Here is a 72,089-nt window from a genome sequence, read left to right on the forward strand (position 1 = left end):
GCTCACATTGTGGAGTCCATTCGAACTTCTTATCTTTCTTGAGGAGTTCGGTTAGAGGTTTGGCAACTTTGGAGAAGTTCTCGACAAAGCGACGACAATAGCTCGCTAGGCCCAGAAAACTCCGAACTTGCTTGACCGATTCAGGTGGAGTCCAATTAAGGACGGCTTGAACTCGCTCAGGGTTAACAGCAATACCTTTACCAGATATTACATGACCCAGATAGGTCACTTCTAACAACCAGAATTCACATTTAGAAAATTTGGCATAAAGGCGATGCTCTCGAAGTTTCTTCAACACTAGCCTTAGATGTTCGGCATGTTCCTCCTCGTTCTTGGAGTAGATGAGTATATCATCGAGGTAAACCACGACGAATTTATCCAAATACTCCATGAAGATTGAGTTCATTAACCGAGAAAAGGTGGCTGGAGCGTTGGTTAATCCGAAGGACATGACGGTGTACTCGTATTGGCCATAACGAGTGACAAAGGCCGTTTTAGGAATGTCCCCGTTTCTGATTTTGATTTGATGGTAGCCCAACCTCAAATCCATCTTGGAGAAGACTGAGGATCCAGCGAGCTGATCATACAGGTCGTTGATCCTGGGAAGCGGATATTTGTTCTTGATTGTGACCAAATTGACAGGTCGGTAATCTACAACCATCCAGTCCGTACCATCCTTCTTCTTGACGAATAGGACGGGGCAAGCCCACGGAGATGAGCTAGGTCGGATGAAACCCTTTTTCAAGGACTCATCGAGTTGTTTCTTAAGCTCGGCTAGTTCTAGTGGTGCCATCTTATAAGGTCTTCTAGCAATCGGAACGGTTCCTGGAATGAGATCTATTACGAACTCAACATCCCTGTCAGGTGGAAACACCTGGCAATTCCTCTGGGAAGACATCCGGGAAGTCACGGACTACCGGAACGTCTTCAAGGTCTGGCAAAGGGCTGGCGTTAAGAGAATATAACTGTCGCTTGGCTAATCGGGTCAAGACATTGACTATCTTGCCCGAAGGGTGAGTGAGTTGAACAGTCCTAGAGAAGCAATCAATTTGGGCATGATGAGCCGACATCCAGTCCATACCCAGAATGATATTAATATCTCAAGATTTAAGGGCTATCAAAGACGCGAGGAAAACAAGTCTGTCGACTTGGATTTCATTTCCATGGCTTACTCTAGAAGTTTCCCATTTGGATCCCGGAGTTTGAATTACCATAGAGGTTGGCATATCACCGAATGCGACGTTATGCAAACGAGCATAATTTTCGGATATAAAAGAATGAGAGGCTCCTGTATCGAAAAGAACAGATGCCGGGTGGCAATTAACAAGAAGCGTACCGAGAACGACTTTGGGATCCTCTTGAGCTTCTTCGGCCGAGATACAGTTGACATGGCCACGTGAAGCGGTGATCGGCTTGGCGTGGAATACTTTTCCTGTCGGCTTGCCACGGCCAACAGCTTTAGCAGACTGGTTGGGGTTGGTCTGGGGACACTCACGCATATAGTGGCCAGATTCCCCACACTTGAAACAAGTCACGGAACTGGTACGTGGAGGAGCATTGTTGGTTGGACCCCCATAGGGCTTGGCTGGTGCAGACTGTTGAACAGGGCGAGGCGCCTGGAAAGATGGCCTCGGTGTGAACCTGGGTGGCAGGGTGGTGTTGGGCACCCACACGCGGCGCTTCTGAGGACCAGCACCGGACGAGGAACCCATGTCACGGCCATGCTTGCGTGTTGCGTCATAGTCAGTCTGACCAGTTTCAGCACTGATAGCTTTGTTAACAAGTTTCTGAAAAGATGTGCACTCATGCAGACGGAGGTCACGGCGAAGCTCAGGACTAAGGCCCTTACGGAACCTTGCTTGCTTCTTGGCATCAGTAGACACTTCCTCAGTTGCATATCGTGCGAGATTACCAAACTCCCTGCTGTAAGCATCCACAGAAAGTCGGCCTTGGGTGAAACTGCAAAATTCCTCACGTTTACGGTCCATGAGACCCTCCGGAATGTGATGTTCACGGAAAGCCTCACTGAATTCAGCCCAAGTACTGACATGGCCCGCTGGGCGCATAGCTCCATAATTCTCCCACCATAGACTGGCGGGGCCTTCAAGATGATATGCAGCAAAGGTGACCTTGTCAGCCTCCGCTACCAGCGTGGAACGCAGTTTGTGAGAGATACTGCGAAGCCAGTCATCAGCGTCGAGAGGCTCGACGGAGTGGTGGAACGTGGGTGGATGTAATTTGATAAAATCACTGAGTGACACCACGTTAGTCCTCTGATGGTGTGCCGTGTTCTGTTCAATACGCTCCAACAAACGGTTGGTCTCCCGCTTGTTTCTCTCAGCTTCCATCATAACCTCGGCTAGGGAAGGGGGATGAGGCAGATTTGCATCCCTGACTTCACTGCCTTCGGCCTGCTCTTGAGGAGCAGGGTTAGTGCGCGTGTTGACCATCCTAGGTAAACAAGACAATGATTTAGTCAGGATGATAAAATTCTGACATAGGATATAAAATGTCAGGAATAACTCGAAATGCAAGATGATCATCCGTATGACATGGTAAATACAGAAACTGCTTCTTTATTCCATCGTCATACACACCATACAGGGTTTAGTACAAGACCAAACGAAGTACTATTAGCAGAAAAAGCTTGCCTGACGCAACACGACCCAACATCGCCATCGCCGTCAGAAGACTTGTAAGATTGTTGTTTAACGGCATTTGAATAATCACATGTGGAGTTTGAATTTGAATCTTGTATTCAAACCAACTCCATTTAATCTGTTGCTAGTTGCATTAGCCCAAAACACATTCATTTTGCCATGTCATGATCATGCATCATATTGTGCATTGCATTGATTGTGTTCCCTTCTATGTTGCCGGTAATTGTCCCCTCTCGATAGACGTGATACCGATGATGTGATCGTTGACACTGATGGAGACTCAATGTTATCTTCAGAAGTGCCAGGCAAGCAAAACCCCCTTGTTCATTCCGATACAATCCTACTCTCTCGCTCCTGCTCTCTTTTACTGCATTAGGACAACAACGATTCATCTGTTACTTGCTGCGGTAGCTGAACCTCTTTATCCTTTGCATGACCTGTCATTCCACAGTAAATAGATGAAACCCACTAGTATGAGTAGGAGTTCTTTGAGCCCTGTTGTGCCTACTCATTCATGCTTGTTTGTCATGCCTGCTACTGCTTAGAGTTGAGTCAGGTCTGATTCATCGGGGATGAATCAGAGGCGTGTGAACATGTCCTACTGTGTGTGAGCTAAGTGTGTGAACACGATTTGGTAAAGGTAGCGGTGAGAGGCCATGTAGGAGTACATGGTGGGTTGTCTCATTGCAGCCGTCCTCAGGAACTGAGTTCTGTGTTTGTGATCCATGATTCAGCTACTACCATACATTGGGCCCTGAAATATGACCCCGCTCGACTTCTTATTCACCCTAGTCCTCTGTCCAGGAGTTGCAAGTAGTTTCTGGTGCTTGTAGCTTACTGGAGGCCGTGGACAGCGCTGACCGTAGGGGTGGGCTGTGATGCGGTAGGTACGTGGCACGGTGTACCGGATGCCCGTTTGGTATCTCGGGAACCCTGTTCACATCGTTTGGGGCTGTGAGCGAAACTCCGGCCGGATCTCCTCATGGATGGAACCCGAATAGGCGATAAACCTGGACTAGAGACTTGAGTGTTTAGGTAGGTCGTGGTCTACACCCACGTCGGCTTTCGCTTGAAGTCTGCCGAGCACATGTCGTGTGCAGACGCTAAGTGGTGGAAACATGTATGAAGAAGTACACCCCTGCAGGGTTAACATCAACTATTCGAATAGCCGTGTCCGCGGAAAAGGACTTCTGGGTTGCTTATATCAGTTCATAGACAAGTGAAAGTGGATACTCTAAAATACGCAAGATAAGCGTGAGTGCTATGGATGGCGTTCTCGTAGGGAGACGGGGGCGGATCCATAGTGGTGTATTGATATGGTGAATATGTGGACTCGTGTGCGCCACCTCAAAAGAGTTACTTGCAGTCGTAGTTCAGGATAGCCACCGAGTCAAAGCTGACTTGCTGCTGTTAAACCCCACCACCCCTTTGTTGATAATGATGCATATGTAGTTAGTTCTGATTTAAGTCTTGCTGGGTACATTTGTACTCACGTTTGCCTATTTATGTTTTTTGCAGAGAGACCTCAGTCTCGCTAGTAGTTCTGTATGGACTTCGACGTTTAGCTTGATACCTCAGCTACGATCTTGTGCCCTCGGCAGGATTGGTAGATAGTCAGGCTTCTCAGCCTTTTTCATTTATAGATGTCTGTACTCAGACATGTTAAGCTTCCGCATGTGCTTTGACTTGTATGCTCTGATTGTTGGGTCATAAGACCCATGTTTGTAATATCTCGCTCCTCGGAGCCTAATGAATAAATTACTTGAGTCATAGGGTCATGTTGTGATGCCATGTTGTATTTGCACATATCGAGCATATTGTGTGTATGTTATTGAAATGCTTGGTATGTGTGGGATCTGACCATCTAGTTGTTTATCTTTAGTAGCCTCTCTTACCGGGAAATGTCTCCTAGTGTTTCCACTGAGCCATGGTAGCTTGCTACTGCTCTGGAACACTTAGGCTGGCCGGCACGTGTCCTTCTTCGTTCCTGTGTCTGTCCCTTCGGGGAAATGTCACGCGATGAATACCGGAGTCCTGTTAGCCCGCTACAGCCCGGTTCACCGGAGTCCTGCTAGCCCAGTGCTACAGCCTGGATTCACTCGCTGATGACCGACACGTTCGATGCTGGGTCATGGATGCCTGTCCCTGTAAGTCCGTGCCACTTTGGGTTTACGACTAGCCATGTCAGCCCGGGCTCCTTATCATATGGATGCTAGCGACACTGTCATATACGTGTGCCAAAAGGCGCAAACGGTCCCGGGCAAAGGTAAGGCGACACCCGTGGGAATACCGTGCGTGAGGCCGCAAAGTCACCCATGCACAAATGCACGTTCGATGTTGGTCAGCATGAAGATAAAAGCTTGCCTGACTTAGTTCGTTCCAAAGGGATATTCTTGTGTAGTGTGTGTTGAAGAAAGATGATATCTTCATCGGTTGGTCCCTGTGATCAGTTGCTGGACCTATTGTCTTATCAATCCTTTGATTTGAGTGTGGGCTATCGTCAAATCAAATCAGTACCAACGATGCTCGTAATGTTGTCTTATTCGTGGTTGATCCCTCGAGCATACACCATTACATCTTTGGTCTGACCAATGCTATCACCGTGTTCACTTAACTATGGAATTCCTTTTAAAAGGAAACCTAGATGAATTGTTGTTGAGCCCATTGGCAACATCCTTATCTCCTCCATGATTTTGTTGAACATTAAGCTAGTGTTCGAAACTTTTGAAAGCATTTCTTCATGCTAACTCATGAAGTATTTGTTTGATGAAAGGAGTGACTTCCTCTTATACACGTGCATTTGGTGCAAGTTGCCACCGTGGACTCGAGAAAGTCAATGTTGCTTCCTCTGGAGTCATCCCAAGTCAGTCATGCATACGTGCGAAGTATTCTGTGGTCTGGAGACTTGCAACCTCCACTCCATATGTATTCCCTAGCACACCAAGCCACTGATTGATTTGTTCAAGGAGAAGAAGTTCCTTCATAAGAGCTAATCATATGACTTATGCAAGGACTTCGATATCCTCGCTGATGGTTCCCAACCAGAACTCAGTAGTGTTTTATTGTAAGACTAACATGTGGGCATGCTTGTCTGGGACAACGTGTTCACACGTGCGTAGCAGAACCAGCTCATGTTTTGGAGCTTGCTATCGTAGTTCATTTCCCAAGAATCTCGCAACGTTATCTCGTCGATTTGTGTTGCAAACTTCCGTTTTTCTTCCTAGACTCGATGAGTCTGGAATATCCTGACACCAACCAGATCGGAATCTCAGGCAGATATGATGGTTGGAGCATTTCCCAAGAACTATAATATTGGTCCCTCGATAACCGGTAAAGTGGATGTCGTGGCCAACACACCCAGCCGGAAGACCTGTTATTATAATATCTTGATCGAGGAAGTTGGCCACCTCCCCATAGGGATTTCGTAGGGTTTACTCCCTAGTTGCCCCTATGGATTTCTGAGATCCCGAAGTCCGACCTTTTACTTGATGTTCTAGATATCAAACCATATCTATGAATGGGTACACTAGCAGATCAAGGAGAACATTAGAAGCGGAGTGCTAAATGTCTCTCGGTCGATCATCCAGATTTTGTCCCCTTGGTCTCGCTAAGGTGAAATCTGAGAAGGTGTTATCTTCCTTGCATTTGCATCCTCCATCACCATTCATCATGGTAGTAAGTTGTGTTACCGGACCCTTGACGCGGATGTTGGTAAAACCTTGATGATTATGGAAATGCTCAAGTTCTTGAGAGCATGCACAAGCGCTACGTGTTATCATCGGCTCTAACTGGGATTCCTCTCAGTTTCCTCGGCAATGCTATGACCCTTTCAAACAGTGAATCCACTCTCTATTGTTGGGTTCTTCCCCAGTTACCAGAATCATTCCCAGCATTTGCATTTTGTTCCCAGCTTGCACCGCCAATGTGCCATTCTACCATGGGTCTCTTCCATTTCCGGTGATGAGCAAAAATCATACATTGCGTTGTCTTCAACAAGGTAGTCCACATCATCCAAGCCCGAGTATGCCACTCTACCAACCCCCTCCAAATGATCGCTTGTGATTGCCTTAGGCTGGTATAAAGAGTTTCAATGATCTTTGAATCAAAGGTAATTCTTTTTGCCACTTAAGGGGATAACCTACGAATCACCCTCCTTCAGGATGTTTCGTCGTGGTATCATGGCAACTCAACTCCTCGCTACGTGACAATCGTTTACCACCTTCTTAGGTGTGGAATTGTTGTCTACCTAGTGAACCTTCGTCATTCGTTTCTTTCCACCCCTCTTGATGTGTATCTCGTGTCTCAACCTGAGAGATGGTCCTATGTCTCATTCCGTGAGTTGTTCGATCTTCGAGAAGATCGACCCTTCTAGAGTCTCCTTTTTTCCCTCCATGTCATGTTGACAGGATTTCTCAGAGCAAGACTTCAAGACAAAGATGGTGAATGAATCAACGTTCAACTAAAGTGCACCCTGGATCGTGAAGATTATACTAGTCTGCGTTTCCCCTTCATCTTACCCTACGCTTGAATCTCGAGACGAGATTCTTGTTTAGTGGGGGTGAGTTGTCACATCCCTAGTTCTGGCCTGTCCTATGCTTGCTTCCATCTGTGCATCATGTTTAAATTTTTGAAACTTGAACTGAGGGAAATTGGAAGCCACCAGGAGCCTAACGCATATCCTAACTCGCCCTCCTGTGCACCACAGCGCCAACCCCGCACTCACCGAACTCCGGCGCCGCCGCGAGCTCCGTTCCGGCGAGCCCCGGCGTTCCCTTAGCCTCCCACCTACCCCATCAGATGCGGGAGAGCCCGGGCTACGCCCCGGTGCCCTCAGCCGCCGCCTCCGTCGCCTTTAGCGCAAGTCCGGCGTGCCCCCGCCGTGCTCTGTGGTCGTCGCCGGCTAATCTCCGGCCAGCTGACGTGGCTGGCTTAATTAGCCACTAACCACCGCATCGTGTCACAGACAGCCGGGCCCCACCGCCTAACTAACCGGCTAACTAAAATAGATTAGGTTTAATCTAATTGCAGTGGCCCCACGCGTCAGCTTTGACCGCGCTGACGTGGCCTTTGACCCGGCCCCACCTGTCATTGACACTAACTAGCCCTGTGCCACTGACGTGTGGCCCCCACACGTCAGGTTTGACCTGGACCCGCCCTGTTGACCTGATGACGTCAGGATAAGGTCATGCTGACGCAATAATTCCTTTCTGGAATTAAAATAAATTAGGAAATAATTTATGAATTCCAGAAAATGCCTAAAACTTCTAAAAATCATAGAAATTCAACCATAACTCCAAATTAAATAATTTATATATGAAAAATTATCAGAAAAATTCAAGGAATCCATCTGTACCATTTTCATGCATGTTAGAACAACTTATAGCTGCTGTTTAGCACAAATCAATTAAAGGGCATTTAAATAATCACATATGGAGTTTGAATTTGAATCTTGTATTCAAACCAACTTCATTTAATCTGTTGCTAGTTGCATTAGCTCAAAACACATTCATTTTGCCATGTCATGATCATGCATCATATTGTGCATTGCATTGATTATGTTTCCTTCTGTGTTGCCGGTATTTGTCCCCTCTCGATAGACGTGATACCGATGATGTGATCGTTGACACTGATGAAGACTCAATGTTATCTTCAGAAGTGCCAGGCAAGCAAAACCCCTTTGTTCATTCCGATAAAATCCCACTCTCTCGCTCCTGCCCTCTTTTACTGCATTAGGACAACATCGATTCGTCTGTTACTTGCTGCGGTAGCTGAACCCCTTTATCCTTTGCATGACCTGTCATTGCCACAGTAAATAGATGAAACCCACTGGCATGAGTAGGAGTTGTTTGAGCCCTGTTGTGCCTACTCATTCTTGCTTGTTTGTCATGCCTGCTACTGCTTAGAGTTGAGTCAGGTCTGATTCATCGGGGATGAATCAGAGGTGTGTGAACATGTCCTATTGTGTGTGAGCTAAGTGTGTGAACACGTTTTGGTAAAGGTAGCGGTGAGAGGCCATGTAGGAGTACATGGTGGGTTGTCTCATTGCAGCCGTCCTCAGGAACTGAGTTCTGTGTTTGTGATCCTTGATTCAGCTACTACCATACATTGGGCCCTGAAATATGACCCCGCTCGACTTCTTATTCACCCTTGTCCTCTGTCCAGGAGTTGCAAGTAGTTTCTGGTGTTTGTAGTATGCTGGAGGCCGTGGACAGCGCTGACCGTAGGGGTGGGCTGTGATGCGGTAGGCACGTGGCCGGGTAAACCGGGCACCCGTTTGGTGTCACGGAACCCTGTTCACATCGTTTGGGGCTGTGAGCGAAACTCCGTCCGGATCTCCTCATGGATGGAACCCGAATAGGCGATAAACCTGGACTAGAGACTTGAGTGTTTAGGTAGGTCGTGGTCTACACCCACGTCGGCTTTCGCTTGAAGTCTGCCGATCACATGTCGTGTCCAGACGCTAAGTGGTGGAAACATGTATGAAGAAGTACACCCCTGCAGGGTTAACATCATCTATTCGAATAGCCGTGTCCGCGGTAAAGGACTTCTGGGTTGCTTATATCAGTTCATAGACAAGTGAAAGTGGATACTCTAAAATACGCAAGATAAGCGTGAGTGCTATGGATGGCGTTCTCGTAGGGAGACTGGAGCGGATCCATAGTGGTGTATTGATATGGTGAATATGTGGACTCGTGTGCGCCACCTCAAAAGAGTTGCTTGCAGTCGTAGTTTAGGATAGCCACCGAGTCAAAGCTGGCTTGCTGCAGTTAAACCCCACCATCCCTTTGTTGATAATGATGCATATGTAGTTAGTTCTGATGTAAGTCTTGCTGGGTACATTTGTACTCACGTTTGCCTATTTTATGTTTTGCAGAGAGACTTCAGTCTCACTAGTAGTTCCGCTTGGACTTCGACGTTTAGCTTGATACCTCAGCTACGATCTTGTGCCCTCGGCAGGATCTGATAGATAGTCAGGCTTCTCAGCCTTTTTCATTTATAGATGTCTGTACTCAGACATGATAGCTTCCGCTTGTGCTTTGACTTGTATGCTCTGATTGTTGGGTCATGAGACCCATGTTTGTAATATCTCGCTCCTCGGAGCCTAATGAATAAACTACTTGAGTCGTAGAGTCATTTTGTGATGCCATGTTGTATTTGCACATATCGAGCATATTGTGTGTATGCTATTGAAATGCTTGGTATGTGTGGGATATGACCATCTAGTTGTTTATCTTTAGTAGCCTCTCTTACGGGGAAATGTCTCCTAGTGTTTCACTGAGCCATGGTAGCTTGCTACTGCTCCGGAACACTTAGGCTGGCCGGCATGTGTCCTTCTTCGTTCCTGTGTCTGTCCCTTCGGGGAAATGTCACGCGATGAATACCGGAGTCCTGCTAGCCCAGTGCTACAGCCTGGATTCACTCGCTGATGACCGACACGTTCGATGCTGGGTCATGGATGCCTGTCCCTATAAGTCTGTGCCACTTTGGGTTTACGACTAGCCATGTCAGCCCGGGCTCCTTATCATATGGATGCTAGCGACACTGTCATATACGTGTGCCAAAAGGCGCAAACGGTCCCGGGCAAAGGTAAGGCGACACCCGTGGGAATACCGTGCGTGAGGCCGCAAAGTGATATGAGGTGTTACATGCTAGATCGATGTGGCATTGAGTCGGGGTCCTGACAGCGTTGGTAGGCAAATAAAAATGAACCCAAAGCATCCATATGATAAGGAGCCCGGGCTGACATGGCTAGTCGTAAACCCAAAGTGGCACAGACTTACAGGGACAGGCATCCATGACCCAGCATCGAACGTGTCGGCCATCAGCGAGTGAATCCAGGTTGTAGCACTGGGCTAGCAGGACTCCGGTGAACCGGGCTGTAGCGGGCTAACAGGACTCTGGTATTCATCGCGTGACATTTCCCCGAAGGGACAGACACAGGAACGAAGAAGGACACATGCCGGCCAGCCTAAGTGTTCCGGAGCAGTAGCAAGCTACCATGGCTCAGTGAAACACTAGGAGACATTTCCCCGTAAGAGAGGCTACTAAAGATAAACAACTAGATGGTCAGATCCCACACATACCAAGCATTTCAAAACATACACACAATATGCTCGATATGTGCAAATACAACATGGCATCACAAAATGACTCTATGACTCAAGTAGTTTATTCAATAGGCTCCGAGGAGCGAGACATTACAAACATGGGTCTCATAACCCAACAATCAGAGCATACAAGTCAAAGCACAAGCGGAAGCTATCATGTCTAAGTACAAACATCTATAAATGAAAAGGCTGAGAAGCCTGACTATCTATCAGATCCTGCCGAGGGCACAAGATCGTAGCTGAGGTATCAAGCTAAACGTCGAAGACCACGCGGAATTACTAGTGAGACTGAAGTCTCTCTGCAAAACATAAAATAGGCAAACGTGAGTACAAATGTACCCAGCAAGACTTACATCAGAACTATCTACATATGCATCATTTTCAACAAGGGGATGGTGGGGTTTAACTGCAGCAAGCCAGCTTTGACTCGGTGGCTATCCTAAACTACGACTGCAAGTAACTCTTTTGAGGTGGCGCACACGAGTCCACATATTCACCATATCAATACACCACTATGGATCCGCCCCCGTCTCCCTACGAGAACGCCATCCATAGCACTCACGCTTATCTTGCGTATTTTAGAGTATCCACTTTCACTTGTCTATGAACTGATATAAGCAACCCAGAAGTCCTTTTCCGCGGACATGGCTATTCGAATAGTTGATGTTAACCCTGCAGGGGTGTACTTCTTCATACATGTTTCCACCACTTAGCGTCTGCACACGACATGTGCTCGGCAGACTTCAAGCGAAAGCCGACGTGGGTGTAGACCACGACCTACCTAAACACTCAAGTCTCTAGTCCAGGTTTATCGCCTATTCGGGTTCCATCCATGAGGAGATCCGGCCGGAGTTTTGCTCACAGCCCCAAACGATGTGAACAGGGTTCCCGAGATACCAAACGGGCATCCGGTACACCGTGCCACGTACCTACCACATCACAGCCCACCCCTACGGTCAGCGCTGTCCATGGCCTCCAGTAAGCTACAAACACCAGAAACTACTTGCAACTCCTGGACAGAGGACTAGGGTGAATAAGAAGTCGAGCGGGGTCATATTTCAGGGCCCAATGTACGGTAGTAGCTGAATCATGGATCACAAACACAGAACTCAGTTCCTGAGGACGGCTGCAATGAGACAACCCACCATGTACTCCTACATGGCCTCTCACCGCTACCTTTACCAAATCGTGTTCACACACTTAGCTCACACACAGTAGGACATGTTCACACGCCTCTGATTCATCCCCGATGAATCAGACCTGACTCAAATCTAAGCAGTAGCAGGCATGACAAACAAGCATGAATGAGTAGGCACAACAGGGCTCAAACAACTCCTACTCATACTAGTGGGTTTCATCTATTTACTGTGGAATGACAGGTCATGCAAAGGATAAAGAGGTTCAGCTACCGCAGCAAGTAACAGATGAATCGTTGTTGTCCTAATGCAGTAAAAGAGAGCAGGAGCGAGAGAGTAGGATTGTATCGGAATGAACAAGGGGGTTTTGCTTGCCTGGCACTTCTGAAGATAACATTGAGTCTTCATCAGTGTCAACGATCACATCATCGGTATCACGTCTATCGAGAGGGGACAATTACCAGCAACATAGAAGGGAACACAATCAATGCAATGCACAATATGATGCATGATCATGACATGGCAAAATGAATGTGTTTTGGGCTAATGCAACTAGCAACAGATTAAATGAAGTTGGTTTGAATACAAGATTCAAATTCAAACTCCACATGTGATTATTCAAATGCCATTTAATTGATTTGTGCTAAACAGCAGCTATAAGTTTTTCTAACATGCATGAAAATGGTACAGATGGATTCCTTGAATTTTTCTGATAATTTTTCATATATAATTTATTTAATTTGGAGTTACGGTTGAATTTCTATGATTTTTATAAGTTTTGGTTATTATCTGAAATTTATAAATCATTTTTGATTTATTTTAATTCCAGAAACAAATACTGCGTCAGCATGACGTATTAGTGACGTCAGCAGGTCAACAGGGCGGGTCCAGGTCAAACCTGACGTGTGGGGGCCACACGTCAGTGTCTCAGACTGGTTTGTGTCGCTGACATGTGGGCCCAGTCAATGCTGACATGGCAAAGTCAACGGTGACAGGCGGGGCCCTCTGAAATTAGTGCTAATTTAACAGAGAGGTTAAACTAATTAATTTAGGCACGGGGGCCCACTTGGCAGTGGCTCTAGTGGGTGATTAGCGGGGTGCTTAAGCCCTAATTAAGTGGCCACGTCGACGGCTAACCGCCGGTGACACACGGACGTGGCGGCGGCTCTCGTTCCGGCGATTCTGGCGACGAGAGGAGGTGGGGTTGGTCTCTACGGACGCTTCGTGGTGAGGCGCATCGTTTGGTAGCAGCGGGAGGTGCTGAGGTGGTCGGAATCAGCAACGGCGGCGAGCGAGGCGGCGGCCGGAGCTCGGGTGGGTGCGGGGTTAGCGCTGCGGCTTGCAAACAAGCTAGCTGCCACGCTAGCGTTGCTCCACGGGTCATTGCGAGTGCAACGGACGCACGCGCGGGGCCATTTGGTCACCGGGGCTTCGCCGGCGACGAGCCCGCGCGGCGACGGCTACGGTAAGCAAGGGGGCGGCGGCTACGGCAACCAAACGGGGGCAGGGTTAGGGGAGAAATTACCGGGGGCTCACCACGGTCACGAGGAGATGCTCGGCGGTCTCGGGGCAGGCCGGACGGCGACGAATCGACGGCAGCGATCCTCGGTGGCCGAGGAGGGGAACGGCGGAGCTGGCGACATCCAGGGCTCCCGGCACCTTCTGTCTTGGTGAGGAGGAAGAGGGGGACGAGACGGGGCTTCTTGGCATGTCGGCGAGGCGAGGGGAGCATGGTGGCTGCGGCAATCGGCGTCGGTGGCGACGGGTGTGTTCGGTGGCTACGCGCGAGAGAGCCAGAGGAAGAGAGGAGCTCGGGGAGAGAGTGAGAGGCCTGGGGGGGTGCGTGGCGTCGCGGACGGGGTCCAGAGCGACGTGGGGAAGCAGGAGGTGGCCAGGGGGAAGCAGGAGGTGGCCGAGGCCTCTCGGGCGCGCGCCACGCCTCGCCTCTGTTCGTCCTCCTGGCAAAGGAGGAAGATGACAAGGGGGGGGGAAGGAGGTGGGCTGGGCCAGCCAGATGGGCTGGCCAGCTGGGCCGGCTACAGGTAAGTGGCCCAGGTAGGCTTCTGTTCTTTTTATTTTTTTCTTCTGTTTTGTTTTATTTAATTTATTTTGCCACTGTTTTGAATTTAAAATAATTCAAACAATGCCAAAAACTCCTCTGAATATTTTATATTGCTAAATGGACTTTTCCAAAAGCTTATAAAATATATCAGGGGTATTTGAAATTATATTCTAATTATATGAATATAATTCAAATTCAAATAGCTAATGAATTAAATCCAAAGTCCCAAAAATAATTCCTTAAAAATGTTCAATATTTTGGTTGGGACCAGACCCTTACCAAAAATTATCAAACATGTAAGAAGAGCATTTTGGAGCAATGAATGAGATTTCTAGGGTTTTTGCCCCTCTTTTATTTAAGTTTTTGAGGCTTCCAAAATTCCCTCAGTTCAAATTTTCAGAATTTAAACATGATGCACACATGAGCTAGCCTAGGGCACTACCAGCAGCTAGGGATGTGACAACTCACCCCCACTAAACAAGAATCTCGTCTCGAGATTCAAGCATAGGGTAAGGTGAAGGGGGAACGCAAACTAGTACAATCTTCACGATCCAGGTTGCACTTCGAATGAACGTTGATTTGAACACCATCTTTGTCTTGTCGTCTTGCTCTGAGAATTCCAACTAACATGTCAACGAGAGGAAAGGAAAGATCCTAAAAGAATGGTTCTTCTCGAAGGTCGAACAACTCAGGATTAACTCACGGAATGAGACATAGCAACATCTCTCGAGCTGAGAGGCGAAGCACACATCCATAGGAATGGAGTGAAGCAGATGACGAAGGTTCACTAGGTAGACAACGATTCCACACCTAAAAAGGTGGTAAACGATTATCAATGTAGCGAGGAGTTGAGTTGCCATGATACCACAACGAGGCACCTTAGGGACGGTGACTCGTAGAAATATCCCCTTAAGTGGCAAAAAGAATTACCTTTGATATAGAGATCATTTAGACTCTCTATATCAGCCTAAGGCAAATCACAGCAATCGATTGGCGGGGGTCGGTAGAATGGCATACTCGGACTTGGATGATGTGGATTACCTTGTTGAAGACAACGTAATGGATGAATTTGCTTATCACCGAAAATGGAGGAGACCCATGGTAGAATGACACATTGGCGGTGCAAGCTGGGAACAAAATGCAAATGCTGGGAATGATTCTGGTAACTGGGGAAGAACCCAACAATAGGGAGTGAATTCACTGTTTGAGAAGGTCACAGCATTGCCGAGGGAACTGAGAGCATCCCAATTAGAGCCGATGATAACACGTAGCGCTTGTGCGTGCTCTCAAGAACTTGAGCATTTCCATATTCATCAAGGTTTTACCAACATCCGTGTCAAGGATCCTGGCAACACAACATACCACCATGATGAACAACGATGGACGATGCAGATGCATAGGAAGATAACATCAACTCAGATTTCACCCTAGCGAGGCCAAGGAAACAAAATCTGGATGATCGACCGAGAGACATTTAGCACTCCGCTTCCAATGTTCTCCTTGACGTGCTAGTGCAACCCATTCATAGATATGGTTTGATAACTAGAACATCAAGTAAAGGTCGGACTTCGGAAGCAATAGAATCCATAAGGAATAGTTACGGAGGTAAATCCTACGAAATCCTTATGGGGAGGTGGCCAACTTCCTCAAACAAGATACTACAATAATAGGTCTTCCGGCTGGGTGTGTTGGCCACGACATCCACTTTACCGGTTATCGAGGGACCAATATTATAGTTCTTGGGAAATATTCCAACCATCATATCTGCCTGAGATTCAGATCTGGTTGGTGTCAGGATATTCCAGACTCACCAAGTCTAGAAAGAAAAATGAAAGTTTGCAACACAAATCGACGAGATGACGTTGCGAGATTCTCGGGAAATGAACTACGATAGCAAGCTCCAAAACATGAGTTGGTTCTGCTATAAACATGTGAACACGTTGTCCCAGACAAGCATGCCCACATGGTAGTCTTACAATAAAACACTACCGAGTTCTGGTTGGGAACCATCAGCGAGGATATCGAAGTTATGTGCATGACCTAGGATTAGCACATCAACTCCTTTTCCTGAACAAATCAATCAGTGGCTTGGTGTGCTAGGGAATACATATGGAGTGGAGGTTGCAAGTCTCCAGACCACAGAATACTTCGCACGTATGCATGACTGACTTGGGATGATTCCAGAGGAAGCAACATTGACTTTCTCGAGTCCACGGCGGCAACTTGCATCAAATGCACGTGTATAAGAGGAAGTCACTCCTTTCATCAAACAAATACTTCATGAGCTAGCATGAAGAAAATGCTTTCAAAAGTTTCCAACACTAGCTTAATGTTCAACAAAATCATGGAGGAGATAAGGATGTTGTCAATGGGCTCAACAATAATTCTTCCGGGTTTCCCTTTAAAAGGAATTCCATAGTTAAGTGAACAAGTGATAGCATGGGTCAGACCCAAAAGATATAATGGTGTATACTCGAGGGATCAACCACGAGTAAGACAACATTACAAATATCGTTGGTTCTGGTCTGATTGGATGATAGCCCATACTCCAATCAAAGGTTGGATAAAATGATAGGTCCATTAACTGATCACGAGGTTCAGTCGATGAAAATATCAACTTTCTTCAACACACATACAAGACATCCCTTATAATGAACTATATCGGACAAGCTTCTATCTTCCGACTCTCCAAGTTGATGCATAGCCTAACCAACTAGCTCAGGGGTATCCAACACGGATTCTTGGAGAAAGGGTGGTTTATAGGAATAAACCAACTTGATCACGAACTCAACATAGCGGTCAGGTGACAACCTTGTAATACTTCCGAGAAGATATTCGAAAAATCACGAACCACCGATATGTTACTAAGATCGAGAACAATCTTGCTTTTCAGGGCAAGATGATATGATCAAATGAGCGAGGACTTGACAAATCCTAACTCATCAATCAAAGAGTGCACCAGGAAATAAGGACTAGGTAGCACGATCAATCTTAGAATGGTGATTCAATAACCAACATACTAGGAATAAAATTATTATCCTTTAACTACCAAGCAACGAGGTTGCTAGGAGTATTGATTCCACACATCACAATTCATTTGTCGGTATTCCAGTTGCATCAACACGAGGGCCGAGGAATGACTAATGATGGTGAGAAGTATCACTGTACCAAGAGTTCATAGGATGGTGTGCAATTCCTATAACAATCTCGATATAGAATAAGGTAATACTCCAAGGTAGAACAGAACCAAAAGCTGGATTGGCATTTGATCTGCGGAATACAACTACTTTGGCCCAATCCTAGATATGGATGAGGTACTGGAGTTTGTTTCTCCTAGTCATTCCGCGATAGAATGGCTTGACGGACCACAAAAGTAGTAGGCATCGATAAACGAACGCACGCATACTCTTGACTATCAATTGATAGACGAGGGTCAGAAGACAACTAAAGAGGGACAACTCAAAGGAACATACGATTTTCTGAGTTGTGGATGCATGGTTTAGCATGTCGAACGAATTCCACATATTTCTTCCGGATAACCCATGCAGAAAGGTAGAACTGGCAGAGTCACAATGTAGAGTCGAGAACCCATCGAGAGCACTCTGATTGTGATCTTTCGATCAGCGAGGAACATCTGCCATAAGCGGTTCATAGTATTTGGAAGAAAGGAATACCCCGAACATCAAGGACTATCACAAAGGTTACTAATATCCTAAAGGAACTAGCAACACTATCAACATGATGTAAGTAGAGTGAATCTCGGGTTCAAGAACACAGGAACAGAATACCTATTACTAAGTAGCATCACGGGATGCTTTCGAGAATGATGGCCAGAATCATCACACTGGGAACACAAATCATGGCTAAATTACTAGATGATCCCCTAAGACACCTAGGGTCATAATAATATCTCCAACATATATGTCAAGGTAACGGAGTACCTCAACTCATTGATTAGTGTGGTTAATCTGGCCCATGGGAACATTGAAACGGGAAGAAAGGATTTGCAAATGCATCAGACTACTTAGAAACCTGGGATGACTCGGACAGCATAACGGCTGTAAATGCTCAGAAAAGATTTGAGACATTCACAAAAATGGTGGCATAACCACTCAGAAGCACAATACCGAGGTTCCGAGATCAACAATTAACATATGGAAGTAGTAGGAACTGATCTAAGACTTAAATCCAACAATCTTATAAGTCCACTGATTAGTAACACGTGATCCTGATAGAAAGAAGAGATAGCCTAGTTCTTAATCCCCGTAGAAGAGAAGATGATGACTCAGATCAGAAGGCCATGAGGTATAAGGAGTAAAAAGAGCCTTACGTTCCATCCCACAATCAATTCCCTTATATAACTAAAGAATTTCTAGACTCAACTTCGACCAGTTTGGCTTGGTAATCCTACAGGCAGTCAAGCTCTAATACCAACGCTGTCAGGACCCCGACTCAATGCCACATCGATCTAGCATGTAACACCTCATATCACTTTGCGGCCTCACGCACGGTATTCCCACGGGTGTCGCCTTACCTTTGCCCGGGACCATTTGCGCCTTTTGGCACACGTATATGACAGTGTCGCTAGCATCCATATGATAAGGAGCCCGGGCTGACATGGCTAGTCGTAAACCCAAAGTGGCACAGACTTACAGGGACAGGCATCCATGACCCATCATCGAACGTGTCGGTCATCAGCGAGTGAATCCAGGTTGTAGCACTGGGCTAGCAGGACTCTGGTGAACCGGGCTGTAGCGGGCTAACAGGACTCTGCTATTCATCGCGTGACATTTCCCCGAAGGGACAGACACAGGAACGAAGAAGGACACATGCCGGCCAGCCTAAGTGTTCCGGAGCAGTAGCAAGCTACCATGGCTCAGTGAAACACTAGGAGACATTTCCCCGTAAGAGAGGCTACTAAAGATAAACAACTAGATGGTCAGATCCCACACATACCAAGCATTTCAAAACATACACACAATATGCTCGATATGTGCAAATACAACATGGCATCACAAAATGACTCTACGACTCAAGTAGTTTATTCAATAGGCTCCGAGGAGCGAGACATTACAAACATGGGTCTCATGACCCAACAATCAGAGCATACAAGTCAAAGCACAAGCGGAAGCTATCATGTCTGAGTACAGACATCTATAAATGAAAAGGCTGAGAAGCCTGACTATCTATCAGATCCTGCCGAGGGCACAAGATCGTAGCTGAGGTATCAAGCTAAACGTCGAAGACCACGCGGAATTACTAGTGAGACTGAAGTCTCTCTGCAAAAACATAAAATAGGCAAACGTGAGTACAAATGTACCCAGCAAGACTTACATCAGAACTATCTACATATGCATCATTTTCAACAAGGGGATGGTGGGGTTTAACTGCAGCAAGCCAGCTTTGACTCGGTGGCTATCCTAAACTACGACTGCAAGTAACTCTTTTGAGGTGGCGCACACGAGTCCACATATTCACCATATCAATACACCACTATGGATCCGCCCCCGTCTCCCTACGAGAACGCCATCCATAGCACTCACGCTTATCTTGCGTATTTTAGAGTATCCACTTTCACTTGTCTATGAACTGATATAAGCAACCCAGAAGTCCTTTTCTGCGGACACGGCTATTCGAATAGTTGATGTTAACCCTGCAGGGGTGTACTTCTTCATACATGTTTCCACCACTTAGCGTCTGCACACGACATGTGCTCGGCAGACTTCAAGCAAAAGCCGACGTGGGTGTAGACCACGACCTACCTAAACACTCAAGTCTCTAGTCTAGGTTTATCGCCTATTCGGGTTCCATCCATGAGGAGATCCGGCCGGAGTTTCGCTCACAGCCCCAAACGATGTGAACAGGGTTCCCGAGATACCAAACGGGCATCCGGTACACCGTGCCACGTACCTACCGCATCACAGCCCACCCCTACGGTCAGCGCTGTCCACGGCCTCCAGTAAGCTACAAACACCAGAAACTACTTGCAACTCCTGGACAGAGGACTAGGGTGAATAAGAAGTCGAGCGGGGTCATATTTCAGGGCCCAATGTATGGTAGTAGCTGAATCATGGATCACAAACACAGAACTCAGTTCCTGAGGACGGCTGCAATGAGACAACCCACCATGTACTCCTACATGGCCTCTCACCGCTGCCTTTACCAAATCGTGTTCACACACTTAGCTCACACAGTAGGACATGTTCACACGCCTCTGATTCATCCCCGATGAATCAGACCTGACTCAACTCTAAGGAGTAGCAGGCATGAAAAACAAGCATGAATGAGTAGGCACAACAGGGCTCAAACAACTCCTACTCATACTAGTGGGTTTCATCTATTTACTGTGGAATGACAGGTCATGAAAAGGATAAAGAGGTTCAGCTACCGCAGCAAGTAACAGATGAATCGTTGTTGTCCTAATGCAGTAAAAGAGAGCAGGAGCGAGAGAGTAGGATTGTATCGGAATGAACAAGGGGGTTTTGCTTGCCTGGCACTTCTGAAGATAACATTGAGTCTTCATTAGTGTCAACGATCACATCATCGGTATCACGTCTATCGAGAGGGGACAATTACCGGCAACATAGAAGGGAACACAATCAATGCAATGCACAATATGATGCATGATCATGACATGGCAAAATGAATGTGTTTTGGGCTAATGCAACTAGCAACAGATTAAATGAAGTTGGTTTGAATACAAGATTCAAATTCAAACTCCACATGTGATTATTCAAATGCCATTTAATTGATTTGTGCTAAACAGCAGCTATAAGTTGTTCTAACATGCATGAAAATGGTACAGATGGATTCCTTGAATTTTTCTGATAATTTTTCATATATAATTTATTTAATTTGGAGTTACGGTTGAATTTCTATGATTTTTAGAAGTTTTGGTTATTATCTGAAATTTATAAATCATTTTTGATTTATTTTAATTCCAGAAACAAATACTACGTCAGCATGACGTATTAGTGACGTCAGCAGGTCAACAGGGCGGGTCCAGGTCAAACCTGACGTGTGGGGGCCACACGTCAGTGTCTCAGACTGGTTTGTGTCGCTGACATGTGGGCCCAGTCAATGCTGACATGGCAAAGTCAACGGTGACAGGCGGGGCCCTCTGAGATTAGTGCTAATTTAACAGAGAGGTTAAACTAATTAATTTAGGCACGGGGGCCCACTTGGCAGTGGCTCTAGTGGGTGATTAGCGGGGTGCTTAAGCCCTAATTAAGTGGCCACGTCGACGGCTAACCGCCGGTGACACACGGACGTGGCGGCGGCTCTCGTTCCGGCGATTCTGGCGACGAGAGGAGGCGGGGTTGGTCTCTACGGACGCGTCGTGGTGAGGCGCGTCGTTTGGTAGCAGCGGGAGGTGCTGAGGTGGTCGGAATCAGCAACGGCGGCGAGCGAGGCGGCGGCCGGAGCTCAGGTGGGTGCGGGGTTAGCGCTGCAGCTTGCAAACAAGCTAGCTGCCACGCTAGCGTTGCTCCACGGGTCATTGCGAGTGCAACGGACGCACGCGCGGGGCCATTTGGTCACCGGGGCTTCGCCGGCGACGAGCCCGCGCGGCGACGGCTACGGTAAGCAAGGGGGCGGCGGCTACGGCAACCAAACGGGGGCAGGGTTAGGGGAGAAATTACCGGGGGCTCACCACGGTCACGAGGAGATGCTCGGCGGTCTCGGGGCAGGCCGGACGGCGACGAATCGACGGCAGCGATCCTCGGTGGCCGAGGAGGGGAACGGCGGAGCTGGCGACATCCAGGGCTCCCAGCACCTTCTGTCTTGGTGAGGAGGAAGAGGGGGACGAGACGGGGCTTCTTGGCACGTCGGCGAGGCGAGGGGAGCACGGTGGCTGCGGCAATCGGCGTCGGTGGCGACGGGTGTGTTCGGTGGCTACGCGCGAGAGAGCCAGAGGAAGAGAGGAGCTCGGGGAGAGAGTGAGAGGCCTGGGGGGGTGCGTGGCGTCGCGGACGGGGTCCAGAGCGACGAGGGGAAGCAGGAGGTGGCCAGGGGGAAGCAGGAGGTGGCCGAGGCCTCTCGGGCGCGCGCCACGCCTCGCCTCTGTTCGTCCTCCTGGCAAAGGAGGAAGATGACAAGGGGGGGGGGAAGGAGGTGGGCTGGGCCGGCCAGATGGGCTGGCCAGCTGGGCCGGCTACAGGTAAGTGGCCCAGGTAGGCTTCTGTTCTTTTTATTTTTTTCTTCTGTTTTGTTTTATTTAATTTATTTTGCCACTGTTTTGAATTTAAAATAATTCAAACAATGCCAAAAACTCCTCTGAATATTTTATATTGCTAAATGGACTTTTCCAAAAGCTTATAAAATATATCAGGGGTATTTGAAATTATATTCTAATTATATGAATATAATTCAAATTCAAATAGCTAATGAATTAAATCCAAAGTCCCAAAAATAATTCCTTAAAAATCTTCAATATTTTGGTTGGGACCAGACCCTTACCAAAAATTATCAAACATTTAAGAAGAGCATTTTGGAGCAATGAATGAGATTTCTAGGGTTTTTGCCCCTCTTTTATTTAAGTTTTTGAGGCTTCCAAAATTCCCTCAGTTCAAATTTTCAGAATTTAAACATGATGCACACATGAGCTAGCCTAGGGCACTACCAGCAGCTAGGGATGTGACAATCCTATCCCCAACCGACGTGATTTCCGAAATTTTAAACGGGGCATAAGTTCGTAACTTTCCCACAATTCAGAGAAGGGCGACCCAAAGTTTGAGATCCCCCCTCCCCTCCATTTCCCCATTCATACACCATCGGTGGCACGACAACCTCCCCACTGCGGTCAGCCTCCTCCATCCACCCCACCATCCTCCACCTTACCGGAGCTGCTACCCCTACCCCGTCATCCACTGCAAGAGATGGACATCTCTCATCCATGGCGCTGGACCAGGATCTTTTCATCGCGTCCTCTCGCTTCATCGGTGTCGTCGTCCACCTTGTCGTTGCCCCTCCTACGACCGCCTCATCCACGGCAACAGGATTTATCCCCCGACCCGGCCATCTGCCGTCTAAAGTCTTCTTCCCGCTGCCGACAGCCATCGCACCCGCATCACCCTCAACATATCAGCAGATGCCTACACGGCATCGCAAGAGAGGTGGTACTCTTCCATATGTGCTTACTTTATTGATATCACCCGGAAAATAGATCATAATTTGTTTACTGTACTTTTCTTGTCCATACCAAATCGTAGTGGCTAGTTGAAAGCAAACATTGGTTGCAAAGTAGCTTTGTCCGGTTTGCACCTTCAGATCCGCCATGGCACAGGCACTATACTCGTAAAGCTTATGGTTTCCCCCTTTATATTCACAACCATCATCGTAAGTGCTTCGTGCCGTGCTAGCACTGCTCTTCAAGACCTCAAGCCAAAGCTTACATGTGGAAATACGAATCTGATATGATGCTTATATCACTAAAACAGAGAACGTTTAATTGGTCACCTAATGTTCCTATATTCGTTTCGAAAAGCATGTGCGCCACCCACTGGTCCAGCTAGTTCCACATTCCTGGTTTTTCTCTTGATGCTTAGGGTTTTCCCCTTTTATCTACTCTACTATGATCTGTGTAGGTGCTTTCTGTCGTACTAGCATTACTCCACCCTTCAAGCTAAACAACACAACACTCAGAATTCGAAAGCTTAGTTGTTCAAATATGATTGTGATATGATACTCATATTAGTTAACAGACACATTTAATTGGTTAGCTAAAGGTCCCACTTGAGTTTCGAAACAGATCTCGCGACATATAGGGAAACAGCATAATTGCATTTCTTTGTCACTTGTTGACAGTACTTTCTTGTCCATACCAAATCTTAGTTGTTATTTCAAAGCAAACATCGGTTGCTAACTACCCTTTGCGCGGTTTGCAGCTTCATATCTGCCATCCCACTACCATGGTCAACATTGTACTCATCATGCTTATGGTTTCCCCATTTTATGATGACCACAATCAGCCTACATGGTTCGTGTTGTAATAGCACTGCTCCACCTATCGAGCTAAACAAGCGTAGTAGTACAAATTCATATCTGATATTATGCTGACATTAGTAAAACTGAGATATGTTTAATTGGTTAGCTAAACGTTCCTACTTTAGTTTCGAAATGCATGTGATCCACATATGGAGAGGCCGGAAAGAATAGTATTTCTCTGTGCGCTCTGGTTCATCATGGGTGGCCAACCGACATTGTATTGAAAGACTTGTAATATCTTCAATCTGCTTGCTCTTCTGCTCTTCTTTAAGATGATCCTCTTCTCTTGCGGTCGACTGGTCAGGTCGAGTTGTTCTCCCTTAGTATATTTTGAATCTGTCAAGTCGGGTCGACTTGTTCTCCTTTACTATATGTTGAAGTTGTCATCTACGAAGTGTCATCACTTCTGGAGCTCTCATATTTTGAGTAGTAGGCCACATTATATTAATGCACACACCAAATTACAGCATGCACGACATCTCTTAAAAGAATTGCAGAGATAGCACAAAGGGGTTTACACGGAGGCAGTGTTGGATTAGAATCACTTCTGCATTACAAAGAAAATCGCACTTGTTTTTTTATGTTTTCATGCATGTCAGATATTGAACATTATCAAAATGAATATGAGAATGGGCGCACGAGGGGAATATTGCAGAACAATCCACTGGCTAACAAACTTGGCATGGTGGAGGATGGCCTATCTTATTCACCCATCAAGGTGCTTGCTCTAACTTGGCAAGGTTGTATTGGTCGCACATATTTTGCATCTGACCTCTTGCATTACTTCTACTTTGTTACACCATCTGCTTAGTTTAAGCATCATATATGAGTATATGCCATACCTAACCATTTTCTGTACCTATTCCATGTGTCGTCACACTATGTTTTTCCAGTGAAATGTTGTTCTTTCGTAATAGATGGCCAAAAGGAAGAGGGTGAGTGAAGATCCTCAAGGAGTACAAACTAGGTATTTGGAAAAGGTAGTGATACCTATTAAACCAGATAGATCAGCAACCACAGAAAACACAGACCCAACTGTACCACACTTTACCCCTACTCCATCGGCCAAACCCCTATTAGAACTGCTGAGAGCCCAGCGTCAGGTACTGTCTATGATATCAATTCAAAATTTGAACTCCTAAATTTCTGCATGTGCCTTACCTTCTCGCCTGTATGAAAACTAATTTCAGATGAATCTCCTTGCTCAAAGGATCAGACGATCTCACAACAATACTGGGCTCTACATTGCTCTTGTCAGTATGTCTCTCCCTTTTGCCTTGTAACGCTATACTTAGTTAATTGCTATTTGATTATGTATCATCAGTCCACACCTGAGCTTCATTATCCTCTGTTTCTTCCAGTATTATTTGATATATATACCTACCTGCACCTCACTGCCTCGCTATGATCTAAGCTACGAAAAGAACAACACAAGAGACACAGAGTTTATACTGGTTCAGGCCACCATTGTGGTGTAATACCCTACTCCAGTGTGTGGTGTGGTGGATTGCCTCTTGGGCTGATGAATAATACAAGGAAGAACAGCCTCGCGAGGGTCTGTTCTTGGCTGGTGCGATGAACTGCTAGGGGGAGTTCGGTCGCTCTTTCTACTGGTTTCCTGATGATGATCCGATCCCTCTACCTTGTGGGTGTGTAGTCCAATTTATAGGCAAAGGCCCTGGACCTCTTCCCAAATATTGAGCGGGAAGGGCGCCATCAATTGGCCATTTTGAAGGGGAACATCTAGTACACTTATCCTGGCTAAAGTTGGTCCTCGCCTGTCAAAGGCTCTGACGATGACGCCTTCTTGGGCTCCACGATGACTTCCTTCCTGCCGTTGCGACGGTCTTGGTCTTGTTGCACCGAAATGGGTGCCTTTGCTTGATGCTCTCGCCTGCGCTTGCCCCCTTTGCACCAAAGAGGAAAGGAGGACACTGCGCGGGCTGGCGCCCACCTTGCGCCCTTGGTCGTCATGGCTTGCGTCATGGGCACCTCGTGAGGTACCCCGCCTTGATATCTCCGCCTCCTCGCGAGCCAGCTAGACGAGGCCGTGCCTGAGGGAGCTTCTTGTCGTCCACCCCGCGAGGCTTGGCCCCTCGCGAGGGTCTTGAGCTCGTGCTGATGAAGATGGGCCATGCCGGGCCGCCCCTTGAGCCACGCCGCATGCCGCAGGCAGGCAAGTCTAGGGACCCCCGTTCCCAGAACGCCGACAATGATTGAAACACTCCTATCCAGTCAAGCAATCCTTAGATTAGATGAGATTTGAAAATTTAGGGTTAGGTTTCCGCCGAAACCATCTCGGACCCACCGAGTTGAAAAACTTGGTCCCACCGATTTGGCTAACGCTATTGCACTAGTAACTCTCGGCCTGACCGAGAATTGCTAACAGGTGAGACCGATTTTAATACTTTGTGAAACCCTAGCAGTCTCGGTGCCATCAAACTGTGACTCGGTCCAACCGAGTTCATCAGTTTAGGTTCCAAAACTGCTTCGATACCACCGAGTTGGAAAATCAGTTGATACGAAATGCTTTATGTGGAAAACTAAAACTGGATTTTTTAATCATTCTTTTGCAAAAATCTCTGCATTTTGTGATGCTCATCCACTCTATCTCATCTATAACTCTTCACAGGGTCAGCAGTCAGTGATTTGCAGCATGTCAGACCAAAGTGATAGTCAGAACAGGTCAGAAGAGCACAATCACATGAGTGAGGGAACTAGTCCCTCTAGCACTTCAGATGAAGGCATCAGGAGCACCCCAAGCAACCTGCCTAAAGCTGCCACCAGGACAAGGAAGAAGAGAACCTCAGATTCTGAGGATGAGGATTATACAGCAGAAGAGGATGAGGCTACCTCCAAGAAGGTAGTGCTCAAAAAGGAGTATGCCTCAGCACAGAACACTAAACCTGGACTCAATAGGAAGGTTCCTGCCAAGAGGACACCTATGCTGAAGGTCAGAGGATCTACTCAAGTGCCTGAAAAATCTAAACCCAAAGAGGCACCTACAAAGAGAGTCACAACTTCCAAACCCAAGAAAGTTCCCACTGGAGAAACTATGAAGTTTACCATTGAATCAGAGGATGGAGCTGCTGCTTAGGATAAGAAGAAGAGAGCCAGAACCACTACTGCCCAGGTTCTTGGAAATCCCTCAATGAGGAGAGATTCTGAAGAGGAAGAAGAGGTTGCTGCACCAGCACCCAAGGCACAAAAGCTTATGGGTGATGCAATTAAGTCAGGGGCTGCAACATCAAAGCCCAAGGAAGCACCCAAAGATGCCCCCAAGCGCAAGCTTGCACCAAAGAGGAATACCAGGAGTATTTCAGCTACTCGGAAGAACAAGGCCCCAGTGCCTGAAGTTGCTGATGAGGAAGATGAAGAAGGACAAGTCCTGAGGAAGCTCAAGCCCAAGATACCAGACCACAATGATGCCCATCCTGTGGCTGAGGACATGAAGATTAGAAGAGACTCAGGGTTGAGGCTATGGAGTATGATAGATCCATATGCCACAAGGAGAAGGAATTCTGTTGATTATAGGTTCCATACAAAGGAACAGCAGGACTTCTATGAGACAATCTTGTTGGACAAGAAGCCCATAGTGTGTGATATGAGGTGGGTCGACTGGACCTACATGAAAGAAAATGAAGAACACTATCCTGGAGTACAAGACAGTTTTGTTGCTTGTGGAGTTGCAGATTTTGTTGGGCAAAAGCTCACCAACTGGAATGATGAACTCATTATGCAATTCTACTCCACAGCACACTTCTATCCAGATGGGAGGATAGTTTGGATGTGTGAAGGTACAAGGTACCAGTCAACCATTGAGGAATGGGCAAAACTGATCAATGCCCAAAAGGAGAGTGAAGATGACTTGGATGTCTATGCCAAGAAGAAGATGGACCACAATTCCATAGCACACATGTACAAGGAGAGCCCGAACAAAGCCATTGAGACACATAAGTTTGGGTCAGTCCACTTTCTTCTGTCAGGGCTGCCAACAATTAATTGGATCCTAAGGCACACTCTGTTGCCTAAGTCTGGTGACCACAACATGATTAGAGGGCATGCAATCAACATGTTGCATTTCTTTGATGTGCCACAGAAATTCAAGGTCATGAGTCTTATGGTTGAAACCATAAAGAGGACTGCATCAGATCAAAAGAGAAGTTGTGGATATGCCCCTCAGATTCAGGAGTTGATTAACTCAAAGATGGGCACAGGAAAATATCTATTGGATAAGGAACATTTTCCTATCTATCCAGACTTTGAGGACAATCAGGTTGTCATGAATGAAAATGAACCATCATCAGTACAAGCTCAAGAGAAGAAGGAGAAGGCAAGGAAAGAGAAGGCTGCCAAGATGCCAACTCAAGAGGAGGCATCTGAGTACTTTTTGAAGAACAAGCAGGAGCAGCTCGGTTACTTGATAGCATCAACACTGAGGATTGAGAAGGGATTGGCCACCCTCACTCAAAATCAAAAGAGCTTGGAAAGAATCATGGAACAAAAATTCTATGATCTAGATGTCAAAGTAACTGAGATTCAGTCAGTTCTGGAGCAGCTACAGGATGACATGCAGGAGAGGAAGGGCAAGACTACCACTAATGTATTTGCCAGAGTGCCTAGAGATCAGAGGTCAGCTGTAGTGCCTGTGCCAGACACCAGAGCCACATCATCTGTACCAGCTACAGCTCCTACAGCTCCAGTGCAACCAGCTCCAGCACCAACTCCTCCAGCTCCCTCTACTTCAACTGAAGCCTTCATTCTTGGAGTTCTCCGGACACCACCACCTGAAGATCAAGCCTGAGAGTCGATCTAGCACTATGCATTTTCTATGAACTTTTTGGTAACTTGTTGCCAAAGGGGGAGAAAAACGTATAGATCATAGGCTTCGAGAGAGAGAGTGTGTTGCTTTTGTTATCTCTTGCTTTGGTGGTGAAACTTTGTTTGCTTTTGACTGCTTGAGATACTATGTTATTTTTGTGATACATTGATGATCATGTGTTTGATCATAAGCTACACTTATGCATGTTTGATGATATTATCTTACCTATCCTTATATGATCATTCACTTTGCTTGGTGATGAGTGCATGTATTCAATCTTTATCATTTTGAGCGCTCCACCAAGATGTATGTGACATGGAAGAGTAACCCATGAGCCTAATTCCTTGTGCATTTGCAGTCCAAAGCAAATCTTAACTATGCACAAATTTAGGGGGAGCTCTTGCTTATCACATACCTCTCAAAGCGACGATGTTTTTCAATCTTATTATCATTTGTCGAAGCTTTGATCTATATGTTGTCATCAATTACCAAAAAGAGGGAGATTGAAAGTGCAACTATCCCCTAGGTGGTTTTGGTAATTCATAACAACATATAGCTCATTGAGCTAATGCTATTCCAAGACTATTATTTCAGGAAAGCTCAATGAATGGCATGGCATGGATGATGAAAGTGGATCCCTCAAAATACTAATGACAAAGGATTGGCTCAAGCTCAAAAGCTCAAGACTCTTCATTTTACATTTTAGTGATCCAAGATCACATTGAGTCTATAGGAAAAGCCAATGCTATCAAGAAGGGATGAGGTGTTGCTTAATGAGCCTCTTGCTTCATGTGCTTTGTGATATGCTCCAAAAACCCTCAACTACTTTATCACATCCAGAAATGACCTAAATCTAGAGCCAAAATCGGCCCACACCGATTCTTTCTATCCGGCGCCACCGAGTACTAATGTCATAGCCACTGCCACAAACCCTAGGCAAATCGGTCCTACCGATAGGGATCTCGGTCTCACCGAGATGGGATTGTAATCTCTCTGTTTCCCTTCGTAACGTTTCGGTCTGACCGAAGTGAGCGATCGGTCCCACCGAGATTGTAATGTAAACTCTTTGTTTCCCTTTTGTAACATTTCGGTCTCACTGAAAAGAGCAAATCGGTCCCACCGAGTTTACCTGACCAACTCTCTGGTTAGCTAATTACCAAAATCGGTCCTACCGAGTTTGTGTAATCGGTCTTACTGAGATTACGTTACGCCCTAACCCTAACTGAATCGGTCTAACCGAGTTGCATATCAGTCCCACCGAAAATCACTAACGGTCACTAGGTTTACTAAATCGGTCCGACCGAGTTTAACGATTCGGTCCCACAGAGTTTGGTAAATTTTGTGTAATGGTTAGATTTTTTGTGGAGGCTATATATACCCCTCCACCTCCTCTTCATTCGTGGAGAGAGCCATCGGAACGAACCTACACTTCCAACTTACCATTTCTGAGAGAGAACCACCTACTCATGTGTTGAGGCCAAGATATTCCATTCCTACCATATGAATCTTGATCTCTAGCCTTCCCCAAGTTGCTTTCCACTCAAATCTTCTTTCCACCAGATCCAAATCCTATGAGAGAGAGTTGAGTGTTGGGGAGACTATCATTTGAAGCACAAGAGCAAGGAGTTCATCATCAACGCACCATTTGTTACTTGTTGGAGAGTGGTGTCTCCTAGATTGGCTAGGTGTCACTTGGGAGCCTCCGACAAGAATGTGGAGTTGAACCAAGGAGTTTGTAAGGGCAAGGAGATCTCCTACTTCGTTAAGATCTACCGCTAGTGAGGTAAGTCCCTCGTGGGTGACGACCATGGTGGGATAGACAAGGTTGCTTCTCCGTGGACCCTTCGTGGGTGGAGCCCTCCATGGACTCGCGCAACTGTTACCCTTCATGGGTTGAAGTCTCCATAAACATGGATGTATGATAGCACCACCTATCGGAACCACGCCAAAAACATCCGTGTCTCCAATTGCGTTTGAATCCTCCAAACCCTTCCCTTTACTTTCTTGCAAGTTGCATGCTTTAATTTCCGCTGCATATATACTCCTTGCATGCTTGCTTGAATTCTGTGATGATTGCTTGACTTGTCCTAAGATAGCTAAAATCTGCCAAACTCTAAAATTGGGAAAAGGTTAAGTTTTTATTTGGTCAAGTAGTCTAATCACCCCCCCCCCCCTCTAGACATACTTCAAGGTCCTACAGACCTAATCCACAATTTCATTTCCCTTCTCCCCTTTCCTTCCCCTCCTTAGGCCGGCCCATATGGGGGGGCGCACCAGACCCTTGTGGCTGGTGCACTTCCTGTCTTGGCCCATAAGGCCCATATATTTTGCGGGGGGTGCCCGGAACCCCTTGCGGTTACCCAATATGTACCCGATACCCTCCAGAACACTTTTGGTGTCCGAATATCATCGTCCTATATATCAATATTTGCCTCTCAACCATTTAGAGACTCCTCATCATGTCCGTGATCTCATCCGGGACTCAGAACAACATTCGGTCACCAAATCACATAACTCATATAATACTATATCATCATTAAACGTTAAGCATGCGGACCCTACGGGTTCGAGACCTATGTAGACATGAATGAGACACATCTCCGGTCAATAACTAATAGCAGAACCTGGATGCCCATATTGGCTCCTACATATTCTATGAAGATCTTTATCGGTCGAACCGTTATTACAGCATACGTAAGTCCCTTTGTCCATCGGTATGTTACTTGCCCGAGATTCGATCGTCAATATCTTCATGCCTAGTTCAAGCTCGTTACCGGAAAGTCACTTTACTTGTTCAGTAAGACATCACCTCGTGACTAACACCTTAGTCATTTGCTAGAATGTTTATGATGTGTATTACTGAGAGGGCCCGGAGATACCTCTCCGATACTCGGAGTGACAAATCCTAATCTCGATCTATACCAACTCAACAAACACCTTCGGAGATACCTGTAGAGCATCTTTATAATCACTTAGTTATGTTGTGATGTTTTATAGCACACAAGGCATTCCTCCGGTATCCGGAAGTTGCATAATCTCATAGTCGAAGGAATATGTATTTGACATGAAGAAAGCAATAGCAATAGAACTGAACGATCATTATGCTAAGCTAATGGATGGGTCTTTTCCATCACATCATTCTCCTAATGGTGTGATCTCGTTATCAAATAACAACACATGTCCATGGTTAGGAAACCTTAACTATCTTTGATCAATGAGCTAGTCTATTAGAGGCTCACTAGGGACACATCGTTTGTTTATGTATTCACACATGTATTAAGGTTTCCGATCAATACAATTCTAGCATGAATAATAAAACTTTATCATGAATAAGGAAATATAAAATAACAACTTTATTATTGCCTCCATGGCATATTTCCTTCAGTATATTTATTTTATGCTAAAATAAATCTCCAAAAGTTTCATTCCATTCCTAGACCTTTTATTTCTGCACAAAAATAACACCATGGTTGTTCTGCTGAAAACAACGTCATTCCGGGTTAGTTTCACTCAAATCATTAAAATTAGAGTCCAAAACAGGAGGAAAAGTGTCAGGAAAAGTATATACGACGGAGCCGTATCACTCGGCCATCAAGTTCATCAAGGGCATCGTGAGCCGGTTCGGTGTCCCCAACTGCATCATCACCAACAACGGCTCCTAGTTCACAAGCAATCTCTTCAGGTCATATTGTACTATCCTTGGAACACAGATATGCTACGCTTCGGTGGCGCACCCCCAGAGAAACGGCCAGGCCGAGCGCGCCAACACGGAGGTCCTGAGGGGCCTCAAGACCAGAAGCTTCAAGAAGAAGCTCGAGTCTTGCGGCAGGGGTTGGTTGGATGAGCTGCCATCCATGTTGTGGTCCATCCGCACCATCACGACTAAGCCCAGCGGTGAGACCCCATTCTGTTGGAAATATGCCCTAGAGGCAATAATAAAAGCATTATTATTATATTTCCTTGTTCATGATAATTGTCTTTATTCATGCTATAATTGTGTTATCCGGAAATCATAATACATGTGTGAATAACAGACATCAACATGTCCCTAGTAAGCCTCTAGTTGACTAGCTCGTTGATCAACAGATAGTCATGGTTTCCTGACTATGGACACTGGATGTCATTGATAACGAGATCACATCATTAGGAGAATGATGTGATGGACAAGACCCAATCCTAAACATAGCACAAGATCGTATAAGTTCGTTTGCTAGAGTTTTCCAATGTCAAGTATCTTTTCCTTAGACCATGAGATCGTGTAACTCCCGGATACCGTAGGAGTGCTTTGGGTATGCCAAACGTCACAACGTAACTGGGTGACTATAAAGGTAGACTACGGGTATCTCCGAAAGTGTCTGTTGGGTGACATGGATCAAGACTGGGATTTGTCACTCCGTATGACGGAGAGGTATCACTGGGCCCACTCGGTAATGCATCATCATAATGAGCTCAGAGTGACCAAGTGTCTGGTCACGGGATCATGCATTACGGTACGAGTAAAGTGACTTGCTGGTAACGAGATTGAACGAGGTATTGGGATACCGACGATCGAATCTCGGGCAAGTAACATATCGATAGACAAAGGGAATAGCGTACGGGGTTGATTGAATCCTCCACATCGTGGTTCATCCGATGAGATCATCGTGGAGCATGTGGGAGCCAACATGGGTATCCAGATCCCGCTGTTGGTTATTGACCGGAGAGTCGTCTCGGTCATGTCTGCTTGTCTCCCGAACCCGTAGGGTCTACACACTTAAGGTTCGGTTACGCTAGGGTTGTAGGGATATGTATATGCAGTAACCCGAATGTTGTTCGGAGTCCCGGATGAGATCCCGGATGTCACGAGGAGTTCCGGAATGGTCCGGAGGTAAAGATTTATATATGGGAAGTCCTGTTTCGGGCATCGGGACAAGTTTCGGGGTTATCGGTATTGTACCGGGACCACTGGAAGGGTCCCGGGGGTCCACCGGGTGGGTCCACCTGTCCCGGGGGGCCACATGGGCTGTAGGGGGTGCGCCTTGGCCTAATGGGCCAAGGGCACCAGCCCCACATAGGCCCATGCGCCTAGGGTTTAAGGGGGAAAGAGTCCTAGGAGGGGAAGGCACCTCCTAGGTGCCTTGGGGGGGAGGGAAACCCCCCTTGGCCGCCGCACCCCCTAGGAGATTGGATCTCCTAGGGCCGGCCACCCCCCCTTGGCCCTCCTATATATAGTGGGGGAGAGGAGGGACTTCATACCTGAACGCCTTGGCCTTTGGTTGCCTCCTTCTCCCTCCCCAACACCTCCTCCACCTCCATAGTGCTTAGCGAAGCTCTGCCGGAGTACTGCAGCTCCATCAACACCATGCCGTCGTGCTGCCGCTGGTGCCATCTCCCTCAACCTCTCCTCCCTCCCTTGCTGGATCAAGAAGGAGGAGACGTGGCTGTTCCGTACGTGTGTTGAACGCGGAGGTGCCGTCCGTTCGGCGCTGGTCATCGGTGATTTGGATCACGTCGAGTAGGACTACATCATCACCGTTCTTTTGAACGCTTCCGTGCGCGATCTACAAAGGTATGTAGATGCATCTAATCACTCGTTGCTAGATGAACTCCTAGATGATCTTGGTGAAACGAGTAGGAAAATTTTTGTTTTCTGCAACGTTCCCCAACAGTGGCATCATGAGCTAGGTCTATGCGTAGTTCTTCTTGCGCGAGTAGAACACAATTTGTTGTGGGCGTAGATTTGTCAACTTTCTTGCCGTTACTAGTCCTTTCTTGCTTCAGCGGTATTGTGGGATGAAGCGGCCCGGACCAACCTTACACGTACGCTTACGTGAGACCGGTTCCACCGACTAACATGCACTAGTTGCATAAGGTGGCTGGCGGGTGTCTGTCTCTCCTACTTTAGTTGGAGCAGAATCGATGAACAGGGTCCTTATGAAGGGTAAATAGAAGTTGACAAATCACGTTGTGGCTTTAACGTAGGTAAGAAAACGTTCTTGCTAGAACCCTAATTCAGCCACGTAAAAACTTGCAACAACAATTAGAGGACGTCTAACTTGTTTTTGCAGCAAGTGGTTTGTGATATGATATGGCCAAAGTTGTGATGAATGATGAATGATCTATATGTGATGTATGAGATGTTCATGCTATTGTAATAGGATTCACGACTTGCATGTCGATGAGTATGACAACCGGCAGGAGCCATAGGAGTTGTCTTTATTCTTTTATATGACCTGCGTGTCATCAAGAAATGCCATGTAAATTACTTTACTTTATTGCTAAACGCGTTAGCCATAGTAGTAGAAGTAATAGTTGGCGAGCAACTTCATGGAGACACGATGATGGAGATCATGATGATGGAGATCATGGTGTCAAGCCGGTGACAAGATGATCATGGAGCCCCAAGATGGAGATCAAAGGAGCTATGTGATATTGGCCATATCATGTCACGTTTATTATTTGATTGCATGTGATGTTTATCATGTTTTGCATCTTGTTTACTTAGAAAGACGGTAGTAAATAAGATGATCCCTCACAATAAATTCAAGAAGTGTTCCCCCTAACTGTGCACCGTTGCGACAGTTCGCTGTTTCAAAACACCACGTGATGATCGGGTGTTTTATTCAGACGTTCACATACAACGGGTGTAAGACAGATTTACACATGCAAACACTTAGGTTGACTTGATGAGCCTAGCATGTACAGACATGGCCTCGGAACACAGAAGACCGAAAGGTCGAGCATGAGTCGTATAGAAGATACGATCAACATGAAGATGTTCACCGATGTTGACTAGTCCGTCTCACGTGATGATCGGACACGGGCTAGTTTAACTCGGATCATGTAATACTTAGATGACTAGAGGGATGTCTAATCTAAGTGGGAGTTCACTAATAATTTGATTAGTTGAACTTAATTATCATGAACTTAGTCTAAAATCTTTGCAATATGTCTTGTAGATCAAATGGCCAACGTAGTCCTCAACTTCAACGCGTTCCTAGAGAAAACTAAGCTGAAAGACGATGGCAGCAACTATACCGACTGGGTCCGGAACCTGAGGATCATCCTCATAGCTGCCAAGAAAGATTATGTCCTACAAGCACCGCTTGGTGACGCACCTGTTCTCCCTGCGGAACAAGACGTTATGAACGCTTGGCAGGCACGCTCCGATGACTACTCCCTCGTTCAGTGCGGCATGCTTTACAGCCTAGAGCCGGGGCTCCAAAAGCGTTTTGAGAGACATGGAGCATATGAGATGTTCGAAGAGCTGAAAATGGTTTTCCAAGCTCATGCCCGGGTCGAGAGATATGAAGTCTCCGACAAATTCTTCAGCTGTAAGATGGAGGAAAACAGTTCTGTCAGTGAGCACATAGTCACTATGTCTGGGTTGCATAACCGCTTGACTCAGCTGGGAGTTAATCTCCCGGTTGATGCGGTCATTGACAGAATCCTCCAGTCGCTTCCACCAAGCTACAAGAGCTTTGTGATGAACTTCAATATGCAGGGGATGGAAAAGACCATTCCTGAAGTATTTGCTATGCTGAAATCAGCAGAGGTAGAAGTCAGGAAGGAACATCAAGTGTTGATGGTTAATAAAACCACTAAGTTCAAGAAAGGCAAGGGTAAAAAGAACTTCAAGAAGGACGGCAAGGAGGTTGCCGCGCCCGGCAAGCAAGCTGCCAGGAAGAAGCCAAAGAATGGACCCAAGCCCGAGACTGAGTGCTTTTATTGCAAGGGAAGCAGTCACTGGAAGCAGAACTGCCCTAAGTACTTAGCGGATAAGAAGGCCGGCAAAACCAAAGGTATATGTGATATACATGTAATTGATGTGTACCTTACTAGTGCCCGTAGTGGCTCCTGGGTATTTGATACCGGTGCAGTTGCTCACATTTGTAACTCAAAGCAGGGGCTGCGGAATAAGCGGAAACTGGCAAAGGACGAGGTGACGATGCGCGTCGGGAATGGTTCCAAGGTAAATGTGATCGCCGTCGGCACGCTACCTCTGCATCTCCCTTCGGGATTAGTTTTAAACCTTAATAATTGTTATTTAGTGCCAGCTTTGAGCATGAACATTGTATCGGGATCTCGTTTAATTCGAGATGGCTACTCTTTTAAATCTGAGAATAATGGTTGTTCCATTTTTATGAGAGATATGTTTTATGGTCATGCTCCTATGGTGAATGGTTTATTCTTTATGAATCTTGAACGTGATGCTACACATGTTCATAATGTGAGTACCAAAAGAAGTAAGGTTGATAATGATAGTCCCACATACTTGTGGCACTGCCGCCTTGGTCACATAGGTGTCAAACGCATGAAGAAGCTCCATGCTGATGGACTTTTAGAGTCTCTTGATTATGTATCATTTGACACGTGCGAACCATGCCTTATGGGTAAAATGACCAAGACTCCGTTCTCAGGAACAATGGAGCGAGCAACCGACTTATTGGAAATCATACATACCGATGTGTGCGGTCCAATGAGTGTTGAGGCTCGCGGTGGCTATCGTTATGTTCTCACTCTCACTGATGATTTAAGTAGGTATGGGTATATCTACTTAATGAAACACAAGTCTGAAACTTTTGAAAAGTTCAAGGAATTTCAGAGTGAGGTTGAAAATCAACGTGACAGGAAAATCAAGTTTCTGCGATCAGATCGTGGAGGAGAATACTTGAGTCACGAGTTTGGGGCACACTTAAGAAAATGTGGAATAGTTTCACAACTCACGCCGCCTGGAACACCTCAGCGTAATGGTGTGTCCGAACGTCGTAATCGCACTCTGTTAGATATGGTGCGATCTATGATGTCTCTTACCGATTTACCGCTTTCTTTTTGGGGCTATGCTTTAGAGACTGCCGCATTCACTTTAAATAGGGCTCCGTCGAAATCCGTTGAGACGACACCGTATGAATTATGGTTTGGGAAGAAACCTAAGCTGTCGTTTCTAAAAGTTTGGGGATGCGATGCTTATGTCAAGAAACTTCAACCTGAAAAGCTCGAACCCAAGTCGGAAAAATGCGTCTTCATAGGATACCCAAAAGAAACTATTGGGTACACCTTCTACCTCAGATCCGAAGGCAAGATCTTTGTTGCCAAGAATGGGTCCTTTCTGGAGAAAGAGTTTCTCTCGAAAGAAGTAAGTGGGAGGAAAGTAGAGCTTGATGAAGTATTACCTCTTGAACCGGAAAATGGCGCAACTCAAGAAAATGTTCCTGAGGTGCCAGCACCGACTAGAGAGGGAGTTAATGATAATGATCAAGATACTTCTGATCAAGCCCCTACTGAAATTCGAAGGTCCACAAGGACACGTTCAGCACCAGAATTTTACGGCAACCCTGTCTTGGAAATCATGCTGTTAGACAATGGTGAACCTTCGAACTATGAAGAAGCGATGGCGGGCCCGGATTCCGACAAGTGGCTGGAAGCCATGAAATCCGAGATAGGATCCATGTATGAAAACAAAGTATGGACTTTGACTGACTTGCCCGTTGAGCGGCGAGCCATAGAAAATAAATGGATCTTTAAGAAGAAGACAGACGCGGATGGTAATGTGACCATCTATAAAGCTCGGCTTGTCGCTAAAGGTTATCGACAAGTTCAAGGGGTTGACTACGATGAGACTTTCTCACCGGTAGCGAAGCTGAAGTCCGTCCGAATCATGTTAGCAATTGTCGCATTCTATGATTACGAAATATGGCAAATGGACGTCAAAACGGCATTCCTTAATGGTTTCCTTAAGGAAGAATTGTATATGATGCAGCCGGAAGGTTTTGTCGATCCTAAGAATGCTGACAAAGTGTGCAAGCTCCAACGCTCGATTTATGGGCTGGTGCAAGCATCTCGGAGTTGGAACATTCGCTTTGATGAGATGATCAAAGCGTTTGGGTTTACACAGACTTATGGAGAAGCCTGCGTTTACAAGAAAGTGAGTGGGAGCTCTGTAGCATTTCTCATATTATATGTAGATGACATACTTTTGATGGGAAATGGTATAGAACTCTTGGACAGCATCAAGGCCTACTTGAATAAAAGTTTCTCAATGAAGGACCTTGGAGAAGCTGCTTATATATTAGGCATCAAAATCTATAGAGATAGATCGAGACGCCTCATAGGTCTTTCACAAAGCACATACCTTGATAAGATATTGAAGAAGTTCAATATGGATCAATCCAAGAAGGGGTTCTTGCCTGTGTTGCAAGGTATGAAATTGAGCTCAGCTCAATGTCCGACCACGGCAGAAGATATAGAAGAGATGAGCGTCATCCCCTATGCCTCAGCCATAGGTTCTATTATGTATGCCATGCTGTGTACCAGACCTGATGTTAACCTTGCCGTAAGTTTGGTAGGAAGGTACCAAAGTAATCCTGGCAAGGAACACTGGACAGCGGTCAAGAATATCCTGAAGTACCTGAAAAGGACTAAGGAAATGTTTCTCATTTATGGAGGTGACGAAGAGCTCGTCGTAAAGGGTTACGTCGACGCTAGCTTCGACACAGATCTGGATGACTCTAAGTCACAAACCGGATACGTGTATATTTTGAATGGTGGGGCAGTAAGCTGGTGCAGTTGCAAGAAAAGCGTCGTGGCGGGATCTACATGTGAAGCGGAGTACATGGCAGCCTCGGAGGCAGCACATGAAGCAATATGGGTGAAGGAGTTCATCACCGACCTAGGAGTCATACCCAATGCGTCGGTGCCGATCAAGCTCTTCTGTGACAACACTGGAGCTATTGCACTTGCCAAGGAGCCCAGGTTTCACAAGAAGACAAGGCACATCAAGCGTCGCTTCAACTCCATTCGTGAAAATGTTCAAGATGGAGACATAGAGATTTGTAAAGTACATACGGACCTGAAAGTAGCAGATCCGTTGACTAAACCTCTCCCTAGAGCAAAACATGATCAACACCAGAATTCCATGGGTGTTCGATTCATCACAATGTAACTAGATTATTGACTCTAGTGCAAGTGGGAGACTGTTGGAAATATGCCCTAGAGGCAATAATAAAAGCATTATTGTTATATTTCCTTGTTCATGATAATTGTCTTTATTCATGCTATAATTGTGTTATCCGGAAATCGTAATACATGTGTGAATAACAGACATCAACATGTCCCTAGTAAGCCTCTAGTTGACTAGCTCGTTGATCAACAGATAGTCATGGTTTCCTGACTATGGACACTGGATGTCATTGATAACGAGATCACATCATTAGGAGAATGATGTGATGGACAAGACCCAATCCTAAACATAGCACAAGATCGTATAAGTTCGTTTGCTAGAGTTTTCCAATGTCAAGTATCTTTTCCTTAGACCATGAGATCGTGTAACTCCCGGATACCGTAGGAGTGCTTTGGGTATGCCAAACGTCACAACGTAACTGGGTGACTATAAAGGTAGACTACGGGTATCTCCGAAAGTGTCTGTTGGGTGACATGGATCAAGACTGGGATTTGTCACTCCGTATGACGGAGAGGTATCACTGGGCCCACTCGGTAATGCATCATCATAATGAGCTCAGAGTGACCAAGTGTCTGGTCACGGGATCATGCATTATGGTACGAGTAAAGTGACTTGCTGGTAACGAGATTGAACGAGGTATTGGGATACCGACGATCGAATCTCGGGCAAGTAACATATCGATAGACAAAGGGAATAGCGTACGGGGTTGATTGAATCCTCGACATCGTGGTTCATCCGATGAGATCATCGTGGAGCATGTGGGAGCCAACATGGGTATCCAGATCCCGCTGTTGGTTATTGACCGGAGAGTCGTCTCGGTCATGTCTGCTTGTCTCCCGAACCCGTAGGGTCTACACACTTAAGGTTCGGTTACGCTAGGGTTGTAGGGATATGTATATGCAGTAACCTGAATGTTGTTCGGAGTCCCGGATGAGATCCCGGAGGTAACGAGGAGTTCCGGAATGGTCCGGAGGTAAAGATTTATATATGGGAAGTCCTATTTCGGGCATCGGCACAAGTTTCGGGGTTATCGGTATTGTATCGGGACCACCGGAAGGGTCCCGGGGGTCCACCGGGTGGGTCCACCTGTCCCGGGGGGGCACATGGGCTGTAGGGGGTGCGCCTTGGCCTAATGGGCCAAGGGCACCAGCCCCACATAGGCCCATGCGCCTAGGGTTTAAGGGGGAAAGAGTCCTAGGAGGGGAAGGCACCTCCTAGGTGCCTTGGGGTGAGGGAAACCCCCCTTGGCCGCCGCACCCCCTAGGAGATTGGATCTCCTAGGGCCGGCCACCCCCCCTTGGCCCTCCTATATATAGTGGGGGAGAGGAGGGACTTCATACCTGAACGCCTTGGCCTTTGGTTGCCTCCTTCTCCCTCCCCAACACCTCCTCCACCTCCATAGTGCTTAGCGAAGCTCTGCCAGAGTACTGCAGCTTCATCAACACCACGCCGTCGTGCTGCCGCTGGTGCCATCTCCCTCAACCTCTCCTCCCTCCCTTGCTGGATCAAGAAGGAGGAGACGTGGCTGTTCCGTACGTGTGTTGAACACGGAGGTGCCGTCCGTTCGGCGCTGGTCATCGGTGATTTGGATCACGTCGAGTACGACTACATCATCACCGTTCTTTTGAACGCTTCCGTGCGCGATCTACAAAGGTATGTAGATGCATCTAATCACTCGTTGCTAGATGAACTCCTAGATGATCTTGGTGAAACGAGTAGGAAAATTTTTGTTTTCTGCAACGTTCCCCAACACATTCTTCCTCATCTACGGGGCCGAGGCGGTCCTCCCACTCGAGATCAAGCATCATTACCCACGAGTCTTGGCGTTTGACGAGGCACGTCAGGATGTCTCGCGGGGGACCGATCTTGTGCTCGGAGAGGAGGCCCACCGCCAAGCCTCTCTTTGTGTTGCAAGGTACCAGCAGGCACGGCGGAGCTACCACTACCGCAATGTCCGCCCCTAGACTTTCGAAGTCAGAAATCTAGTCCTGAGCCGGGTCCTCTCTAGGGAGGGCCTTCATAAGCTCTCGCCCATGTGGGAGGGCCCGTTCAGGGTCGCCCGCGTCTCCAGGCCTGGCACCGCGCAGCTGGACACGAAGGATGGGGTCCCGATCCAGAACGCCTGGAACATCCAGCACCTCCACAAATTCTACCCGTGACACTCTCGCAGAATAATGAGTGGGGTTGTACACGCTCCGGAGTCTCCTGGTCCGCCATTTCGCGGCCTCACGAGAGCTCCCACCCACACCCCAGTGGAAAATTCGTGTTCTGCACTAGCAGAAATGGTCAAACAGCGACTATGCCCATGCCCAAGTGGAAGCCACATGCTCCGCGCTGGCGGAAGACTAGTATAAGCGTCAGACGCGGCCGTTTTTCATCTTCTCTTGTAACCAAATTTGCAATTTCTTGGAATAAAGTTGAAGTTTTTTACCTTTTTGTCCAAAAAGGGTCAGGATTTTTCTCCTTGTGTTTCCTTTATTGATTCTCATTTTTAAAGAAATGACGGCTACCTATTGCTCCCTCCCGCGTGTCCCACGAGCGGGGGCTGGGCACGGTGTTTACACTTGGGCCAGCCCCAGCGGCGTTCAGGACCCAGGCTACAACACCCGCAGGTCGCCCCGTACACACACCTCACAAAGGCTTTGACACCAAAGTCCTCGTGCGACACTCTCGAGAGAGCCAACAGGCACGTGTTGCCTTTGGCCCCTGGCTTTGGGAGCGCTTGCCTCCTGGCCTTGCCGGCCATCGCGACCCGGCAAACCAGTGACAACTAACCCTCGCTCAGGGGCTTTAGACGCAGGATGGGCGCCAAGGAAAGGTGGACTGGGAAGACACAATTACGGTTCGACACGTCATTAAGGAATCCTTCAACAAGCACACTTTACATCCCACAAGGTCCGACACCTGGCGCGGCGTCTCAGGAGGCCCTGAACCCTTGTGATCCCCCCGGGCCTCGCAAGCCTCTTGAGCCTCTGGAGCCATTTGGCCCGTGTGGAGGAAACCTCCCAGACAAGCTTCATCAGCTACCTCAACACTCAAGTAGCATTATTCCAAGAACAGGAAGTGTACATAGGATCAAAAGCACCAGAGAAGCATGCCCCCATGACGTAGGAACCCGCCAAGGGCCACGAGCACACCAAGCTAAGTTATGCTATTCACGCTAGGCGTGAACCTTACCATTAATGCGTTTCCTGGACTCTCGCGGCCTCGTTCGGGAAAGGAACCCTCCTTCTTTTATCTTTTGGGAGCTGCTTACGCATCAAGGGGGGCCTCATGAGCTCCTACTGGACCTCGGGTGACTCACCTCCTAGCCTGGCACACGGCATCGCGGCCTGGCATACCAGTGACGACAGAAGCCTACCCGGGGACTGGGTCCCGCCGACGCAGGGCACTAAGCTATCATAAGAACAGAAGGGGACCCGTGCCAGAATAAGAAGTGCTAATATGATGGAAGAACATGAGCAGGAAACACTAATATAAAGGCATGGGTGCCACAGTTCATTACACGCCCCCGCGGTGCTCTTCATGATTTCTGGTGCAGGAAATGAAAACAAAAGAAGCAGTCTCCCGAAAGCTGCAGCTCCTGAGGTGCTGGCTCTGACATCACAGCGCCTAGTCGGAGTCTTCCTTCTCCTTGATCGAGGGTGGTGACGTGCCGGCTCATTGTAGTCATCGTCGCTCAAATTCCCCTCGAAGGAAGTGCCACCGCTGCTGGAGGTGTCGCGGCCATCGCCGCCACGATGGCCGTTGTCGTGGGAGAGGCGATCGACGCCGCTGGTGTTGCCCTCTGGGCAGCACCCCAGGCGCCCGCCGTCTTCCCCGAAGATCTTGACAAAGAGTGTCGTCGCCTCATCATACTTGAAGTGGAGGGTGTGCCTCCCCTTCAAACCGCAGGCACGGCCAAACGTCAGCCACCCATGGGTAAGGTACACGTAGCCCGAGGGGGTAACCTCGACTTCCGCCCATGAGGACTGGTTGCAGTAGCCCTCGGGATGCAGCCTCAGCCCAATGGGTCGTCCCACCGGCAGCTCCTCCGCGAATGAGTGCTGGAGCCGGATTGAGGTGCCCGGCAGCATCTCCATCCACACCACAAACTCGCGGGCCATGTCATCAAAGTGGGCCCGCAGACAAGGTAGTCAGGTGGCCACATTGTGACCCCCCTCAGCCTCGACCGACACGGTTTCCAAGGCCACTTCCGCATGAGGAGTTCTTTCCACGACTGCGGGAGCTGACGCAAACCCCCAGCGAATCATGTTTATGCCCCTGGGGAGCTACCATGGGCGTCACGATGGACTTGCGCGCCATGTCCCCTCTTCTGCGGGGCCAGTTCCGGCTCCTCCTATGGTGCCTTCCCTTTCCCGGTGGCGGAGAACCTTCTCACTGGCGTCATGGTTGCTACGGCAGAGGTTGGGAATGGAGAAGCACGAGGACGAAGATGGGTTGGGGGCTCCACTCCCCTTGCCCCCTAATAGGCGATCGGAGAAAGCTAACCGGCATCCCTTCACATCCAGGCAAATATGGCCTCGCAGCATGCACGTCCGGACTTTTGTCAGTCTGGGCGGTTGCCGAGGTGACGTGGGGAAGTGGAGGCATCCGCGTCCCTCATGCGCCATGCGTCAAGCCTGGCCCACATGCTATTGGGGCCCGTGTTGCTTCACCCTTTATTCGCTGCCTTTGCCTCAAAGCCAGCCTAAGTGCGGCTTAGGCCCGGGGGCTACTATCGGACTTCTGGGATCGGGGGTACCCATACTTGCCTACCTACGGCCCAATGCGTGTCCCCATCGACGTCCTAGCTACATGACCCTGCAAGCAAGACCCTCGCGAGGAACTCGGCCTCGCGAGGAGGACGACACCAAGGCCTCCCAAGGAGAAGCCCCCCAACGTTGCCTCCCGAGGAGCACAGATCTCTATGCAGGTACCCCCGCCTCACGAGGCGCGTGATGACGTGAGCCATGATGGCCAAGGCCAGGCGGGCACCAACGGGCGCAGTCCAGGATAGTTTCCTCTTTTGTGCTAAGGTGGCAAGGAAGCGGGTTCCCAAGGGATCCCTCAAAGGTTTCCATTCCAGTGCAACAAGACCAAGACCACGAGCTCGGCAGGATGGATGTTAAGGCCGAGCCCACCACTGTGTCATGACCAAAAGCTTTGCAGGAGAAGACCACCTTTCGTCAGGATAAGATGTACCTCTTGTCCCCTTTCAAATTGGCCGTTGTGGAATCCCTTCTCGCCTTATCTATGAGGGAAGAGGACCAAGCCCACTATAAATATAGGCTAGTCTCCACCGTAGAGGGGGACGAGATCAATTCTCACCCTCTAAGCCCTCACGACGCATCTCACCCACCATACTAGTTCATCCTCATCCTCCTTGTGAGGCATTCCACCACAAAGCAAGAGCAGGGTTTTACACCGCAAGGTGGTCGGAATCTGGGTAAACTATTGTGTCCCCTCTTTCCCCGCTCGCACGAACTCGATGAGGCCAAGCCATGAGGCAATGAGCTTGAGGCTGTAGGTAGGTTAGATCTCCGCACATGCCCCAGAGTTCAAACCTTGTTTGGGTCTACGGAGCCCCAATTCCGACATGAAATACAAGCAACGGATAAAGTACTCAGGTGCATGCATAACAAGAAAGTAGCATAGTAATCATGATGAAATGAAACATACACAGAGTAAAGATAGTGTGTGTCGGGGGAAACCATGGACACCTATGGGACCGAGGGGCCCCTTGCTGGTTCGGTAGGGGGGTGTCATGTTGCGCAAAGAGCAGAGGAGCGTGGGGCAGCACGGCAGGGATCACACAAGCAATTTTACCAAGGTTCGGGCCGCTGCGAGGCGTAAAACCCTACTCCTGCTTTGGTGGATTGATCGTGGAAGAATGGTGATGGAGCATAGTACACTTGCCCGGCAGGGGCAGCAGTGGCTACGTGCATATGGGTGTCTAACTTCCAACCTCGCGAACCTCTTCTACGGTTGCCATGGACCTCCTTTTATAGGTTAAGGGGTCACCACAATGGCAAACAGTCAATATGCACTGGTAAGATAGCAAACAATGCTATTGTACCTAACTCCGCAGGCTGATAGAGCGTATTAAATGCGCCACTCAATGTCCCATAATTGCTCGCCCGGCAAGCCTTACCTGGCTTGTTTTGCCAGCTACACGCCTGCTTGTTCAACATGTTGCGGGACTGGTGTAATCTGTAGGTTTTCCCGTAGAAATAGGATGCCATGTGGCGAATGGCTGCCACTTAATCACTTTGTGGCTTGACACCGCACTGATTGACGACGTGGGTCATGGGGGAGTGGTTGATGAGGTGTTTATCGCCTCCATAAGTCCCGACAGGCCCTGCCGGGACATCTTGGATGCTCTCTCCCGAGGTGGCTCTGCCCTTGCCAAGCCCATTTGCCAGGCAAGGGAGCCTTTTCTCTTGCCAGTATTTTGCTTCTCTGGCTTGATTTTGGTCCCCTTCTTCTGCATACTGGTCCTTCGAAAATCTTCGTCTCGTTTATTCTAGCATGGCCTGATGCCATAATCTTGTTCCCGTGCCTGTGCATAGTCAGGGCAACATACCCAGGGTCTGTTGCACTGACAGAAGCCCCCGGGCCTTCCCTGATTGCACTGTTGTGCGTCGTCGGGGTAGGCCCTAATAAGTGCACAGGCAGGGTCATCGAAGAGGCTGGCCTCTTGGGGTCTTCTTTGAGCCTTCATTAATCTTGAGTCCGGCCCAGTTTCCAGTTTTCCTACGCGTCGTGTAAAGCCAATAGTGGTGGGGCCGCTCTTATGATGGCCCATGAATGACTTTAATGCATGGGGTAGAAACCGCCAATTCACTCTTTCCACCATGCCCTTATCCTTAGCCACGTTTGCTGGATGCATCACGCAGGGTAGGTAACGGAGGTGCGTGGAGTGGGAGAGCATTATGGCGAGGGCCCGGTCTTCTTGAATTCGTGGAGGAGGACGGTGGTTACTCATCTTGGAATCAGCCCACAGTCCCTCTCTCCCTATAAAAGGAGAAGTGGGGGAGGAGTGGAGGCATTCATCCACATCCCTCTTCTCCTCCGCCTTGCTTCATCTTGAGTATGCTGGAAGGGAGAGCCCAGAGCCAGTCCCTGGGCCTAGGCTTGGAGCTGATGATGCCAAGCGATGGTGTTGGCGTTCGGGGAGTGAGTTTGGTCCAAGTCCAAGGTGAAGGGCTTGGGATCGTTAGAAATCCTTGTACTGCCCCTTTCCTTGGAACTGGGGTTGATGTTGATAACGGGGGTGCCTTCCTGCCCGCCAAGATGGGGTGTGGCGCGCCTCGAGCCCCATTGCCGTCTTGGTCGCTCGCCGTCTCTCCGAAGGGGGTGCCGGACCGCGAGGTCAGCGCTTCCCTAGAGAGGTGTTGATGAAAATGAAGCTAGGGAAGACGGAGATGGCGGGAGGCAGGCTGTGAGGTCGGAGTATGATTGCATGGATGCGTTCATCTCGTACTGACGACCTGTCCCCTCGTCTTTCCGCTCTTCCCTTCCTCTCCGGCACCATCATCACCGGCCTCCTAGTTGCCGAGGAGGGGGCCGCTCTCTTGGTGCCTTCGCCTCCTCCATCAGTCTTCCGGCTGAGCTTTGGTGGATGACTCCACTTTCGCTCGAGCTGGGGCTTCTTGCTGGTCCCGGTGGTGGTGACCAGGGGAGCTGTCGATCTGCTCCATCCTCCCTCCTCCTCCGCAGCCTCGCCACTCTCGATCTTGTCAGTCTCTGCGTCCGGTAGGACATGACGGTTCCAGGATGGACTTCCATTTGGACGTTGCTCCTGCCTTCATCTCTTCTCACTGCACTACCTGAGGGAGAGGAACATGGAGAGGAGTTTACGGACCACCTATCTTTTTTCAATCTAAAATCTGTAGGCACTTGCCAAATATTAATTCAAATAATGTAATCTATCGAGTCCTTGTAAGTATTCTATAAGGCTTGTACTTGTATAATCAGCATATCAATGAAAAAGATGAGCCTTGCTAGGAACTAGTGCATGGTATGTCAATGCAGAGGTGGGATGCCTCTTTAGTTAAATAAACGAGTCTTCTGTGGTAGGCTATCCTGCCAGTACCCTTTTTGTATTTTTTTGCCAGGGACCGGAGTCTACCAGGCAAAAAATAAAAGGGACCGGCCCCTCACCAACTGTTTCTCAGCAAAGGCCACTACGACCACCTAGGCTGAAGCAGCGTTCAAGCCAAAAGTGGGAGCACCTAAGCTTCGAACAGCGGCGAAGCTTTCTCATGCACAAGTTTTAGCTTACAAAGCACTTATGGACAAGAGGTAGGACTTATCTGTTTGGCTTGCCGAGAATCACTGTGCTGGTTCATCTTCTCAACTCCTTGTAGAAGCCAAGTTCATGGTAGGAACCTGCAACTTTGTGCAGATGAGAATGATGCTGGATGCGATCCTATCTATATGCATATGCAGATGCTCATGAAATGATTATGTGAATGACCTTGGAATGCTCATGCATGCATGCATGCAACTTGGTCGGGGCCCCCAGCGCTTCGTTCATTTCTCTGGTGAACAGGGTCATCGCCCTGGCTTTGTACAAGTGGTTACATGTAGCTGAGGCAAGGACTGTACAAATGGGTGGCTATCGGGCAGGGCCCGACAGCCGCACCTTACGAGTAGAACTTGCAGATGCTCAATATTCCATGAGTTTTTCAATTTAATGTCATCTCTGGTATCCAAACGGATTGCGCCAGGTTTGGTGACTCGTACTACCCAGTAAGGGCCTACCCACTTTGGTGTCAACTTGTTTGTACCCTTGGCCGACTGAACGCGCCTAAGGACAAGAGGTCGCCTTCCTCAAACCATCGAGCATGAACCATGCGTCTATGATAGCGATGCAGGACTTGCTGATAGCGTGCAGCACGCATAGCAGCCCGGAGACGGTTATCCTCGAGTAGCACAGCGTTGTCATGCCTGTGCTAATCTTGCGCTACTTCATCGTAGGCAAGCACTCGAGGAGACTCATAAAGAGTTTCATGGGGATAACTACTTCCGCCCCATAGACCAGGGAAAAGAGAGTCTGCCCGGTAGCTCGATTTGGTGTCATTCTGAGGGACTAGAGGACTACTGGTAGCTCATTGATCCATCGCCTGCCGTGCATCCGCAGCGTATCAAAGGATCTTGTTTTGTGGTCCCGCAGCACTTCAGCGTTTGTCCTCTTAGCTTTTCCAATGCTTCTAGGGTGTGCGACAGAGGCAAATGATACCTTGCTTCCGAGGAAGCAAACATATTGCATGAAGGCGCGGCTCATGAACTGGCTGTCGTTGCCGTTAATGATCCTTGCCGAAACTCCAACACGACACACCAGTTATTTCAAGAACTTGATAACTGACTGAGCCGTGACCTTTCTCCCAGGAGTCACTTCCGGGCACTTTGTAAACTTGTCGATGGAAACGAACCAGAATTCAAAGCCCCCGATTGCTCAGGGGAAAGGGCCGAGGATATCGAGCCCCAAGACCGAAAATGGCAATGATAAAGGGATTGTCTGAAGAGCTTGTGCAGGCAGGTGGATGTTCTTGGAATGGAACTGGCAGGCTTTATATTTCATGACTAGCTTGACCACATCTTGGAGGGCTGTGGGCCAAAAGAATTCTTCATGGAATGCTTTCCCAACTAATGGCCTTGATCCAATATGGGAGCTGCACATGTCTCTATGTATCTCAACTAGCAGTTCCTTACCTTCTTCCCGGCAGATGCACTTCAATTTCACACCGTTGGTCCTCCTTCTATACAGTGTGTCATTGACAAACTGGTACATACATACTGGCCCTCCGGGCTACTCTTTAAGCTTCATCTTGGTCATTGGGGAGTTCTCCGTTTTGGAGAAAGTGGACTATGTGCCTTGCCCAAGTTGGAGTCTGGGGCTCGGTAACGAGGAGTAGCGGCACCTCCTCAACTACGGGGGCACACTCCTCGTCCGCAGGGACTGTGGTCCCGGTGGGAGGGTACGGGCCGACAAGTTGTGAGTCTCTGGTAGGGTCCCTGCGAGGAGCACGAGGCTCTACGAGGCGAGGCTTAACGCAGTCCATCTTTCTCCTCTTCTGGGCCATTGTTGCTGGGGATACGGATGGCTGAGAAAGATGGAGAACAAAAGTTCCTGGTTCCACGAGAAGCTTTTGCGCAGCACACTTTGACAGTTGATCATCTATGTTGTTTTCTGCATGGGGCACGTGCTCTGTTTGCAATCCATCAAAGAGCTCCTCCAATCTTCTCACTTCCTCAACGTATGCCTCCATCAATGAACTTTGGTAATACTTATTGACTTGTCTCACCACAAGCTGTGAATCTCCTCGAATGATCAGTTTCTTGATTCCCAATTCTGTGGCAATCCTAAGCCCGGCAAGGAGCCCTTCATACTCTGTTGTATTGATCGTTGCCTCTTCCCAGGAAAATGCATATGGATGACGTACTTCAAGTGCTCCCCTAAGGGTGTGACAAGAAGGACGCCTGCCCCTGCACCTTGTAGGGACAAGGCACCATCAAAATACATAATCCATTCTTGGGGCGATTCCTTGCCGGGGATAACTGTTTCTGTCACTTGCTCATCAGGGGTTGGTGTCCATTCTGCAATAAACTCTACCAACTCCCTACTCTGAATTGTTGATGTGCTCTCAAACTTCAGACCTAAACTAGATAACTCCAAAGCCCACTCCACTATTCTGCCAATAGCCTTAACGTTTCAAAGTATGCTTTGCAATGGAAAGCGAGTGACAACCATAATCTCATGGGCTTGGAAGTACTGGCGCAGTATCCTTGAGGCCAAAATGAGGCCAAAGATCAACTTTTGCACGCCAGAGTACCTCGATCGAGCCCCCTTAACAGGGAACTGACGAAGGACACTGGGCGCTGCACCACTTTCTCCCTTGTCGCGTCCTTGGGGTCACCATCGCTACCGTGCTAACTTCTCTCCTTATCCTTATCTGACTCTGCCGGTCCTGCCTTACTCTCTACTTCGTCCACTTCCCGCTATGCCACCAAGGCTGGACTAACCAATTGGTTGGTTGCCGATAAGTATAGTAGCAATGGCTCTTGTTGTTTGGGAGCAACCAAGGTGGGCATAGAAGATAAGTAGGCCTTCAACTCTTGAAGGGCCGCATCTACTTTTGGGATCGACTTCATGGGTCCTGCCTTCTTCAAGATTTTGAAGAATGGCAGGGCGCGCTCGGCAGACATGGAAATGAATCTGCTTAGCGTAGCAACGCACCCTGTCAGATGCCTCACATCCTTTACTGTCCTTGGCACTTGGATCTGCTCGATGGCCTTTGTAGGACCTTAAAGTAAGTCTAGAGGGGGGTGATTAGACTAGTTGACCAATTAAAAACTTAACCTTTTCCCAATTTTAAAGTTTGGCAGATTTTAGCTATCTTAGGACAAGTCAAGCAATCATCACACAATTCAAGCAAGCATGCACAGAGTATATAGGCAGCAGAAATTAAAGCATGCAACTTGCAAGAAAGTAAAGGGAAGGGTTTGGAGGATTCAAACGCAATTGGAGACACGGATGTTTTTTGCGTGGTTCCGATAGGTGGTGCTATCGTACATCCATGTTGATGGAGACTTCAACCCACGAAGGGTAACGGCTGCGCGAGTCCACGGAGGGCTCCACCCACGAAGGGTCCACGAAGTAGCAACCTTGCCTATCCCACCATGGCCGTCGCCCATGAAGGACTTGCCTCACTAGCGGTAGATCTTCATGAAGTAGGCGATCTCCTTGCCCTTAAAAACTCCTTGGTTCAACTCCACATTCTTGTCGGAGGCTCCCAAGTGACACCTAGCCAATCTAGGAGACACCACTCTCCAAGAAGTAACAAATGGTGCGTTGATGATGAACTCCTTGCTCTTTTGCTTCAAATGATAGTCTCCCCAACACTCAACTCTCTCTCATAGGTTTTGGATCTGGTGGAAAGAAGATTTGAGTGGAAAGCAACTTGGGGAAGGCTAGAGATCAAGATTCATATGGTAGGAATGGAATATCTTGGCCTCAACACATGAGTAGGTGGTTCTCTCTCAGAAATGGTAAGTTGGAAGCGTAGGTTCGTTCTGGTGGCTCTCTCCACGAATGAAGAGGAGGTGGAGGGGTATATATAGCATCCACACAAAATCTAACCGTTACACACAATTTACCAAACTCTGTGGGACCGAATCGTTAAACTCGGTCGGACCGATTTAGTAAACCTAGTGACCGTTAGTGATTTTCGGTGGGACTGATATGCAACTCCGTGAGACCGATTAGGTTAGGGTTAGGGCATAACTAATCTCGGTAAGACCGATTACACAAACTCGGTAGGACCAATTTTGGTAATTAGCTAACCAGAGAGTTGGTCAGGTAAACTCGGTGGGACCGATTTGCTCTTTTCGGTGAGACCGAAATGTTAAAAAAGGAAACAGAGAGTTCACATTGCAATCTCGGTGGGACCGATCGCTCACTTCTGTTAGACCGAAACGTTACGAAGGGAAACAGAGAGATTGCAACCCCATCTCGGTGAGACCGAGATCCCTATCGGTAAGACCGATTTGCTTAGGGTTTGTGGCAGTGGCTATGACTTTTGGAATCGGTGGCGCCGGATTGGAAGAATCGGTGTGACCGATTTTGGCTTTAGGTTTAGGTCATTTGTGGATGTGGGAAAGTAGTTGAGGGTTTTGGAGCATATCACTAAGCACATGAAGCAAGAGGCTCATTAAGCAACACCTCATCCCTTCTTGATAGTATTGGCTTTTCCTATAGACTCAATGTGATCTTGGATCACTAAAATGTAAAATGAAGAGTCTTGAGCTTTTGAGCTTGAGCCAATCATTTGTCCTTAGTATTTTGAGGGATCCACTTTCATCATCCATGCCATGCCATTCATTGAGCTTTCCTCAAATAATAGTCTTGGAATAGCATTAGCTCAATGAGCTATATGTTGTTATGAATTACCAAAACCACCTAGGGATAGTTGCACTTTAAATCTCCCCCTTTTTGGTAATTGATGACAACATATAGATCAAAGCTTCGACAAACGAGAATAAAATTTAAATAACATCGTCGCTTTGAGAAGTATGTGATAAGCAAGAGCTCCCCCTAAATTTGTGCATAGTTTTAGATTTTCTTTGGACTGCAAATGCACAATGAATTAGGCTCATGGGTTACTCTTCCATGTCACATACATCTTGATGGAGCGCTCAAAATAATAAACAATGAATACATGCACTCATCACCAAGCATAGTGAGTGATCACATAAGATAGATAGGATAATATCAAGCATGCATAAGTGTAGCTTATGATCAAATACATGATCATCAATGTCTCACAAGCATAGTTTCTCAACCAATCAAAAAGCAAACAAGTTTGAAAAAACACCAAAGCAAGAGAGAACAAAAGCAACACTCTCTCTCTCGAAGCCTATGATCTATACATTTTTCTCCCCCTTTGGCAACAAGTTACCAAAAAGTTCATAGAAAATGCATAGTGCTAGATCGACTCTCAGGCTTGATCTTTAGTTGGTGGTGTCCTGATAACTCCAAGGATGAAACCTTTAGTTGATGTAGAGGGTGCTGGAGTTGATGCTGAAGTTGGTTGCGCTGGAGCTGAAGGGGCAGTAGCTGGTGCTGAAGTTGTTGCTCTAGTGTCTGTCACTGGCACTGCAACTGACCTCTGGGCTCTGGGCACTCTGGCAAACACATTGGTGGTAGTCTTTCCCTTCCTCTCCTGCATGTCATCCTATAGCTGCTCCACAACTGACTGAATCTCAGTTACCTTGACATCTAGATCATAGAATTTTTGTTCCATGATTCTTTCCACACTCTCTTGGTTTTGAGTTAGGGTGGCCAACCCCTTCTCAATCCTCAGAGATGATGCTATCAAGTAACCAAGCTGCTCCTGCTTGTTTTTCAAGAAATACTCATATGCCTCCTCTTGAGTTGGCATCTTGGCAGCCTTCTCCTTCCTTGCCTTCTCCTTCTTCTCTTGAGCTTGAACTGATGATGGATCATCCTCATTCATGACAACCTCATTGTCTTCAAAGTATGGATAGAGTGGAAAATGTTCCCTATCCAATAGATATTTGTCAGTTCCCATCTTTGAGTTGATCAATTCCTGAATCTGAGGGGCATATCCACAGCTCCTCTTATGATCTGCTGCAGTCCTCTTTATGGTTTCAACTATAAGGCTCATGACTTTGAATTTTTGTGGCACATCAAATAAATGCAACATATTGACGGCATGCCCTCTGATCATGTTGTGGTCACCTGACTTGGGAAACAGAGTGTGCCTCAGAATCCAATTGATAGTAGGCAGCCCTGAAACAGAAAATGGACTGATCCAAAAGTGAAAGTCTCTAGGGATTTGTCTGGGATCTCCTTATACATGTGTGCCATGGTATTGTGTCCCATTTTCTTCTTGGCATATACATCCATATCATCATCATTTTCCTTTGGGGCATTTATCAGTTTTGCCCATTCTTCTACAGTGGATTGGTACCTTGTACCTTCATACATCCAAACAATTCTTCCATCTGGGTAAAAATGTGTTGTGGAGTAGAATTGCATGATAAGTTCATCATTCCAATTTGTGAGCTTTTGCCCAACAAAATCTGCAACTCCACAAGCAACAAAACTGTCTTGCACTCCAGGATAGTGTTGTTCATTTTCCTTGATGAATTTCCAGTCAACCCACCTCATGTCACAAACTATGGGCTTCTGGTCCAACAGAATTGTTTCATAGAAGTCCTGATGTTCCTTTGTGTGGAACCTGTAATCTACAGCAGTTCCTCTCCTTGTGGCATATGGATCTGCCATCCTCCATATCCTCAATCCTGAGTCTTTTTTGATGTTCATGTCCTCAGCCACAGGATGGGCATCATTCTAATCTGGTATCTTTGGCTTGAGCTTCCTTAGAACATGTCCTTCTTCATCTTCCTCCTCAGCAACCTCAGGCACTGGGGCCTTGTTCTTCTTAGCAGCTGGAATACTCCTGGTATTCCTCTTTGGTGCAGACTTGGCCTTGGGGGCAGCTTTGGGTGCTTCCTTGGGCTTAGATGTTGCAGCCCCAGATTTAATAGCATCACCCATAAGTTTTGGTGCCTTTGGTGCTGGTGCAGAAAGCTCTTCCTCTTCCATCATGGAAGGTAGCCCAACAACTCTGGTCATGGTCTTCTTGACCCTTTCCTTCCTCTTCTTTCTTTCATCAGCTGGCTCTTTGGGATCAGGATTTTCAGGCAGTTGAGTTGATGCTCTGGCCTTGGGCATAGGTTGCCTTCTTGCAGGCCTTTTAATCTTCATGCCTGGCTTTATATCCTTTGTTGAGCCATATTCCTTCTTGAGCACCACTTTCTTGGAAGTAGCCTCATCTTCCTCAGCTTTGTAATCTTCATCCTCTGAATCTGAAGTTCTTTTCCTCCTTTGCCTAGTAGCAGCCTTAGGCAAATTGCTAGGAGTACTTCTGCTCCCTTCATCTGAAGTTGAGGGACTAGTGCCCTCACTCAAGTCCATCTGCTCTTCTGACCTGTTCTGGCTGTCACTTTGATCAGACATACTGCAAAAGCTGACTGCTGACCCTGTGAAGAGTTATAGATGAGATAGAAAACATGAGCATCAAAAAATGCAGAGGTTTTTGCAAAAGAATGACTCAAAAGTTCAGTCTTAGTTTTCCACAAAAAGCATTTCGGATCCACCGATTTTCAAACTCGGTGATACCGAAGCAGTTTTGGACCCTAAACTGATGATCTCGGTTGGACCGAGTTTCAATTCGGTGCTACCGAGACTGCTAGGGTTTCACAGAGTCCTCAAATCGGTTGCACCGGTTAGTAATTCTCGGTCAGACCGAGAGTCACTAGTGCAATGGCATAAGCCAAATCGGTGAGACCGAGTTTTTCAACTCGGTGGGTCCGAGATGGTTTCGGCGGAAACCTAACCCTAAAAATTTGAATCACATCTAATCTATGAACTACTTTGGCTGGATAGAAGAGTTTCAATCGTGGCAAGAATCAATATGAAAACAATGTGCCAGGAATCAGACGTGGATAGCACAAAGATTAAGTCCATACCCTAACTTGGCCGTGGACTTGCTACGGCGGCAACGGCGGGGACGAAATCCATTGACGGCAGCGGAGACATCGACAGGAGGCTGCTGGCAACGAGGAGACGATCCGGAGACCACGATGGCAGAGCGAGCTGTTGCGCGGGCGAAGGGTTTTGGAGAAATTTCCAAAATTTTGCCCGTGGCTATATATATGGCTCGACCCTGTCGGTGTGACTGAGTGGAACAACTCGGTGGCACCGAGATGCATAACTGTGTTCAGTTACAGCAAATCGGTGAGACCAAAAAGTTCAAATCGGTTGCACCGAGATTGAAAACTTAGATCTACTTGATGATCTCGGTAGGACCAAAATGGAAGGATCGGTCAGACCGAGAATCACTAAGAGGTTTTGGAAGTTTAGTCTATGATGAATCGGGGACTCCGAGTGCTCCTCACAAAGAGTGGTTTGAATCTGACTTGATCAAATTTTGTGATGTAGCATGAATTGAGTTTGAGACGAGAAAAGCATAGATAGCTAGAGAGGGTTCTTAGGCATTCTTGTCCATCCACTTGGCCAAAAGAAGAAAGAACCAAACAATCAAAACAACAAGTGGATGTCCTTGAATGAGTAAAATATGCACCAACATGCTCACACAATAAAATGGCAAATGAAATATGTGGCAAAGCATGCACAACCAATTCTAGCATCTATCAAACAATTGGCGATGAGTAGGTCATCTATATATGAGTATATTGACTTAGGAGTCAAATGAGAACATTGGATCATAGGTCATACTCATCGTTTAAGCTCAAGTGGGGTTACCACTTTTACATAATGCATTAATGTGTTCACACCATTAGAGTTGCTTTGACTCAGTTCTTTGAGTTAAGCTCCCCCTAGATTTGAGATCCCCCCTTTAGAGGGATGAACTAACCTTGGGTTTTGTCGATGATGACTTCATGTAGGTGTTGAAGATGTAGATTCTCAATGTTGATGTAGATCATTCGGAGCAATCCTTTGGAGTGAGTTGCACTTTCAACTTGCCTACATGGGTTAGTCCCACAAGGAACAAACAAGAATCTCCATAGACATAGAGTGATGCACACACAAGATGATGTCCATGAAAACATTAGGTTACCTTGTCCCTTGCCTTACCAACAAGAGGGTTTGTGACTCCTTGAACTAGTGCAATATGTGAAAGTTGATTGCACTTGTTCTTGCCAAAATGATATGAGTGAAGAATGTTGGCGGAGTCACCCTCAAGAACTCTCTAGTTCTTCTTCTTCGGGATCCACATCATCTTGATGGGAATCCTTGGAGTTGTATTTGTGCTTGATGAAGTAGAACTTGACGTAGTCTTGGGGACCCAACTGAACGAGGCTTTAGGTGCTTCTTCAAATGCATCAATCTCTTCTTGAAGCTTGTCCTTGCCTTTGTTCTTGTGGTCTTGTGGTGGAAGATCATCTTGAGCTTGTGTTACCTTGAAGGAAGTAGGATCATACTTCTCTTGTTGAGGAACAAACTTTGTCTTGGGGTATTGATCTTCTTCCCACTCAACTCCATTGGCGTTGAACTTTCGTTCAAAACCAACACCTTGATTCTTCCGGTGCCTTCCTTGCTTGCGTACAATTTCCTCGAATTGCTTACTCCTGGCAAGGCTCTTGTAAACACCTTTCTCTATAATTCCCTTCAATAAACTATATTCATGCTCAAGTGTAACTTGGCTAAGAGAATCATTAGTGTAATCAAGAGAACTACTAGAAGCAACAACATTGGATTTGACATTATTATTGTTACTACTAGAGGAAGTATCTTTCTTGTACTTGTTACTAGACTTGACTTGAGGCATGTAAGTAGATAAGAGTAAACGCTTGGCAATGTAAGAAGAACTTTTCTTGCGGAGATCATCATTGATTGCCTTTAAGAACTCATGCTCTTGCTCAAGATTGATCTTTTCAAAGCGTAACTTCTCATGAGCCCTTAAAAGTTCTCGATGATCTTCAAAGATAGTTTCATGAGCCAACTTAAGAGTGTTTAGTTCTTTAGTTAGAAGCTCAATTTTCTCCTTATCATTGTCATTCGTTTGATTAGCATTATTAATTGACGTTTCATCATAGTATTCATCACTAGAGTTGTCAACAAGTAAATCATCATCCACAAGCAAGTCATCTTCATCACTATTAAAATCAACATACTCAGGATGTGTTACCTTTGGACCTTTGGCCATGAAGCATCTTCCAATTCCTTCATTTGGTGAATCAAATATGTCGTAGGAGTTGGTTGACACAAGTTCTAGACCGGCAACACCTTCATCTTGAGTATGTTCGGAGTCGGAGTGATAGCTTCTCTCGGAGTGATTGTCGGAGTCGGAGCCGGAAACCCATTCACCAACATGAGCTTGATGTCTTCGTTTTCTGTAGCTCCTTGATGACTTGTCCTTCCCTTCCGAATCCTTGCTTCTCCGTGAGGGTCTTCGTTCATAACGATCATCTCTACTCCTCGTCTCTCTTGGTGGTAATTCTTCTCTTTTGCTTCTTCTTTTTGGAGAATCTTCTCTTCTTTTGTAGGGTGCCGTACACTCATTCGAGTAGTGTCTGGGTCTCCCACAATTGTAGCAATTTCGCTCTCGACTAGAAGATCTCTTATCATGATAAGACCTTGACTTGGAGCTTCTTTCTTTGCTTCTACTCTTGTAGAATTTGTTGAAGTTCTTCACCATTAAGCTCAATTTTTAATTGAAGGTTTGTTTCTCACTTTATGATGTGGGGGATTCACTTGAGGCTTTGTAAGCACCACTTGACTTGTTGTGAAGTTCCTCCTTATCCTTGAGTGACATCTCATGAGCAACAATTCTTCCAATGACTTCTGTTGGCTTGAGATTTTTGTAGTTTGGCAACATTTGGATCAATGTGCACATGGTATCATACTCTCCATCCAATGCTCTTAGGATTTTCTTGACGATGAATTTGTCGGTCATCTCTTCACTCCCTAAGCCGGCAATCTCATTTGTGATAAGTGCAAGCCTAGAGTACATTTCAGCGACACCTTCACCATCCTTCATTTTGAACTTGTCAAGCTGACTTTGGAGCACATCCAACTTGGATTCCTTGACGGATTCGGTACCTTCGTGCATATCAATCAAAGTATCCCAAATTTCCTTTGCATTCTCAAGACGGCTGAATTTATTAAATTCTTCGGGGCACAATCCGTTGAAGATGATATCACAGGCTTGAGCGTTGTATTGCATCATCTTCAATTCTTCCGCATTCGCTTCACGGTTCGGTTCTCTCCCATCAAAGAATTCACCTTGCAAGCCAATACAAATAATTGCCCAAACGGCGGGGTTATGTCCGAGAATATGCATTTTCATCTTATGCTTCCAACTAGCAAAATTAGTACCATCAAAGTAAGGACCTCTACGGTGATAATTTCCCTCGCTAGACGCCATACTCTCCTAGGTTGTGAAACCAAGGCTATGACCACCAAAAGCTATGGAAATCAAAGCAAATGGAGACCAAAGCTCTGATACCACTTGTAGGACCTTGAAGTAAGTCTAGATGGGGGGTGTTTAGACTACTTGACCAATTAAAAACTTAACCTTTTCCCAATTTTAGAGTTTGGCAGATTTTAGCTATCTTAGGACAAGTCAAGCAATCATCACACAATTCAAGCAAGCATGCAAAGAGTATATAGGCAACGGAAATTAAAGCATGCAACTTGCAAGAAAGTAAAGGGAAGGGTTTGGAGGATTCAAACTCAATTGGAGACACGGATGTTTTTGGCGTGGTTCCGATAGGTGGTGCTATCGTACATCCACGTTGATGGAGACTTCAACCCATGAAGGGTAACGGCTGCACGAGTCCACGGAGGGCTCCACCCACGAAGGGTCCATGAAGTATCAACCTTGTCTATCCCACCATGGCCGTCGCCCACGAAGGACTTGCCTCACTAGCGGTAGATCTTCACGAAGTAGGCGATCTCCTTGCCCTTACAAACTCCTTGGTTCAACTCCACAATCTTGTCGGAGGCTCCCAAGTGACACCTAGCCAATCTAGGAGACACCACTCTCCAAGAAGTAACAAATGGTGCGTTGATGATGAACTCCTTGCTCTTGTGCTTCAAATGATAGTCTCCCCAACACTCAACTCTCTCTTATAGGTTTTGGATCTGGTGGAAAGAAGATTTGATTGGAAAGCAACTTGGGGAAGGCTAGAGATCAAGTTTCATATGGTAGGAATGGAATATCTTGGCCTCAACACATGAGTAGGTGGTTCTCTCTCAGAAATGGTAAGTCGGAAGTGTAGGTTCGTTCTGATGGCTCTCTCCACGAATGAAGAGGAGATGGAGGGGTATATATGGCCTCCACACAAAATCTAACCGTTACACACAATTTACCAAACTCTGTGGGACCGAATCGTTAAACTCGGTCGGACCGATTTAGTAAACCTAGTGACCGTTAGTGATTTTCGGTGGGACTGATATGCAACTCGGTGAGACCGATTACACAAACTCCGTAGGACCGATTTTGGTAATTAGCTAACCAGAGAGTTGGTCAGGTAAACTCGGTGGGACCGATTTGCTCTTTTCGGTGAGACCAAAATGTTACAAAAAGGAAACAGAGAGTTTATATTGCAATCTCGGTGGGACCGATCGCTCACTTCGGTTAGACCGAAACGTTACGAAGGGAAACAGAGAGATTGCAACCCCATCTCGGTGAGACCGAGATCCCTATCGGTAAGACCGATGTGCTTAGGGTTTGTGGCAGTGGCTATGACTTTTGGAATCGGTGGCGCCGGATTGGAAGAATCGGTGTGACCGATTTTGGCTTTAGGTTTAGGTCATTTGTGGATGTGGGAAAGTAGTTGAGGGTTTTGGGGCATATCACTAAGCACATGAAGCAAGAGGCTCATTAAGCAACACCTCGTCCCTTCTTGATAGTATTGGCTTTTCCTATAGACTCGATGTGATCTTGGATCACTAAAATCTAAAATGAAGAGTCTCGAGCTTTTGAGCTTGAGCCAATCCTTTGTCCTTAGTATTTTGAGGGATCCACTTTCATCATCCATGTCATGCCATTCATTGAGCTTTCCTGAAATAATAGTCTTGGAATAGCATTAGCTCAATGAGCTATACGTTGTTATGAATTACCAAAACCACCTAGGGATAGTTGCACTTTCAGCCTTGATCTTGTCGGGATTTGGCTTCGATCCCCTGATGGGACACAAAAAACCCAAGTAGCTTGCTAGAGGGAACGCCAAACACACACTTCTCTGGGTTTAGCTTCAAGTTTATCTTGCGCAGATTTGCAAATGCCTCACAAAGTCTTGGATAAGTGTTGCTTTGTTCTTGGTCTTTACCACAATGTCATCCATATAGGCTTCAAGGTTTCTATGCAGCTATGGCTCAAACTGATCTAGACTGCCCTTGCAAAAGTAGACTCGGCACTCTTTAATCTCAATGGCATGCGAATAAAATAGTACGTACCACATGGGGTGATGAACGAGGTCTTCTCTTCGTCTTCCTTGGACATGACGATCTGGTGATATCCAGAATATGCATCCAGGAAGGAAAGCAAATCACAGCCTAAAGTGGAATCCATGATCTGATCGATGCGCGGCAAGGGAAATGGGTCCTTCGGCAAGCCTTTTTGAGATATGTGAAATCTATGCAAAGCCTCCATTTCCCGTTAGCCTTCTAGACTACTACCGGATTTGCTAGCCAAGTGGAACGTAGCACTCTTCTGACCAAACGAGCTGCCTCAAGATTCTTGATCTCTTCTGTAACAAACTGCTGCCTCTCCAAGGCATGCTTCCAGACTTTTTGTTTGACAGGTCTGGCGTGTGGGCAGACAGCAAGGTGTTGCTGGATTACCTCCCTAGGAACACCAGGGATATCAGATGGTTGCTAGGAAAACTCATCGATATTCGCCCGTGGGAAGGCAACGAGCCTGCTTTCCTATTTGTCATCGAGGGTGGCGCTGATGGTGAAGGTACCATCAATGCTAGCCAGCCCTGCCAGGACCTTCTTCACTTGCGGAGAAGTAACCTCAGTCCTTTTGCTGTTGGAACTCTTCGGCAAGTCATCAACAGGCGCAACACACTCCGAAGAGGTACAATTACCGGATTCTTTGCCAACGTCCTTGTTATCCTTCATTTTTCCTCTGCATTACTTGGCGGTAACTGCTGCTGCCATTGCCTCTGCAACGACCGCGTCCCGGTACATCTTGTCCACGCAATTGATTGTGTCCTTCTCATCCGATGGGATGGAGATGATTCCAAGTGGCCCAGGCATCTTCAAAGTATTGTAGGCATAGTGGGATGCTACCATGAATTAGGCCAGGGTTGGTCGTCCAAGGATCCCATTGTGCGGCAAGGGGAGGTCGGCAACATCAAACACAATCTTTTCCGTCCGATTGTTCAACTTCCCTCCAAATGTCACAGGAAACGTGATCTTTCCCTTAGGATGTCTCCTGCCGAGATTAACTCCTTGAAACGTGCCAGTGACCTCTAACTCCTCTTCTGTTATCTAAAGACTCCTGACAACCTTTGGGGAAATCAGATTCAACCCGGTCCCACCGTCCACCAATATCTTAGTGACCTTGAGGTTGCGAATTGTTGGAGAGACCAACAATTGCAAACATCCTACCGCGATGGTACGGTCAAGACGACCCTCTTTGTCAAAGATGATGGGCGTACGCGACCATTTGAGTGGTTTCCGGGCCTTTGGTGCTGGTTCCATGGCATTGACCTCACGCGCCCAATGTTTAAGTTGGCGGTGATATGTGTGCAAGCATGGGCCACCAATGCATAGGGCATCAATGGCCTTTTGATACCCTTGCACACCGGTTTCCTATTCATCCTCTACATCACTCTCATTATCACAAGCTCCCTTCTCTTGACCTCTGGCTGGTTTTTCATTGTTCGAAAGAGGTTTGCCGGGGCGATTTGCTTCACCGCCTCGACCCTTACTGCCAGCAACACTTTGACCCTTTTCCTTGTCACGCTTCTCGTACTCAGCTCTTTACCTCTTGACAAGCTACTCAACCTGATAACACTCTTGAAGGTCGTGGCCCTTGGTCCGATGGATCTTGCAATAGCGGCCCATCGCCTTTCTTGGCCTTCTCGGCAGCTGCAGCCTCCCGGTAGTCAGTGCACATGGTAGCTTCCTTGCTGGGGACTTCAGCCTTGGCAGTCTTTCTGGTACTAGGCATACCCGATCCATCAACAGTCATCACTGCCTTATCCTTGTGCCTCTTGTTGTGCTTATTGTTCGTCTTCTGACTGGTGGATTCATCATCATCTTTTGAATCAATGTTGATGCAGTCCTCCTCTTCGGGTAACTTCCTCCCTTCCTCCATCCGAGGACACTTGTCCACCAGGGTGTAAAGCTCCTTCACAGTCTTGGGCAACCGCACATTAATCTTGGAACGAATCCTGCAGTTGCGCACATTGGACTGGAAGGCGGCTATCACAGCTGCCGGATGGATGTTTGGGATGTTCCTCTGGACTCTGTTGAACCTCTGCAAATACTTCCGGAGAGTCTCTCCTTCTTTCTGCTGGAGAAGCTGCAAATCATTGGGCCGGCCTCGTTCTTGATGGCTGCCAGTGAAGGCACCAATGAACTCATGGCAAAGGTCAGCCCGCGATGAAATGGAGTTCTCCAGCAGATGCATCAACCAAGACCTCACATTGGACTTGAGACCCAAAGGAAAGTAGTTGGCGAATACCTTCTCATCTCTTCCCCCGACATCTTGGATGGCAATGGTGTAGATGGTCAGAAAATCTGTCGGGTTGAGCCTACTTCTTGGGTATCTCTCGCTTGAACGTGTGGATGGATGGCCAATGGACTCGTCGCAGCTTGCAAGTAAAGAAGGGGCACCCTGTCGGGGTCAAAATCGGCAGATCTCGGGTAGGGGGTCCCGAGCTGTGCGTCTAAGGCTAATGGTAACAGGAGGCATGGGACACAATGTTTACCCAGGTTCGGGCCCTCTCTATGGAGGTAATACCCTACTTCTTGCTTGATTGATCTTGACGAATATGAGTATTACAAGAGTTGGTTTACCATGAGATCGTAATGGCTAAACCCTAGAAGTCTAGCCTATGATTATGATTGTTATGGCTAAACCCTAGAAGCTAAACCCTCCGGCTTATATAGACACCAGAGGGGGATAGGGTTGTACAAAGTCGGTTACAGAGAAAGGAATCTACATATCCAAATTGCCAAGCTTGCCTTCCACACCAAGTAGAGTCCCATCCGGACATGGGAAGAAGACTTCTATTTTGTATCTTCATAGCCCAACAGTACGGCCAAAGTATATAGTCCGACTGTCCGAGGACGCCATAATCCAGTACTCCCTCAGTAGCCCCTGAACCAAGCTCCAATGACGATGAGTCCGGCGCGCAGATTGTCTTCGACATTGCAAGGCGGGTTCCTTCTCCGAATACTCCAACATAGCCTTCCGAAAATAGAAAACATGTCCGGCTTCTGCAAAACAAGTACCACACACAACCGTAGAGAGTATAATATTTCATGAGTCCAATCCGCTGACAACTTTTTATGGTGTGACGTCACACCACTGCCCGGTCATTATTCGAAGCTTTTTTAGCGTGTTGCTCCGTATTTCGAGGTGCGGTTCTATTGGCACGTCTTGTCAAAGTAGAGATCATGTCCCCTTATCACGGGATGCTCATCAATACGGACATGGCTAACCCAACCGTGTCATCTGCATGATGCTTGGGGAATAGGTGAATTTTAAGGCGAGCAGGGAGGTGCATGACTTGTACTGCCTTTATAAAGGGATAAGGATTCACCCTCTTTCACCCACGCCTTCTCCTTCCTCTGCCCATCCATTCTCGAGCTCCTGCGCCCAAGCTCTCGCCTTCTCCGCCCAAAAAAGCACTGCAATCATGTCCGGATCCGGAGGAGGAGGCAAGTGGATGGCCTCCTCCATCAAGGATAAGGACATCAAGAAGCTCCAAGAGGCCAGGTACCTAGCCAAGGAAATCACTCACCGACTTCCGGGAAAGGGACAGATCATCCCCACCCCGGAGCCCCAGGAGAGGGTGGTAATCCTCACATACTTCATCCGCGGGCTGGGATTTCCTCTCCACCCGTTTGTCCGTGGACTGATGTTTTACTATGGGCTAGACTTCCATGATCTGGCCCCCAACACTATCCTCAACATCTCGGCATTTATTGTCATGTGCGAGGCCTTCCTCCGCATCCAACCTCACTTCGGCCTATGGCTAAAGACCTTCAATGCGAAGCCGAAGGTGGTGAGCGGACAACAAGCAGAGTGCGGAGGCGCCGTGGTGGGAAAGATGCCCAATGTCACCTGGCCCGAAGGCTCCTTCGTCGAGGCCAGCAAAGGGTGGTAGTCGTGGTGGTTCTACATCACCGAGCCGTGCGACCCCAACTGGGCGGTAGCTCACGCATTCCGGTCCGGAGTCCCAATGTGGCTCAGCTCCTGGCATGAGAAGGGCCTGACCTGGTCTTCTTTGGACGAGCCGACAGCGCTCCAAACGCATGTTTAGAACATGATAAGCAAGACAATCAAGCTCGTCAACATGATCTAGGTGATGCTCGTTCACCGGATCCTTCCGTTCCAACACCGGACATCCTATATGTGGGAGTTTGATCCGGCCAACCACCAGACGCTATTGGAGCTCTTCGGCAGAACGTATGAAGACATCTGGAAGGTGCTCTTCAAGGCTAGAGAGACGCCACCACCCACGGACGAGGATCATGGGCATGACTTGACTCACCCCGCTAATCCGGTAAGTTATTTCATGTTTTCACATTACGCTCTTTATTGGCACACTTGAGGAAGGCATCTAAGCCTCCCTATCAATTGCAGGACTGGACATAGATGGCGGAGCGGATTAATTGTCCGGCTCTGCTGCCCGAAGGCCCAGAAACCCCGCTTCTGATGAAGATGCTGGTTCCGGCGCCTTATCAGGTGCCAGATAAGAAGGCCAAGAAGAAGGCCAAGGGGACCAGAGGTGGTCTACGCCGCAAGGGCACTTCGGACATGACGTCCGTAGACGCCGAAGCTCACTCCTCTGCCGAAGACGACGAGGAAGAGGAGGAAGAAGAATAAGAGATCCTCCCCCCTTGCAGGTAGGAGCAAGAAGAGGACGACCTCCACGCATCTAGAGGCCGAGGCGTCCAAGAAGGGGAAAGCTTCCGTTCCGGACAGCTCCGCAGCGGCCACCGACAGCAGCTGGGACATGGAGCCCAGGGAGAAGCCCCTGGCCAAATCATAAGTGTCTGGACACGTGTTTATATCCGGATTCTTTACTTCATTGGTTTAAAGTGCTAAATTATGCATTTGTAGTCCGGCTCGGTCCAACCTCGAGTGGTCCTTCTCTTTAGAGGGTTCGCTGGACCCAGCGGCGATGGACAGCGGAACCCTTCCATCGGCCACCTCTCCTCGGGACCTGTATGGCACCGAGGCTTCGTCCCGAAGGATCCCCGGCCCAGGAGTGAATTCGGAGGCCGTCGGGGAGGCGCCGGAGGGTGAAGCCTCGGCTGCCGGACACATGGGGGAGCAAACCCCCATGGATACTGACGATGGGGGCCATATCCAACACGGCCCCAAACCGAATATAGTTTCGGCGACACATGCGGCTCTGGAACCAGGCCAGTTGCCCCTTTCAAAAGGAGGTGGTGTGCCTATTCCACCGGTGGCCTCTGTCCATCCAGAGGCGCCGGATAATTTGCTGGAAGCGCTACAAGGTGCTTCCATTGTGGAAGAATACTGTACCCTTATGGGTACAATGATTGAGAGGATCCAGTCCGCGAAAAGCGGACTGACCGATGCCTGCACTAGCCTTCTAACAGGATTTGAGGTAAGTATTACCATTGTATAAAAAGAGTGTCACAGTATAGAAAGTAGCCCATGATACTCTGTCCGGTGTTCGGAAAGAAAAGCTGAAGAGAGGATCAAATAATTTTCACAGGAGTCTAATCTAAAATGTCTATGTGAACAAGCAGGCGTCTCTACTAGCTACGTCTGCTCATACTACAAAAGTCTCCGGACTAAAGCAGAATCTTGAGCGGGCCGAGGAAGAGCTTGGCTTCATGAAGAAGCAGCTGGAGGACAGACATGGTATGCAGTAACCTGTGTAGATATTTAGGAAGGATGAATGATTCGTGCTGACTAAAGTCTCATGAAATTTATTAGGGTCAACGACCGAAGTAGCGGCCCTCAAGAAGGCGTTAGCCATGTCCTAGGACAAAGCGGCCAAGGAACGAGCCGCGTGCGAGCAGCAGGAGGCCCGGGTCAGTGAGGTCTAGCAAGAGCTCCAGGACGCCGTCAAGAAGTGCGAGTCCTTGGAGCGCGACTTTAAGGAGTAAAAGTCTGAACTTGCCAAGGACCGCCAGAGCACACAAGATGCCCAGGCCAAAGCCCAGGGTGTCATCCAGGAAATCCCGTCAACCAAGAAGATCGCGGCGGGTAAGGATTTCATTATGCAGAGAAGATATATGAAGGAAAGGTTCCTTTTACTGACCCGGATTTGGAGTTCTCCAGCGGCGTTTGCGGATCTGCCGTGCAGCATGTCAGATGCTGCAGAATTCTATTGAGTCGAAGAGGGGAGCTCTACGGAGAAGCTGTTCTGGTCACAATACCTTGGACCAGAACATCCAATGCCCTTTCGCAATCAGCCGAAACAGCTGATCGAGCTGCATAGGGCGGCCGAACTAGCCATGAAGGATTTAATAATCCGGCTATGGCCTGTCGAAGCCCTTCCCAGTAGCTACTTTGGTCTCGTGAAGTAGCATGTCAGTGCCTACCCTTGGCTTGATGCCATCAAGCGGTTGATCTGTATTGAAGGCGCGCGAATGGCCTTTGCCCGCGCCAAGATGCATTTGGTGAAGATGGACACCATGAATCTGATAACCGAGGGGGCGCCCGAGGGCAAGGAGCACCACAGACCCCAACTATATTTTGACAGTGTCTTGGAGGGATCCCGCCTTGTGGCGGAGCTATGTGCTAAGGATATCATATTCCCATGAATACACTCATGTTATCCTTTCCTGTACTATGAAAACAGATACGTTATGTAATATAATGTCCATTATTTAAAAAAATTCCTCCTGTGCGGCCGTTTTGTTAAATCCGAGAGTTGGCCAGTCGTCGTCTTCTGCCCCCACGTAGGTAGTATGGGGGTGTTCGGGATAAATCTAAACACTCTTTATCCAAGGTTTTGTTCCTTTAAGGAGGTGTTTTGTGCAACGAACCAGGCAATCGGACTATACGGCTTTATCACTCTCACTTAGCCATAGGAGTTTGACAAGAAAATTTTAGGCGTATCCCCTGGTGTTCGGAATTCCGAAATTGGGGCACTATACATGCCAGATCAGATAAAAACCGATTTATCGCATAATGCGGAAAAAATCGCTAAAGATTTGCAACCTCTCGAATAGCTGACCGGCTCTCGCCGCATCATGACAGTCATTTTTTGGCTTTCTCTACTGAGGTGCTGATCCGGAAGAACCGGGACACAATCGCAGTAGTTATCCTTTACTACCCTAGCCGATATAGCGGAACGTAAGGTAGTAAGCATAGGAGTCGGGCAACCCAACTATTGACCAAAGACATGATTCAGAGCCGATGCATATAATGCTATAAGTTCAGGGTGCCGAACTGTACTGTAAAAGTGTTCGGACTTCATGAACCCCAGGCGAATTAAGGCGTACCAGAATGTACGGGCGCAATTGATAAGAATATAAAGAAAGGGAAAAATCAAGTAATAAGCTGACGTCACAAACATTGAGCCGGTAATTATTTTCTGTACGTCAAGGCGTATTTGTACAAATAATGTGATAAGCAAATAGGGCTATTTGACATGCCATGACCAAGGGCGAGCTACGTGCGGGTTTTTAAAACAGGTATAGCGATCGTAGCAGAGACAACCTGGGAGTTCCCTTGTATGTCAAATCTTCTTGCCTTCTTGGTGCATCCGTCCCTTGATAGGTCCGATGATCAGGTTATGAGAAAAAGCCTCGAGAAAAGAAAAACCTGAAAGAAAAAGAAAAAGTGAAGGTATGCAGGTCCAGGAGCTGTTGAGCCGCATTATGGACCAAGGTCTAGCTGCGCCTCCGTCCATGCCCATGGTATTTTGAGTGCATCATTATGTATACGTGGCATGAATGCTGCTGTTTGGTTGGGACTCGGACGGAGGCCTAATTGCTAGTCGAGCTTTTAACGAACTAGGCCGTCCTGCTGCGGAGTAGTTCAGACTCGTTTGACAGTGTCCAGGAGCTTGGCCACTGAATCGCGGTTCTTCCTAAAAAGGTTGCTCTGTACTTCTGCTGCAAGGGCGGCAGTGTGCTCCTCAGTGCGGAGGGAGTGTTTCGTGTTTCCGTTGACTGTTATAACACCGCGTGCTTCGGGCATCTTGAGCTTGAGATAGGCGTAGTGTGGCACCTCATTGAATCGAGCGAATGCGGTTCGTCCGAGGAGTGCATGATAGCCACTGCAGAAGGGGACGATATCAAAGATCAACTCTTCGCTTCTGAAATTATTCGGGGATCCGAAGACCACTTCCAGTGTGATTGAGCCTGTAAAGCAGGCCTCTACACCTGGTATGACACCTTTAAAGGTGGTTTTTGTGGGCTTGATCCTTGAAGGATCGATACCCATTTTGCGCACTTTATCCTGATATAGCAGGTTCAGGCTGTTGCCACCATCCATGAGGACCCGCGTAAGGTGGAATCCGTCGATAATTGTGTCAAGGACCAGTGCGGCTGAACTGCCATGATGGATACTGGTCGGATGGTCCCTACAATCGAATGTGATCGGATAGGACGAGCATGGGTTGAACTTTGGGGCGACTGGGTCCATCGCATAGACATCCCTGAGTGCACGCTTGCGCTCCCTCTTGGGGATATGGGTAGCATATGTTCACCATTTTGACTTGGGGGGGGGGATTTGTTCTGTCCCCCTATGTTTGCTGGCCAGGGTTCCTCGTCATAGTCCTCACTTTGCGACCCCTTATCCTTGTTCTCAGTGTTTAACTTGCCGGCCTGTTTAAAAACCCAACACTCTCTGTTGGTATGATTGGCTGGTTTATCAGGAGTGCCGTGGATTTGACATCAACGATCGAGTATGCGGTCCAGACTAGTTGGGCCCGGATTGTTTCTCTTAAATGGCTTCTTCCATTGACCGGACTTAGAGCAACTGAATCCGGCATTGAGAGTCGTGTCTTCGGTGTTGTCACCGTTGCTTTGATGCTTGTGTCTATTTCGTCGTGGCTTGCCGCTGCTGTTCCTGGCCTCAGAAGTACCAGGTTCGCTTGCATGATTGTTGCTACGGGCTAGCCAGCTAGCCTTGCTCGCGCAAAAGCGGGTCATAAGTGCCGTAAGGGCTGCCATGGACTTCGGCTTTTCTTGGCCGAGGTGTCGGGCGAGCCATTCGTCACGGATGCTATGTTTAAAGGCCACTAGGGCTTCAACATCCATACAGTCGACGATCTAGTTCTTTTTAGTTAAGAACCTAGTCCAGAATTTCCTGGCGGACTCTCCGGGCTATTGAACTATGTGACTTAAGTCGTCGGCATCCGGAGGTAGGACGTATGTGCCTTGAAAGTTGTCGAGGAAGGCATCCTCCAAATCCTCCTGGCTACCAATGAAATTTTTGGGCAGACTGTTCAACCAGTACGTGGCTGGTCCCTTGAGTTTGAGCGGGAGGTATTTGACGGCGTGAAGATCACCATCGCGGGCCATGTGAATATGGAGAAGAAAATACTCAATCCATACCGCGGGGTCTGTTGAACCATGATATGATTCGATGTTCACGGGTTTAAACCCTTCTGAGAATTCATGTTCCATTACTTCATCAGTGAAGCAAAGGGGGTCTGTGGTGCCTCTATATCAGGCCAAGTCGTGACGTAGCTCGGATGGAGTTCGTCTGTGGTTTTCGGCCCGGACATGGTTATGTTTGTCATGTTCAGCCGGATGGCCATCGTTGCGCATCGGGGCACGACCCCGCGATCCATAGATTGATCTTGTCTGACCTGCTCTGTTTTCCAAGTCATGTCGCAGGTCATGTGTGTATCCCCGAGCTGTTGTATTTCCGTTTCTACGGCGAGGTACTGCAGGCTGGTGTTCGGCTCGAGGTGCCGCTTTGTCTCAGCCACGTGGTGGCCGATCAGCCGCATTATACCTTGGTAGGATGGGCTCCAGTGCCTGTCATCGAACTTTGGTAACAGTTTGTGCTTCGGGTAGCTTTTGGTTGGGCGCCCGAGGTCATATTCCTCGGCTGCCAGGACATCAGTCCATTTTTCATTGAGCAGATCTTGATCAGCTTGAAGCTGCTGCTGCTTCTGTTTCAGACTCCTTGAAGTGGCTATTAACCGGTGCTTAAAGCGCTCCTGGTCGACGGGCTCCTCAGGCACGATAAAGTCTTCATCGCCAAGGCTCACATCGTCCACGGAGAGCGGAAGTTAATTACTCTCCTCCGCGTCTTCATTCGTGGCATGTTCATCAGGGCTAGGTTGTCCATCTTCTCGTTCGTCCTGTTTAACGGGGTCTTCATTGTCTTCGGCATCGTCCGGAGTATTGTTTTCTCCTGTGATGGTGTTGTTGTTTTTACTATGGCGTGGCTTAGAGCGGCGCTGCTGACGTCGGTGCTTTGGTTGTATCTTAGGAGATTTATCCTCGACTGGATTTTCATTGTCGCCGTTGTTTTCTTTGGGTGTATCCACCATATATATGTCGTACGAGGAGGTTGTTGTCCAACCCCCTGTAGGCGGTGGTTCCTGCTCCTCTCCGGCATCTCCGTCCATATGATCGATGTCTTCCGAGTCGTAGTCAAGCATGTTGGTTAAGTCGTCGACAGTGGCTATAAAGTGGGTGGTGGGTGGGAAACGAAGTTCTTTGTCATCCGCTTAACATTCGAGTCAGACATAGTTCGGCCGAGAGTCCCCCGACAAGGAGAGGGATTTTAATGAGTTTAACACATCGCCAAAAGGCAAGTGCTGGAAGATGTCCGCGGAGCTGAACTCCAAGATCGGTGCCCAATCATGTTCGATGGACGCGGATGCACGCGGTCCAAAACCTATGGCCCGAGACGAGTCCGACATTCTGGTGACACAAGCCCAGCTCGATGTTGGGTGTGTGTGCGGCTCAAGTGCCGCTGAGTCCGCGGCTTCCGTGGTGGGGTTAAGCATCCCGTCCTCGGATGGCATGATCTGCTCCGAATCTAGGGCCAGAGCGGTTATAGGTGCTATCTCCTGAGCGCGACCAGATGACAGATTTAGATTATGTTCATCGTGGTGGCAGGGGGAAGCCGTCATGGTCTCTAATCCGTCGGAGATAAAGTATCCACGTATATCAGCCACAAAATTCAGGCTTC

This window comes from Triticum dicoccoides, chromosome 3B (genome assembly GCF_002162155.2).
Source record: "Triticum dicoccoides isolate Atlit2015 ecotype Zavitan chromosome 3B, WEW_v2.0, whole genome shotgun sequence".
NCBI classification, from domain to species: Eukaryota; Viridiplantae; Streptophyta; class Magnoliopsida; order Poales; family Poaceae; genus Triticum; species Triticum dicoccoides.